General features: G+C 38.9%; 3 protein-coding genes across 4 annotated transcripts; 2 read left to right on the forward strand and 1 right to left on the reverse strand.

The window, feature by feature from the left end:
- The first annotated feature begins 8,395 nt into the window (after positions 1-8,395).
- On the forward strand, positions 8,396-18,292 carry prelid3b (PRELI domain containing 3). Its single transcript, XM_051706129.1, has 6 exons — positions 8,396-8,519; positions 11,770-11,938; positions 14,114-14,203; positions 14,523-14,593; positions 14,745-14,847; positions 16,441-18,292. The coding sequence occupies exons 1-6, from the start codon at positions 8,488-8,490 to the stop codon at positions 16,555-16,557; spliced, it is 582 nt and encodes a 193-aa protein (XP_051562089.1). The 5' UTR covers positions 8,396-8,487; the 3' UTR covers positions 16,558-18,292.
- Positions 18,293-22,143: 3,851 nt separating this feature from the next.
- Positions 22,144-30,761, forward strand: aurka (aurora kinase A). Of its 2 annotated transcripts, XM_051706111.1 has the most exons (9): positions 22,144-22,329; positions 22,587-22,654; positions 23,622-23,916; positions 24,010-24,043; positions 25,860-26,051; positions 27,266-27,404; positions 27,494-27,642; positions 27,772-27,946; positions 29,831-30,758. In XM_051706111.1, exons 2-9 carry the CDS (start codon positions 22,589-22,591, stop codon positions 29,996-29,998), a joined length of 1,218 nt encoding a protein of 405 aa, XP_051562071.1. In that variant the 5' UTR covers positions 22,144-22,329; positions 22,587-22,588; the 3' UTR covers positions 29,999-30,758. The 2 variants fall into 2 exon arrangements, with proteins under 2 accessions (XP_051562071.1, XP_051562072.1); XM_051706112.1 differs by lacking the exon at positions 25,860-26,051 and having other exon boundaries at positions 29,831-30,761.
- Positions 30,762-37,090: 6,329 nt separating this feature from the next.
- slc32a1 (solute carrier family 32 member 1) lies at positions 37,091-42,122 on the reverse strand. Its single transcript, XM_051706102.1, has 2 exons — positions 41,225-42,122; positions 37,091-39,471 (listed from the first exon to the last, which is right to left on the reverse strand). Exons 1-2 carry the CDS (start codon positions 41,627-41,629, stop codon positions 38,284-38,286), a joined length of 1,593 nt encoding a protein of 530 aa, XP_051562062.1. The 5' UTR covers positions 41,630-42,122; the 3' UTR covers positions 37,091-38,283.
- Between the last annotated feature and the right edge of the window lie 17,878 nt (positions 42,123-60,000).

Below are 60,000 nucleotides of genomic sequence, written 5' to 3' on the forward strand. Positions count from 1 at the left end.
CCATCCAGGTACTGACCAGACTCAACCCTGCTTATCTTCAGTGGGCAACCGGTCTTGAGCTACAGGGTGATACGGCTGCTGAGGGAGAAAGAGAGAAAGAGAGAGAGCGAGAGAGGTAAGACTGAAGTGGTGCATTAGATGCAACTGTAGTTCTGTAACTATGTGTGTCTCTTTCTGCAGTTGAAGAATATGTGTTCTGCTTTCTGATGAAGTCCTTCATCCTGATAATGATTTCATATTTAAACAAAAACAACACCAGGACAAATGACCATTATCACTCAATAGCCGTGTGCTTCACCTCTGTGTGAATCTATGAACTTTATTGCAGCTAAAAAGTGCTATTATGAAATATGTTATTGCATTGAAATTCAAATCAGAATTGTGTAACGCAGTGATTCTCAGCTGTCTCAGATCTGTCCTTCTGATGGGTCACAGACAGCAGGGAAAATCAATCAGGGTTCCCACTCAAGGCACAATTCTCCAGGACATACGGGTGTAATATTCAAGCAAAAACACACGAGAGGTCATGATGCATGGATTGTTAATTTATTTAAAAATTAATTCACACCCCAAGGTGTAAAGGAAGTCTCACCACACTACCACCTCAGTTTGTGAACTTATTTTCAAAAAAATCAGCAGTCTGACCGTCAACCGTTGTCTAAAGTTTACAACTCAAATGTATTAGTAGTTAACACAACAGCAATGTTAGAACGAAAAAAATCATATTTTTCACTATATCAATACTTAAACGATTTCCTCGGAGCAAAGCTGAGATGACCAGAGAATGTACGTGACAGGGTTTCGTTTATGACAGTCAACATTAATTATGCTTTCATATAAGTTTTTTTATTTCTATATACACATTTCTATTGGTTTTCACTTTCTGAAAAACATTAACACCTTCCAACAAACACTACCAAATACATAAACAGGAAAATAAACTTGGAAACACCAGTGCATATACATTAAACACTGTATACGTACACTTACATTTATACATGTAATTAATACATATGACCATATTAATACAATATTTGTTATGCTGTTAAATCTCACACCTGCTGTTGTATAGTACCAAAACAGATAATATAGAATATAAATAAGGTGTGAATTAAAGAAATGAACAGAGAAGAGGAAAAAAAAAATAATAATACTTGTGTAACATAGACGAGGATGATGTTTGAACCCAAGCAGGTATTTATTGACACACAAAGACAGCAGGTAAGTGTTGATGTGACAGTACTGGGTTGCAGTGGTGATAGGTTACACAATGAAGACTAATGCTGATAGAGATGGTGACTCTCCTTGAGGTGGAGGGTTTGCAACAACGAAGCTTGCGTTGAGGAGATGGACACTGGAGAGCAACCATGATGGCACTGGACACTGGAGAGCAACCATGATGGCACTGGACACTGGAGAGCAACCATGATGGCACTGGACACTGGAGAGCAACCATGATGGCACTGGACACTGGAGAGCAACCATGATGGCACTGGACACTGGAGAGCAACCATGATGGCACTGGACACTGGAGAGCAACCATGATGGCACTGGACACTGGCAGTACAGGTAAGTGAGTCTGCACACAAAGTTGAGACCAGACACAGAGTGGAAGGGGAGTGAGGTTTATACAGAGGGGTTGATTGATGCAATGATTGGAGGCAGGTGTGGGTGATCAGTACTCAGGAGAGAGAGAGAGGGTTGAGTGAAATTGGTAGGTGGGTCAGAAGGATCCATGACAACTTGTATAGAATAGAATATAGCAGTGTCAGAAATGAACTTTTACATAAACTGGCAATATTTGCCCCTGAATTTGATTTTCAGGGGCATTGTTTACTTTTATGAGCAGATGGTTTTTTTTTTTCCAATGGTCCCAACCATCACCTGCTTATTTCAAATACAAACATTTAATTAATTCATTAATACAAATTCTAAATGTAAATCAACATCAACTCATATTTAAGGCTATATAACTTGGATGATAATAGAATATTAATAAGAACTATAGCAGATGTTACAAATAAACAATTGAAGAATTCATGATGAGGGCAATTTTGGCCTCCATATTTTGTATTTTGGAGACATTTTGCCCCAAACTCCCCTTCATTTCTGACCCTGCAATTTAATAATGTAAAGCATATTTGTATAGACACACTGTGTATATTAGTATGCACTTATGTTTCAATGCAAGGCTGCTGAATCATCGTCATAGGACAAAAAATAATTAATAACCTCCATAAATACAGAAATTATCACCCACACGTCAATTAAACAGGTGAAACAACAGCTGGAGATCAGATGTTCTCCATGGCAACCGGCCTGTGCTGTTTGTGTGTGTGTGTGTGCGCGTGTGTGTGTGTGTGTCAACTGATGGTTTGGAGGGTTTTGTGTCTCATTTTAGGATTTAAACAAACCTGCAGATGTTTACTGGCACCGTTTATACATGATTATGTTTGCTCCGTATGATTCCAGTTAGAAATGTAAACTTGTGACCTTGTGATCTTTATCAGCTGATCTCACTGAATCTGCCGACTTTGATACGTATAACACTAGTAGAAGAGAGTAAATCAACAGCACTTGATGCATGCATTTATTTTAAATCATTTATTTTAAAATGTGTCCTTTGTAATACAGATCTTTTATCAGGGCTAATCCATTTTTTATTTAATTAAATTTTCATCACTGGAGGCTTTGGTGGTTCTGCCTTTTCTATCTTGTGTGGGCTGTTGACATGTCTCTGTCCTTTCAACCTCTTCATTATGGAGATGTTTGTGTCACATTAAAACCCGCCTGCTGTCTGACCCGTTAAACCGTCTGAATGCTGACTGATCAATACTCAACCTTTAACTGATCACGTCACAGAGCTTTCATCCTGATATCTCAAACAAACACACACACTCACACACACACAAACACACACAGACACACACACCCATATACACACACACAAACACACACACACACACACACACACACAAACACACACACATACACACACACACACACACAAACACATGCACAAACACACACACACACAAACACACACACATACACACACACACACACACAAACACATGCACAAACACACACATGCACAAACACACATACACACAAACACACACACATATATACAAACACACATACACAAACACACACACACACACACACAAACAAACACACACAAACACACACACACACACACACACACATCTACAAACAAACACACACACTCACACACACACACACAAACACACACAGACACACACACCCATATACACACACAAACACACACACATATATACAAACAAACACACACACACACACACAAACACACACACACACACAAACACATGCACAAACGCACACACACATACACACACAGACACACACATATACACATACACACAAACACACACACACACAGACACACACATATACACACAAACAAACACACACAAACACACATATACAAACAAACACACACAAACACACACACATATACACACACAGACACACACACACACACACACAAACACACATATACACATTCATTCACACATACATACACACAATCACACATATATACACACACACATACATACACATTTACACACACACATACACGCACACAAACACACTAACACACTTGGAAGACACACACACACCTACACATACACACACACACAAACACACTAACACACACTTGGAAGACCCAACATAATAACTAAACAAAGAGATCAGCGCCACCTGCTGGTGAAATCAGTAACTGTGTCTAACAAATCAAAAGATACACAATGACTGACAGATGCATCATCATCAACAAGTCCTAAACAACCATTTTTTTTTTTTTTTTTTTGCTGAAATTCAGAATAAAATGTACATTTGTAGTTTTTAAAACAGTTATGGAAGGGGAAACGGATGAATTTTTAACAGTGTCATTTACATTTATGCCTATGGCACTGACGCTGTCATCCAAAGCAATTTACAGTGCATTCAACATATATATTTAATCTAACCTAACCCTTTAATTTATTTATTTGAACCTGGTCTAGATAAAGTTCTCTAGTCATCTGCAGTTTAGTCTTCTTCTCGCTAAACTACTGAAAATATCCCCTCTCAATGGCATTTCACTGTCAGTTCAGTTTTATCCATATAATAACATATAAAGTGACTATTAAAAGTGAGCAAACACCTGCGCAAATCTGCATTTTACAGATAGGTGAAAATGGGAAGTTATAAGAAATATTCAAATACTCTAAACATCGAATGCAACCTGTAAATTAATTAAATAATAATTAAATAATGAAAAAGTGGATGCCGTTTCAAGCATTCCTGATATGTGGTCTTCCAAAAGCAAATGTCACCTCCTCGCCAGTAAACTTGAGCATTCTTTCATGATCAGTGAGGACGCCTGAACATTCATGGGACTGAGTTCACAGTGTTCCTCTGTTTGGTGCACATAAGCAAATGTTCAGTTAAAGCTGTCTGTTTGAAATAGGATTTCTATAGAAATACAGCGGCACTCCAAAATGATTTGTTCCCTTGTGTCACACTTAAACTGCCTGTATGACGTTGCATTACAGAAGCAAATATGAAACAAGTGTGATGTGCATGTCATTTTCTGAGTCATTTTTGCTCAATGACTGAATCAACTGCTGTTGTGGTGATTTTTAATGGATGTATGAAGTCAGCTGCAATCAAAGTAACCACAGGTGAAGTTAATTAATTAACAACACGAGACACTAACAGCTGACAATATTTTTAAGGCAATCAGTTGGCATGCTTTTTCTAAGTAAACATACTTATTTGGCTCAATTAAGTGACCTTAATTATTTAAGTACAGTTAACTAGTTACAAGTAAACTTAACTCATCTGTGATTTATGTATCATTGCTTTTATTTAATTATTTATATTGAGTTAAGCACATCTTATACAGTTATTCTTCTCAGTACTTCTTAGTGCACATAAATCTGCACGTATGTAAAGTACAATTGAGTAAAGAAGACTTAAATTTAACGTGAGGTAACACTAATCACCCTAATGATGACTTCAGACCAATCTCAACTACCAACCAGCTACAACAAAACAACAACAGTAGTCAGAAGAGTTCAAACTGCACACATTTTTAGATAATAATAATTCTTTTTCTACATAAGTTCACTTGTTTTGACCAAACATACATAATTTATACAAGCACAAGGGTTTATGGGTAACCCACACAGCTGCATAATTTTGAGTTAGCAGTACTCGAAGCCAAAATGTAAAGAACATATATATTTGAGTTATGATTCCAAAATGTGACATTTCAAGTACTGTTTAATTAGGACCACTTGATTGTTTTTATGAATGACAACTTTAGGGTTTAGAGAGTAATGGCAACTTACAGTTTTTCTCAATCGATTTTATGCATTTCTCTAAACTCATGTCAGCTAACACAGCCATCTGAACACTGTGGAATTGTCCTAAACAGATTGTGCATTTTTCTTCATTTTCCTCATTTTCTCGAAACACTACATACAAATTTCTCTGATCTAAAATTCATGCTTTTAAAACAGTTAACACAAACAACTAAATTAAAGTCATATTCTCACATGCACATGTCAGGTTGTCAAATCCCTTCATGTTAGTAATGCACACAGCAAAGAAAATGCAGTTTACTAAATTTTTCACACAACTGTCATGACTTTGCTATCTATAAAAGGGTAAAATATGACAATTCAGAGCAAACAATGAGGAAGAACAACACGAAGAAGAGGTGCAAAATGAGAAGAGGTAAGAAAGGGGAAGGTTTTCTCAACTCTTTCAGGGGTGAGCACTGCATTGAAAGAGTTGAAGAAAGACCAAATGGAGATGGTGTAATGATGGTGAGCAGAGAGAAAGAGGACAGCAGGGTGGAAGAGTAAAGAAGACACATAAGAGGCTCAAATGATCTGATAGTTCCTCTAATGTATCATATTATGAATCACGGTCTCTCTGAAACACACAACATGTTCGGCCTAATGTGTGCAGATCTACAGTGACAAAAAAGAAGAGTGAGAAATGCCATTCCTCTCCATGCCAGTCAATCAGTGCCCACAATTACTGTACCATCTGTGCTTATAGTGCTGCCATAGGTCCATACAGTTTAGCAAGACTGCTATTTGTTTGTTTGTTTTTTTGTTGTAGAGTTGTGTCTATAGCTGAAAATGTTATGAATTCAACAGAGAACACATCTATAGTTTTGATGTTAGTATTTACTTTTAATGAACGCATTATCAGGACAGAATATGTTGCTTCAGAACCAATGACAAAGAGATAATTTTGGGGTGGGTGAATATATTGACAAAAGAGGAGGTAATAAGCAGTAAAATCAGTCTTGACCTATAGACTGCATGCGGTCATGTGTGCAGTATGTACGAGCAGGTCATGTGCTGTCGCTTTATTTTTGTTCACCCGTGTTCAGTACCAGTCAGAAAGACACCTGACTGAATTTATGCTGTTTCTTATGATCTTAAAATGTTTCTGATCTTAAAGGCTTCTGCTTAAATGCACAAATTAAATGCAAATAAAATGAAATAGTTTTGTAGATAAATATAATTGTGCCTGTATTAATTTCTTTATTAAAGTAGACTAAATGTTTTATGTTTTAACGTGTTTTAGTTTTTATTTATTTATTTTTTTGGGGTATGATTTGAGCAGATAATGAAGGCGCAGCAGTGATCAAGTGTCCAGTCAGCATACATGTGAACTCCTTCAATTCAGACGCTTTTATCCAAACTGACTGACAGTGCATACAACAAGGAATACATTTTTATCAATCTGTTTTCATCTCAAGATGAAAGAACTCACTGAGGGTTGGGAGTGTTACTATTAAAATGTATTCCACTACAGATTACAGAATATATGCTGTAAAATGTCATTTATAACATATTCTGTTAGATTACTCAATGTCAGTAACATAATCTAAATACTTTGGATTACTTCTTCAGCACTGGCAGATATTTTAACTTGTTTTGACTATAAACAAGTGAATAAAAAAATCAGGCAGAACAGTCAAACAAAATACACTTATATTAAAAATAAATTATCTGAAAAAAACCTAGACATCTTATGCAGTATGCTTATAAAACAAAGTAAATGTATTTTTTTTTTTTTTTTTACAGGAAAATAATACACAAAAAGATTTTGAAAAATATATCATCTAATGTGGATGTTCTTGATAGAAAAAGATAATCATGCCTGATAACAGGTGCAACTATAATGGCTAGAAATAGCATTTTAGCTTAGCATAAAGCTAAATGTTCACATGACAATTTACACCAGGTTTAAGGTGCTGTAAGCGATCTTTCATGGAGAGGTACGCAAAAAAATGTGTTCATGAGCCGCAGTCTCTGACTCCTGTCAGTCATTTTGTGCGTTCTCATAGTATAATAGTTGCAGTGAATTATTGCGGCTTAATGCCATTTTTATGCCATGTTGTTCATAACAGTTGTCAGTTGAGGGCACTATTTTGCCGCTATTGTTTTTGACAACCATTTCTGCTCCTGTAGTTCTCAATAAAGCTAATTTGGTATCTTTAGAGGGCGGGGTTTTGGAAAGAGGGGGCGTGGCTAATCCAACGGCTCAGCTTGTGGGAATTCTAGAACAGCTAAAATCACATACAGCACATTTAACTATTTCTGCTGCTCCAAACTTACTTCAAAACCCCACAGATTATACACAATGACATTATCTTCTGATCGTATAACATCATATCCAATTTTTCATTCATAACAGTGTGAAAGTGCCCTTTTCCTGCTGGTATGAATGTAAGTAACACATCATAAAAAGTATTTCACGGCTGTTTAAACACTCTTCGCGCATCATTTATATGAATACATTTTTCCAACTGAAATGATTAAATATTATGGAACAAAATGACAATAAAATGCTAAATAATCTCTTCAGTAATCAAAATACTTTTTGAATGTAACTGTATTCTGATTACCAATTATTTAAATTGTAACAGTAGTGGAATACAGTTACTAATATAATGTATTTTAAATATGTAATCCAGTTACATGTATTCCGTTACTACACAACCTTGTTAACATGGTTCACCATGGTGCTAGTATGACCTCAAAACCATGGCGGTACACGTCAATAAAACCTTAGTATTTTATTACATGTCTGTAAGACATTGTTCAAATCAAAATGACCTTTTTTTAAAGTCCTTGAAAAAAATTAGGCCATGTAACCTTTCTCAAAACTATCTGTACAGTATAATCAGGAAACACATATGTGATGTAACTCACACACGTGTAATGATCCTTCTGCTCCACACATGCGCACATTCCCAGGGCGAGAGAGTTTCCATTCAGACCACTAGCCTCTGATTGGTTGAATCAGGCGCTACGCTCGCACATGCGTCACTGGTGGGCGGAGCTACAGCGTTCCGGCGGAAGCGGCGCGGTGTCACAGTGAGCTGCAGCTCTTTTCTCACTAAACACCTCAAATACAGCAAGAATCATGAAGATCTGGACGTCGGAGCACATTTTCAAGTTAGTAAATGGCTTATGTTTAATTGTAATGCGATAAAGTGATCATTTGACAGCTGGCATCGTCTTTAATGAGATATTTAATATGACACTATCGGGCCTTCATTTCATAGTGCATAAGAGTTTGTAATGTAAAAGTGAAGCTCTCGGTTGAGTTACAATAGTTAGCTGCTTATGCAACATCTTTGAGTGGTTATGAGTAAAATAAAATGTCTTTACACCTTAAGAATAAATGAAGGCTTGCGATATAAACTAGATAAAGACTCCGTTACATTGTCCTTGAGCTCGTCGTTTTGAGTGTCATTGATATTAAGCTAACTTTGGAACTACATCAATTGTCATAAAGAAGACTGAATGAGTCGCATGATGACCTCTGACCCTGCGTGCGTTATATTGCGCAACTCACCTTGACAGCGAGGACAGGCGACCTTTCCCCTACATTCATGCGTCATGACGTCATGTGACTGCTGACGGAATGTGCAGAACGAAGGAGCCAGACGGTTCCCCTTTTTCTGTAATAATGAACATAATGTTGTTAGTTTGGCTGATTTTATAATGTCCTGCAGTCATGTTACAGTAATTCAAAGCAGTGTTCTGAGACACATTATGTAATTACAGACACTGTCACATTTGTCTGTTACGTTGCTTAGCAACGCTTATAGAAACTCCTCAGATGTGTTACTTGTTTACAAATGAAACTAAAGTCACCTCATGTTTCTAGACATACATTAAGGGTAAAAACTTGAGTTTATGTTTCTCATGATCTTAACAACCTTAAAAATCACTGACCTAGGTTGGCCAAGGTGATGAAAAGGATACATTTTTAAAACGTGTCAAGCATAAAAATTTAATCATTGTCCCCAATTTGGTTTCATAAGTTAAAAAAAACAAACAAACATTTATAGCATTTTCTACTAATATATATATATATATATATACACACTGGCGGCCAAAAGTGTGGAATAATGTACAGATTTTGCTCTTATGGAAAGAAATTGGTACTTTTATTCACCAAAGTGGCATTCAACTGATCACAATGTATAGTCAGGACATTAATAATGTGAAAAATTACTATTACAATTTGAAAATAATGTTCAGAACTTCTTAAACTACTTCAAAGAGTTCTCATCTAAAAATCCTCCATGTGCAGCAATGACAGTTTTGCAGATCCTTGTTATTCTAGCTGTCAGTTTGTCCAGATACTCAGGTGACATTTCACCCCACACTTCCTGTAGCACTTGCCATAGATGTGTCTGTCTTGTCGGGCACTTCTCACACACCTTATAGTCTAGCTGATCCCACAAAAGCTCAATGGGGTTAAGATCCATAACACTCTTTTCCAATTATCTGTTGTCCAATGTCTGTGTTTCTTTGCCCACTCGAACCTTTTCTTTTTGTTTTTCTGTTTCAAAAGTGGCTTTTTCTTTGCAATTCTTCCCATAAGTCCTGCACCCCTGAGTCTTCTCTTTACTGTTGTACATGAAACTGGTGTTGAGCGGGTAGAATTCAATGAAGCTGTCAGCTGAGGACATGTGAGGCGTCTATTTCTCAAACTAGAGACTCTGATGTACTTATCCTCTAGTTTAGTTGTACATCTGGTCTTCCACATCTCTTTCTGTCCTTGTTAGAGCCAGTTGTTCTTTGTCTTTGAAGACTGTAGTGAACACCTTTGAAATCTTTAAGCATTGTATAGCCTTCATTCCTCAAAACAATGATTGACTGATGAGTTTCTAGAGAAAGCTGTTTCTTTTTTGCCATTTTTGACCTAATATTGACCTTAAGACATGCCAGTCTATTGCATACTGTGGCAACTCAAAAACAAACACAAAGACAATGTTAAGCTTCATTTAATGAACCAAATAGCTTTCAGCTGTGTTTGATATAATGGCAAGTGATTTTCTAGTACCAAATGATCAATTTAGCATGATTACTCAAGGATAAGGTGTTGGAGTGATGACTGCTGTCTAGATTTGATTAAAAATTACTTTTTTCAAAAAGTGATAGTGCTGTTTTTTTACATCAGTAATGTCCTGACTATACTGTGTGATCAGTTGAATGCCACTTTGGTGAATTAAAGTACCAATTTCCTTCTGAAACAGAAAAATCTGTACATTATTCCAAACATTTGGCCACCAGTGTGTGTGTGTGTATGTGTGTGTGTATATATATATATATATATTACACAAATGTAATGTAATTGTGATTAAAGAAGTTTTCTCAGGGTTGCCCCAAATGACCTGAACAAAATGTGGCTTTTCATGAAAACATCAAAATGTGTTTGGTTTTTTTAATTTATTTTTATTTATTTATTTATTTTTTATACTTTATACAGTTATTAGGTTACCCCACTTGACTTATTTATTACTGACTCCGGATGATTCTATATAGAAAAAATATAAAAATGACTTTTAACTCAGAAATTGAAAGCATGTTCATAATAGTAGAGGTGTATTTAGTTAGTTGTTTTGTGTGAATTGTATTTGTAATGTATTTTTGAATAACTTTGATTCGGACCAGAAAAAAAACCAAAAAAAAACGAGCGTAAAGTCATTGACCCTTATACTTAAATACTTGAAATTATGTATGTAGATAAATATAAATTGTGCAAATGTATCAATTTCTTTACAAACCTAAAATGTTAAAGTTGGTTGAGAGATAATTTCATATGATTGATGACTTAACTACAATTCTACTTCTAATGTGGAAAATAAAAATAAAGAGAGTAGATATGTCCAGACTCATAATGTACATTTCTATTTTATTTATTTATTTATTTTAATCCCCTTTTCTCCCCAATTTGGAATGCCCAATTCCCACTACTTAGTAGGTCCTCGTGGTGGCACGGTTACTCACCTCAATCCGGGTGGTGGAGGACAAGTCTCAGTTGCCTCCGCTTCTGAGACCGTCAATCCGTGCATCTTATCACGTGACTCGTTGTGCATGACACCGCGGAGACTCACAGCATGTGGAGGCTCATGCTACTCTCCACGATCCACACACATCTTATCACACGCCCCATTGAGAGCGAGAACCACTAATCACGACCACGAGGAGGTTACCCCATGTGACTCTACCCTCCCTAGCAACCGGGCCATTTGGTTGCTTAGGAGACCTGGCTGGAGTCGCTCAGCACGCCCTGGATTCAAACTCGTGACTCCGTGGATAGTAGTCAGCGTCAATACTTGCTGAGATACCCAGCCCACCACCCCCCCAACTCAGTTATTAAATGTGTTTCTCTGTTTGTCTTTTACAGTCACCCATGGGAAACAGTGACCAAAGCTGCCATGCAGAAGTACCCGAACCCCATGAACCCCAGTGTGTTTGGAGTGGATGTGTTGGATCGTGATGTGGACCAACAGGGGCGTCTGCACAGCAAACGACTGCTCAGCACTGAGTGGGGGCTGCCGTCCATTGTCAGATCTGTACGAACTTCTCTTATTCTACAAAATAATCTGATTCATGTTCCTTTATATTGTTTTTTTATTATAATTTTTTTTTTATTTAATAGAGAGGAGCAGAATGGGGTAATTTATTTTTTCATTTTCAGCAGTCGAATGTGTATGGAATTAGGGCTGCAACTAACGATTATTTTGATAATCGATTAATCGAATGATTATTAGAACGATTATTCGACTATTCGGCGATTATTGCGACGATTAATCGTTAGCTCTTAACCGATTATTCAGCTTGCGCCCAGAGTTAAAAGGTTGTATTAAACGTGCTTACTAACGATAAAGAGGACAAAATCATCTTTTAAAAATACCTCTAAATGACATTCACTGAATTAAAGGAAAAAATAGTTTTTATTAAGTTTAATTCAGTAAAGAAATTCACTGCAAAAAATCCTCTTATCATGTGTTTTTGTCTTGTTTTCCATTTAAAATGGTCTAAAAATCCTTAAAACAAGATACGTTTACTTGAGAAGCAACATATAAGATATTTAGACTTTAAGAAAATGTATCATAAATTTAAGTGTATTTTGTATATAAGTGTATTTTTCACTTGGTTATACTTCTGCGAGTGCAGTAAAGACAAAATATACTTATATTCAAGATCTATTCTCTAAAAGCAAGTCTAAATATCTTATATGCTGCTTCTCAGGTCAATGCATCTTTTTTTTTTTTGAAGGATTTTAATATATTTGTATTTTTAATATTATATTCAACATTCTCAGATAAAAATGTTTTCTTCTGCAGTACAGCTGCTAAAGTAAATGTACGTTGTTTTAAAGGCGTTTCAGATATTTATATTGGAAAACAAGCCAAAATAAAAACAAATCATAAATGTATTTTATTGCGGTGTTATAATGGGGTGAAGACTCTCTCACCTTTCTGTTCACTTCAATCCATCTTTAACTCACAAAAAACAAACTCTCTCATTGATAAAGCTGTGTATTGCCAATTTTCTTCACGACAAAAAACACACAGTGACACATATATTGTGATTCAATAACTCTCGAGTCATCACGTTATAATCTAGCTGCATTAAGCGTGTGCGCTCGAGGAACGAGCGTCCCGTGACGAAGTGTGCATCAGCTGGTGCAGTTTCAGTCTCTCCCCCTTAGATCAGGACATTATTATTCCCTCATACTTTGCGATCTACACCTCCTGAAGCTGTTTGTAAAGTTTAGAGTGATAAAAAGTAGTAGAAAGTAGCTGATAACGGCACGCGCTTTAAGTCTTATTGTTCTTGTCACGTTTTGATGAAAAGCCATTAAGCATGATTGAAAACTGCAGTTTCTAAAGCTAAAATAATTAGCCCATATAACTTTTTTAAAGGGGTACAGTTGCTCAACTATGAGATGGAGTTGCTCAGTCAGGTGTTTCCTACCTTGTTTATAGTGGATCAGAAAGCATGTAGCTTGAAACATCACGTTCATTTGTCTTTTGGTGAGCTTATTAACCCTTTAAGCTCTGAAGGTGTTTTTAAAGATTTCCTGTTTCAGTGACATACACAAAATTAAAGGCTTATAACGTGACCAAAAAAACTAAAAAAAAAAGGAGGGTCAAGTGTTTGGTATCATTGTAAAGAAAACTTTACATTTTTTTAATGACAGATTATGATACATTCTGAGACTCTCCACCTAAGAAACTGCTGAAAAATCACAAAAAAATGTAGCCAAAAATTGACTTTTTTAAATTATTTTTCTAATTTGACATTATATATCTCTGGGTGTAAATAAGATGGCTCAGAAAAACTTCCCAATCATGTCAACTGTATCTGAGAAACTATGACAAAGCAATCAAAAGTTATAGCATTACAAATATAATTTATCATAGTGTCCAAAAACATCTCCAAACAAATAAAACATAATAATTGTACATAAGAACTAATTACACATGCAAACACAACAATGACTAAAGGTTTGCATAGCATGCAGACATGATTTTAGTAATGAGATTTCACAGAATGAGTTTCATTCTGTGCCATTTGAGTCATCATTGAGTCTGTGTCATGTCTCTTACTGGGACCTTTTTGTGCACTGTATTCTGATTGGTGAATATCGTCAGTGTGAAAAAGATTTGTGATTAACTGCGCAGCCCACAGTAATTATTGAATGTAAATATTGATCAAGCTGTTCTGATGTTTTTCCGCAGATAATTGGTAATGCACGAACATGTATGTACATCCAGGAACACTCCGTAGTAGATCCTAAAGAGAAGACCTTTGAACTTCAGTCCACTAATGTAAGCAGCACAAAACAACTTCAGCTTTATTTACAGGAAAACATACATTAATTATTACTGAAATCAAAACCAGTTGTTTTATTTTGAAGCATGAGAGCAGGTGTCATTTGTTTGACAGTAATTACAGCATCACCCTTCAGTCTTTTCATGTTATATATTCTGTAGCTCTTTCTTTAATCGTTCTTCATGAATCCAGAGTGTTTGTGTGAATGTGTTCTTTTGTGTAGAACTGAGTTGTGTTGTGGGTGTTGCTTTGAATTAAGACACATTCTCATACAATGTGTCACATCCATAATTCTCTATGTTCTTCTCACGTTAGATCACCTTCACTAACATGGTATCTGTGGATGAACGTCTAACATACAGACCACACCCAGACGACCCAGAGAAGTACGATTCTGCCTGAGCACATCACACACAGCCACAACAACATGAATTATGCTAATGTTGTACCATTTCTTCTGAAACATCTGTTGATGTGTTGTATCTCATTGAGATATGTCTTGACATGTTTCTGATGAAGCTCCTGACTGTCTTTCAGAACTATGCTCACTCAGGAAGCCATCATCTCTGTGAAGGGTGTCAGTCTGAGCAGCTATCTTGAGGGATTAATGGCCTCCACCATCTCGACCAATGCAGGAAAGGTGAGCAAACTACAACACACTGAGCTCAAAGATGATAATTCTGTCATAACTCAATCCCAAACTCCAATCTCATATCACTGACTTCTTCTGTGGAACACAAGGAGATGTTTAGCAGAATGTCCCAGAGTGTTCTTGTTCATAATAAAATGAAACAAAGCACAGTAAAAGTATTAGGCTATATTCCAAGTCTTCTGAAGTCCTACGATAGCTTGAGACTGAGAGAATTGAAGAAACATGGACAGGGTTTTTATGCATTAAACAAATTTCAACGGCTGCCAAAGCAAATTCAATGACGTTCATCTTGCGTTCGGCGCTTCTGACACGTGCATCTGTGTTTCATGTCTGCGCTTTCTCTAGAGCACGGAAGTGCGGGTGAGTCCAGCAGGCTTCCCGATATTTACAGGAGAGCGCAGAGCGGGATCACTCGCGCTACTCAGTCATTTTTGACTAAGAGAAAACCCTAATGGACAAAGACATCTCCATAGAATGGGACGACTCCCAGACAAGTCATGAAAATGAAAAGGAGCTTGTTATTAAAACAGGTGCGACATCTGTGTTGTAGGTTCACAAAAGCCGACACAGAGCAGAAAAATGTAATCTGCAAACAATTTGGCTTCAAAGACCCCGTGCACATCCTTGTCCCACATGAAAAGCATATTTAGCGCTCATAAAGTCAAATGAATGCAATAAGGTTGCTTCAATGCCTGACAGAAATGCGTACAGACGTGGCTGACATGATAGTACCTTTTTTTTTTTTTTCTCCCTAATTTGAAATGCCCAATTCCCAATGTGCTTTTAAGTCCACGTGGTCGCGTAGTGATTCACCGCAATCCGGGTGGCGGAGGACGAATTCCAGTCTGAGACCGCCAACCCATGCATCGTATCACGTGGCTTGTTGAGCGCGTTGCCACGGAGACATAATACGTGTGGAGGCTTCACGCCATCCACCACGGCATCCACGCTCAACTCACCACTCGCCCCACCGAGAACGTACTACATTATAGCGACCACGAGGAAGTTACCCCATGTGACTCTACCCTCCCTAGCAACCTGGCCAATTTGGTTGCTTAGGAAGCCTGGCTGGAGTCACTCAGCACGCCCTGGGATTCGAACTAGCGAACTCCAGGTGTGGTAGGCTGACGTGAGAGTATTAAAATAAAGGTACATCTTAAAAAAAAATGTCTATATCGATATTTACGTGTTGTATCGATAACATTGGATCGTTGGTTATTGGATCGATGCATCGATCCAGATCGATGAATCGTTACACCCCTAATAATTACACATGCAAACACAACAATGACTAAAGGTTTGCATAGCATGCAGACATGATTTTAGTAATGAGATTTCACAGAATGAGTTTCATTCTGTGTCATTTGTGTCATCATTGAGTCTGTGTCATGTATTTGGCGCCATCTCCTGGTGGCCATATGTAACATTGTGCTTCATGTGGATTATCTAATGATCTATGCATCTGATTACCTTGTGTGTGAGCTCGTTTGAAAGATAATCACCACCTTTAAGTAATGAAGTAATAGAAGCCAACGACGTGTTTCTTGTACCATGTTGTTAATCAGCGTTCACTGTGTGCAGGGTCGTGAGGCGATGGAGTGGGTGATCAGACGTTTGAACATCGAGATCGAAGAGTTGGCCATCACAACGAGGGGAACCATGAGAACGCCCATGGCCGCTGCGGTCATGGAAAAATGAACGCTCCTGTGACATCACACAGCCTTCCTCTCTGTCGCTGCACTTCACTGCATCTTTTTTCGATCCCGGAAGTTTATCCTCTGTATCCCCCTCACATTCAAGCGTCTACATTAGAGGCAAACGGGGTGCATTACGTGACAGAGAGAGGAAAGAGAACTCCGGGACTAACGGTGCTGTTGACGCACGACAAGAACATGAAGGGGAAGGACGTTCGGTCAACAAATATAAGAAACTCTCAAACTATTTGCAATTTTAATGTATCGTATAACTGGACAGTTGCACAGCTCGACTCAAAGAATATCTCGATGTTGCCTGTGTCATACAGATTGTTCTTGGAAATAGTTCATATTTGAAAAGGTATTGGCCTGTATAAGAGTGTTGATTGGGTACGCACTGGCCGTATACAGTGCAGCATGGCTTGTTGTATCTGTTCGCCAAACACGGCCAACTTAAACTCTGTTACATGCCACTCTAACCATCAGAGGGCAAAGAGTCCGCTTGCAAGGATGCGCTGGGCAGTTGCTTCACCAGCACTTATACACTTGAAAGTTATTAATATTGTTAAAATATTTATTTTTAGTATCATTATATTCATAATACTTGCACATCAAGGAAGGGAACAAACTAATCCAGACAAGTAGTTTTAATCTGAATAATTGTGGAGGACCATCTCAGAAGTATCTCAGTTCTTTATAACATGTGTGTATCTGTGTGTGTTTGTTGTATTGGGCTGATACGGAGCTGCTCATTAAATCTCTGTCATCGGATTCTTCAGAAACGTCACATGATAAAACAGTGCCTCCTTCAGAGTAAATAAGACACTGAGCACTATATACTAAACTACAGCATGCTCTTGTTGCACCATGCATTTTCTAGAGGGTTACAGAAAGAATAACAGTATGTTTTGCACATTGAACAGGATGTTATTGTCTTGACTTTGTAAGTTAAGTAATGCAAGAATGTTCCATATTCTGCTAATTATGGGGACTTGGCTTGATTTTAACAAAAGAAAGGCCAGTTTTAATGTTGAATCCAAACCCAAGGCCAAAATGCGCTGGTGCAACTATCAGTCTGCAGTGTTAGATTTAAGAGGGTGAAAAACATTTAATTTATTTATTTATATTTTGAAGGTTTATGTCATTTAATGCCTTGGTTACATGCATCCACAAATCACAACTTCAACATCTTCATTGTCAGTGATGGTAAAAACCTCAATATGCAAATAAATATCAATTAAGAAGTTCATGTTGGACAGGATGTATTAACTGAATGTAACAGTGACTGTCTTTGTGAACACATGAAGATGGTAAAGTTCTGTTTGTGGATATATTACTTCCGCACAAACACTATCAAGCAGCAAAAACCTCTACGGATAGTTGTGTATCTTATTTGATTTTTTTCCCTTTTGAATTGAATTTGCATTGAAGAGCCACTGAGTTTACTTCTCTGGAACATTGTGACTAACTGTAAAATTAAACTATTGCATTTAACATATTTATGCAGAATGTAAATAGTTTGTCACAGTGTTTTTTTTTTTTTCTCAAATTGGTGGAAACGCTGAGGTATTTTAGATATAATTTTAACATCTGTAGTCCATCTTAGAGTAGGTACTAGTTATAATAAAAGGCCACTGAAATGGCAGAAATGGAGAATGACACCTGTCAATCATCCATTCTCAATCCTAGAGCACAGCCAATGAAAGCCGTTTAAAGATACTGAAATAAACTAACGTTCAAAATAACACTGTGTCTGGTTTGCTTTTTTGAAAAGTAAAGAGAGCTTAAATTATTCTAGTACATTGGTAGCAGTGTTGGGTGTAATCCAAATTCAAAGTAATTAGTTACTGTAATCTAATTACTTTTAAATCAAAAAAGTTGTGTAATGCATACAATTTAAAATTCTTGTAATTGGATTACAGTTACTGACGTTTAATTTAATTACTTTTAAATACATTGTAGGGTTATGCTTATTTCTAATGGATTATTATGTGAAATACATTAATTTTGGCCTCGTTATGAGTCATTGTGAAGTAGAAATGTGAGTATATGATTTGTGTAACAATGAACAAGAAAGAAATTTAGACATTTTAAATTTAAGCAGAAAAGTGTTTTAGAAAGTAACTTAAAAGTAAAGTAATTAGTAATGTGATTACTTTTAAGTTAAGTAATTTGATTACAATTTTAGATAAATAATTAGTCATTTGTTGTGGATTACTATTTTTAAGTAACATACCCAACACTGATTGGTACTACCATGCTGTTTGGACATGTACCATGGTAGTACTATTTTACGTTTCTGTAGTACTGTATGAGTTAGTGTTAGTGTTCGAGTCCACCTTAGTCGAGTCTGAGTCTTTTTTTTCCTCCCCAATTTGGAATGCCCAATTCCCAATGCGCTCTAAGTCCTTGTGGTGGCGTAGTGACTCGCCTCAATCCGGGTGGCGGAGGACGAGTCTCAGTTGCCTCCACGTCTGAGACCGTCAATCCGCGCATCTGATCACGTGACTTGTTGCGTGTGTTACCGTAGAGATGTAGCGCATGTGGAGGCTTCACGCAATTCTCCACGGCATCCACGCACAACTCGCCACGCACCCCACCGAGAGCAAGAACCACATTATAGCGACCACGATGAGGTTACCCCATGTGACTCTACCCTCCCTAGCAACCGGGCCAATTTGGTTGCTTAGGAGACCTGGCTGGAGTCAATTGGCTGCATATCTGAAAAAAAAAACAAGTCTGCGTTGGTGTGGATGTTTGATGCATGTTTTTACTAGCTGTACCAATGTAGACGCGAGTTCAGAACCCCACTTGATCCGCTTACATTTTCACATGTTGCTCGAAGACATGGATCGGCTTCTTTCAGCTCGTTGTTGAAAACCCATTTTTGCATTATTTTAGGCATTTGCGCTGACTGACAGGATGACCAAGAGCGCATGACGTCATTGCCATGGTAACCAGACACATTTCAGCTGACTAGACTAGACTAGAATGAATGTATCGTCAAATCAGCGTGCGACACAACAAAATTGTGTAATAAACCGGGATGACTGGTCACCCAATCTGTAATTAATTAATAAACAAAACATTTCATTGCCCAAAATAACTTCATATTTCATTGCGCATTTTACTGTGGAAAAAAATGTCAAATAACATATTTTAAGCAGCTCGTCAATGCTTTTAAAATAGGTGCTGTTTATCTGATTTTCAGAGTTGCTGTTGCTTTATCAATAAAAAAAAAAATTCCCGACTATTTAGAAAGTTCCAGTTAATTAATCAAGGACCAGTTTAAGTTGACAACACTGTGTGGACCACAAGAGACTACAGATGCCTACATGTGTGGATGCATTACACCTAAAAAGACTGAATAGCCAATATTAACAATATTTTTCTGAATGTTTATTTTGATATGTTGTTTTAGTAAACTGTAAGAGACATGATGTGGGTGACTTGACTTAATGAAGTTCTTAACCACGATGAAACCGCGATAATCGATAAAAACAGCCACCTCGGTAATCGATGTTATACAGCAGTCTCCATCATGGGCGGGATTGGGAAGAGTCTCCTTCAGCCAGTCGTTGCCCATTTGGCATAACACGGCAGCCTGTTTCAGCCTGTCACCACCCGTTCTGCCCCATTTGTCGCTGCACATTTCTGCATATCGCAGTCCGCTATAGCCAGTCCACCCCTGGTCTCCATAGTAACATTCAAGCGTATTGGTTGAATCTGCAGGTGTGTTTGCTCAACATGGTGAAACAAACTTTGGCTACGTCTACGACGTCAGACAGAGTGTCCATTTATTTCTGTTTCGTTATTTTCATTTATGTATTTTGTTTATTCGTTGCATCACAAATCAAATGCCATGGGCTCGGCTGGACTCCCGAGACCCAAAGGCTTGAGTCCAAGTAAAAATGCATCCAAGTCCGTGACAAGTGACAAGGGCTATGATATTACCATCTGATACAATCACTATACCATAGTACCACCGCAGTAATTTTTGTAATGGATACGTGTCTTTTAAATTTAGTGCACCAATGGACATTTGTGTAGTTAAAATATACAATATTATAAAATATTAACAGCATGAACAAATCATAAATATGTGGATATATTTGAAACCCTTTAGAGAAATGATTTGAAGCCAACTAAACCCAAATGATTGAAATGAGTTGGGTGTAATCAGAGATTATTTAGCAGAGACAGGCCACTTCTATTAAAATCAATGGGAGAAATTGGAGCGCCCAACGGCAGTCAACGGATGTAGAAAGAAAGTCCCGCCTTACAGGTAAAGAGCCAATCACCTTTCAGATACAGACATCGCCTGTCAATGACCTCGAGATCGCGCATGCGCATTAGCTATACAAACCGGGAAAATTACGTGTTTTAGCGTAATCTGTGGTAAAGAAGCACACTTTGTGATACCAGTGTTGTCAGATTTTACTGCTGATTTTAAATATGTCCTTTGATAGTAATCTTGACCAACCGTTGTGGAGATTTCAATCTTTCTCCATTCAAGTATATAGGAGCTGTACTGGCATGACTGGAAATAGCCTCCCGAGAGCGTTCCAAAGATGGCCGACAGTGGACTGACTTGCTAGAAAGCCTTTGGTATATTTTCATTTCAGTGTTGATTAATGTAAGAAAATAGGATGGGGGAGGGGTTTGAAAATGTAGACTTTTCCTGTTTTAACATAAAACTGTGTATTTTCAATCTAATGTTTATTGAAGATGGTTATTGTCATTATTCATATGCAAATTATTGTCCAGCCGGCGCTGTCATGTGATACCCGTTACTTTTCTCAGCGCTGCTGAGGATGGCTCAATCACGGATGTTTGTGATGATTGTAAAATCCTTTTATTGACTTTGCAGGGGCGAATTTAATTTGTTTCGTCTCAGGTAAAACACTTATAATATATATATTTAAACTAAGCTACTTTATGGTGCGCACATGTCTAATAAGACGAAAAGTTTCGTGAGATACTCTGTGAGCGGCCAAGCACCACCTGCAGGAAGAACCACTCACATAAGTAACAGGTATTACCAGTAGAACCAGTTAAACATATCCATTTTTAATGTAAACATAAATGTAATTAAATGTAATGTAATTATATATTTTAGTTTATTATTTTCAATTGCGTGTATGTAAAAGTATGTATCCTTCCGCCATCTGCTGGTCGCTCTTCAATATGACATTGTGGGTGTGGCTAAAATGGCATTTTTGCGCCCTTGAATGTCACTTCAGGAAGGGGACGCCACTCGAAGAGTCGTTCCAAACAAAAGTACAGTAATACATTTTTTCACAAAGGGCCCTTTCACAAGACTTTTAGTGAAGGGTACATTCGAACTGTAATACCATTCTCCCGTCAAAGTACCCATATCAAGAGCTCTGTCCCTCGTAGTGAGTAGGGCATAGGGATGATCACTTGCGATTGGTATCCGCCCATTTTCCCAGCTTTACTTACGGGTCCATGACGTCACTTGAAGGCTTCTGAAACAGCCAATAGGATTCCTGCCAACAGTGCCATCTGACCAATCAGCGATCAGAGAATATTTAAAGGTATTTAAACGGGGATATTTGAAATCAAACAGGCCAGTATCACGAGCGCAGGCGGTGAACGCGTTGTCTTCTTGAGCAATTACATTTATTTATTGATGAATCCTTTCGATATTAAACATCACACACGAGCGATTTAGCGAATGGTGATTTTCAAGGGTTATTAACACGGCGTGGGGGAAATAATCGTGTTTATAACCGTGTTTTGAGGAGGATTGGAGGTAATGATTGATTCATTGTAGCACGAGAGTGTTACATTTAACTCGTAATTTGTACAGATGTAGTTTATTTGAGTCTGTCAACATGTGTTCAGATGGACTCATTCATTTGTAATCCACCCGAATGGTGTTTAATACGCGTTATTGGGGCATTTAACTGAATGCAAATGTACACAATATTGTATTTTTAATATTTTAATCTCTCCCTGATGTGGTTGTGATGTCTTTTGTGTGTGTTAATGTGTCGTTTTAATTCCAAGATATGGATTCTGCTGCAAGAACTAAATCAAGCAAAGACCTGGAAATTCAGCGACCTGAAAATGAGAAGGTATTTAAGAGAAACTGCATATAATATAGTCTTTAGTGTGAGACAATGTGATGTATATTAAGTACACATTTATTAATAGACCGGTGGTTATCACTAAGCAAAATCATCACAGCTTTATTTAAATGTAGTTCACCTAAAATGCATGATGTCAGGCGTCATTTTTAAAAATCTAATAAACCTATGGAGTTTCTTTGATTTTGTGTGTACTAATTGTTTCCACATTTAACTATATTTATAATAATACCCTTGTAATTTCTGTGTGTGTCCACATTATTTCCCATCTATTATCAGTATGCAATTACATAGTTAATTAAAAATATCATGCTCAGATTTACGTTTAGTATACGGTAAATGGCAAAATGTCACTTAAGCAGACACTTGTATTCAAACTGATTTACATTATAATTTATCACATTAACTGTTATAAAGAATATGCATCTAACTGTATCCATCTATGACCCACATGTGTTCTAGGAGGTGAAGTTAAGCATTTCTATTTTTTAATTTTATCCCCTTTTTGGAATGTCCAATTCCCACTTCTTAGTAGATCCTCGTGGTGGTGTGGTTACTCGCCTCAATCCGGGTGGCGGAGGACAAGTCTCAGTTGCCTCCGCTTCTGAGACCGACAATCCGTACATCTTATCACGTGACTCGTTGTGTATGACACCGCGGAGACTCACAGCATGTGGAGGCTCATGCTACTCTCCACAATCCACACACAACTTACCACACGCCCCATTGAGAGCGAGAACCACTAATCATGACCACGAGGAGGTTACCCCATGTGACTCTACCCTCCCTAGCAACCGGGCCAATTTGGTTGCTTAGGAGACCTGGCTGGAGTCACTCCGCACACCCTGGATTCGAACTCCAGAGGTGGTAGTCAATGTCAATACTCGCTGAGCTACCCAGGCACCGAAAGTTATGCATTTCTGTGGTTAAACGGAGTTTTGTGTATGTTTTGCAGATATCTGCTGGTGGACCCAAAAGAGTTCCAGTTGCACAGGGCGTTCAGAAGCCTGTAACGACACCTCACACGCATGTTCTGGGCACGGCACAAGGACCACAGCGGGTTCAGCGGACAGCAAGTCAGCAGAAACCCGTTACACACACAGTTCCTGTGAAAAAGTCCTGTCCTGGGAACCAGAACATCAACCCTGAGCAAGTCAAAACACAAAATAAACCACCACAGAACCAACCAAAACCAAACATCCAGAACACTGTTTCTGCAGCTGAATCCAGCAAACGGGACAAACCTCACCGTAAGATCCTCATAGATGTGTCTGTCCTCATAACTTTTAAATTGACTCTGACAAAACAGAGAATAATTAAATTCTCGCTTTCTATCTTTTCAGAAACACCTTCTAATGGAATGTCAAATAGTGCCAAGTAAGTTATTTCCACATCCTTTAGCTGTCATGGTTGTTTACATACTTTAATCATCAGAGTTTTGAACCATTAGGTAACTTTGAAAAATAAATCTCGATTTGTACATTTACATATCTAGCCATTTTTTGCTCATGATGTTACATTTGCACATTATACAGCATTTTACACTATAATATTCTTAAGTTGTCTTTAGGTAGTTGTCCTGTGGTGTGACCGGTGATAATACATAGAAAAATGGTTAAAGTTAATTATGCATTGAATTTATGAGCTAATATTGAGAGTTAATGGAATATATTTGTACTTAAAAATTGGTCACACTGCAGGACCTTTTTAAAATAAGCCAAAACGTTTTTTATAAATAGTTTAAAAAAAACTAGGGACGCATCAATGTGTTGGCCCTCAATATTTATCGGCCAATTATTGACCAAATTAAAACCCATCGGCATATCGGTTTTAAGCATGAAAACGGCAATATGAAAAAATGCTGGTTCAGTTTATATTTAAAGAGCACCTATTATGGTTTTTAAACGTGCCTCATTTTGTTTTAAAGGTCTCATACAATAGATTTACATGCATCCAAGGTCGAAAAACACTTTCATTTGCTCATAATTTAAATTGCATTATTACCTTTTTTTTTTTTTTTTTTCCCCCAGTGTCAAAAATGACTTCAATGATCCGTACTATAGGATTCATTCTAAACTCCTCCTTTCAGAGAGCATACTCTGCTCTGATTGGTCAGATGTCTCAGTCTGTTGTGATTGGTCTACCGCTTAGTGTAGTGTTTGAGGGCGGGTCAAAGCTGTTTCGATCAGCCAAAGAAGACCAGAGGTGGGTTTTTTGTTACCAAATTACGTAGGTTAGTACAGGAAGTAAGTCTGGAATTACTAACGACTCGTTTCAGGTGTTCAGAATCGGTTCTTTCTTTTGGGAGTCAATAACTTCATTTGTCGTGCACTTTGATTTTTGAAACTTTGCACACTTTTTTTACATTCACAAACAGCTAAATAACACTACATGAAAGGTAATATTTGAAAAACCATAATAGGTGCTCTATCAACACACTTCGTAAAAGCTCTTTGAATTCAAATGCACATCCAGAAATAATGATTCCTAAGAACTTGTAATATTTTGTATTTCTCGTTCTCACATTGAGGAAAAAACGTTGTTCCAGACGTAACCGTCGTGAAAGTGTCACTTGCCTATACATGCTGAGGTAAAATCATTATCAACGCCTTGAAACCATCAAACTTTGACTTCTGAGACATTGGTATGTTTTCCTTGAAGGCTGCACGATTGATTGAGTTAGGACTGAAATTGCAATATGGTCTTGTGCGATTACAAAAGCTTGAAAGGCTGCGTTTAAAACGAGACTGCAGTCAGCATTGTGTAAGCAAGCGGCGCCCTCTAGCGCGCCGGACGGCATTATCCATTATGCCAAAATAGAACTTAAAAGGGCGTTTTGTTCCTTTTGGTAACTTTATTTTTCCATAATGTGGTTGACATTTCTGTGGAATTTCCCAACATGCATAAATATAATGTTCTATCATATATATATATATATTAGTACAAACATGTAAAATGGGAGTTCTGTTTTTAAGTGAAACAGAAGTGCAAAAATGTTAACAAAATAACATGATTTTTGATATAAAAAAAGGTTATCTTCCTGGCCTGTCAACAGATCCAATCCATGTTTAATGGAACATTTTTATTGTTCGAACAAAAAGCTTTTGTGTATTTCTGTACATTTTCAAAAACACAATTCCTGATCTGTAATGAACCTTCATTACTAAGCTCCTCCGTGTGTTGTGTTCTTCAGTAAAGCGTGGAGTTTAGAGAACTTTGACATCGGCCGAGCTCTGGGCAAAGGGAAGTTTGGTAGCGTGTATCTGGCCAGAGAACGTCAGACGAAATTCATTCTGGCGCTCAAGGTTCTGTTTAAAAAGCAGCTGGAGAAAGCCGGTGTGGAGCATCAGCTGAGGAGAGAGGTGGAGATCCAGTCCCATCTCAGGTACAGTAATCTCCTAATGAATGAAATCTGGGATGTGTGGCTGGGCGATATATTGAATATTCATGATATAATTGCAATGTTATGTCTGATGTAATATTAAGCAATATCTTTAATTTTGCAATGATTGTGCTTTTTATTTGCCCACTATGTTTCCTAAAGAGCTTTGACGCCCCTGCGCTTTATCGTCGCGCAGTAGCACGCGGCCCTAGCGCTTTATCGTCGCGCAGTAGCACGCGGCCCTAGCGCTTTATCGTCGCGCAGTAGCACGCGGCCCTAGCGCTTTATCGTCGCGCAGTAGCACGCGGCCCTAGCGCTTTATCGTCGCGCAGTAGCACGCGGCCCTGGCGCTTTATCGTCGCGCAGTAGCACGCGGCCCTGGCGCTTTATCGTCGCGCAGTAGCACGCGGCCCTGGCGCTTTATCGTCGCGCAGTAGCACGCGGCCCTGGCGCTTTATCGTCGCGCAGTAGCACGCGGCCCTGGCGCTTTATCGTCGCGCAGTAGCACGCGGCCCTAGCGCTTTATCGTCGCGCAGTAGCACGCGGCCCTAGCGCTTTATCGTCGCGCAGTAGCACGCGGCCCTAGCGCTTTATCGTCGCGCAGTAGCACGCGGCCCTAGCGCTTTATCGTCGCGCAGTAGCACGCGGCCCTGGCGCTTTATCGTCGCGCAGTAGCACGCGGCCCTGGCGCTTTATCGTCGCGCAGTAGCACGCGGCCCTGGCGCTTTATCGTCGCGCAGTAGCACGCGGCCCTGGCGCTTTATCGTCGCGCAGTAGCACGCGGCCCTAGCGCTTTATCGTCGCGCAGTAGCACGCGGCCCTAGCGCTTTATCGTCGCGCAGTAGCACGCGGCCCTAGCGCTTTATCGTCGCGCAGTAGCACGCGGCCCTAGCGCTTTGTTAGTGCGCAGTAGCACGCTGATAGTACAAAACTGTTGAAAATTTGCCTTTTGATTTTACTTTAACATTTTTAATCTACGTTTCTGGAAGAAATTATGGTTCCTCGATTAAACAAATTTAAGTAATTTCAGAGCAAATACATAATTATACAGATGTATATGGTCAATAGGCTAGAAAAGATATAATTTTGTAGCTATATCGCTCAGCCCAACGGGGATTAGAACTTCAACAGAAACTCTGAAGCCACAGTGTTTATAGTCTTACATTACATTGTGTAATATGAGGTGAATTAATTTCATGGACATCCTCTCCTTTCAGACATCCAAACATCCTGCGTCTCTATGGTTACTTCCACGACACGGCCCGTGTTTATCTCATCCTGGAGTTTGCTCCTAAAGGAGAACTGTATGGAGAACTCCAGCGCTGCGGAACGTTTGATGACCAAAGAAGTGCCACAGTAAGACACACAGTCAAACCAGATGTCTTGTATTATAACGCATTATAAGAATTGCCATGAATAGTTTTTTGTGCTTCATTTGTGTGCAGTATATAATGGAGCTTGCAGATGCTTTGAGCTACTGTCACTCAAAGAACGTGATCCACAGAGACATTAAACCCGAGAATCTGCTGCTGGGTGCCAATGGAGAGCTGAAGATCGCAGACTTTGGGTGGTCTGTGCACACTCCATCATCCAGGTGAGGTCTAGTCATTGTGAAAATAATAATGTAGGATATCTATTGTTTTTATGCAGCTCATTCCTCTGTTGTACAGTCGCTGAGTTTTCTGTCATTTTAATTTATCGTGCATATGTCAATGACTATCAGGAGATCAACACTGTGTGGAACACTGGACTATCTTCCTCCAGAGATGATTGAAGGCAAAACTCATGATGAGAAGGTGGATCTGTGGAGTCTTGGAGTGCTCTGCTATGAGTTTCTGGTCGGCCGTCCACCGTTTGAAACCAAGAGTCATGAGGAAACTTACCGCAAGATTTCCAGAGTAAGTCTTGTGCTGCATCTCTCTAATAGTGCACACATAGATCACTCCGAATCAAAGAAGTGGATCATTACAGGAGCTGTCAGGTCCAACGGTGTGTGCAGGCCAAAACTTTCTAGGATCTTTGAGCTTGTCAACCCAACATCAGACTAGTGCAGAAATGTCATTATCCTGAGTTATTAAAAATTACTTTATAGTGGCCTCTGACTCTTTAGTAACTTATTGTCTGTCCAAATAAATTCACAGACTTTTTAAAGGGATAGTTCACCTAAAAATGAATTCTAATCATTTATTCACCCTCATGCCATCCCAGATGTGTATGACTTTCTTCTGCTGAACACAAATGAGGATTTTTAGAAGAATATTTCAGCTCTGTAGGTCCATACAATACAAGTGAATGGTGACCAGAACTTTGAAGCTCCAAAAAGTACATAAAGGCAGCATAAAAATAATCCATGACTCCAGTGGTTTAATCCATGTATTCAGAAGTTTTATGATAGGTGTGGGTGAGAAACATCAATATTTAAGTCCTTTTTACTATCAATCTCCACTTTCACTTTAACTTCCAACAATTGTTTTTGGCTATTTGCATTCTTTGTGCATAAAGTGAAAGTGGAGATTGATAGTAAAAGGACTTAAATATTGATGTTTCTCACCCACACCTATCATAAAACTTCTGAATACATGGATTAAACCACTGGAGTCTTATGGATTATTTTTATGCTGACTTATGTGCTTTTTGGAGCTTCACAGTTCTGGTCACCATTCACTTGCATTGTATGGACCTACAGAGCTGAAATATTCTTCTAAAAATCTTCATTTGTGTTCTGCAGAAGAAAGTCATACACATCTGAGATGGCATGAGGGTGAATAAATGATGAGAATTTCTGTTTTTAGGTGAACTATCTCTTTAAGGCTTATTCACTTTTATTATTATATTTATATAAATGCATCCTGTTTTGTGACACTTGACTAAATAATAAATTTGGTCCTCAATCAGTTTTTCTTTATAGGTTTTTGCTCACCATACCTTTTTGTTTTAACTTGTTTTTTTGCCATAAAAATGGCCATGGAGGCTGGCATGGCATTAAATCACTAACAAACTAAAAAATACTGTTGTACGTTGGCTTTGTCGTGACCCATATGAGTTAAACTGGAGAAGAAATAAGAAAGCTCTGAAGTTGCACCTAATGTATTTACAAGTTTTTATGTGGCACTTGTATAATGACGCTTATGAGACGTGCATGAAATATCACTAACATTCTTCTTGGTGATTCTGGAAATCTGGCAGTTTTTCAGTTATCTACAGGGTCCCCTTGGTCATGGAAAACCTGGAAATATCAGGGAATTTTCACACTGGAACTTTTGGTGCACACCCGGGTTTGAATGACAAAGTTTGGTTTGTTTGGATAATGTGAACGCTGTTTTCCGAACTCTGGTGCGCACCTGGGAACCGCACCTGAGTCCGCTTGAAAATGTGGTCTGGGGTGCGGTTCATGTGAACTCCAGTACGCTTCACTGCTAATATGAACTCAATGAACCTCTTGTGATGACTGATAATTTGCTGCTTTGCAGGCTCCCGATCGCAATTATTATGGTATAATGCATTTCTCTTACCTGCTTGTGTCCAAATAAATCGCCTTCAGAGAGCAGCTTGCATTCTTCACATCTCTTGCAACGCATCTGCGGGCTTGTGGCAGAAAAACGCTAATATTCATCTCATCATTGCACATTTAATGCACTTTTGCGATTTTGTGATTTTTGGGGCCATTTTCAGAAAGAAAGGCTAAATGTTTGGGCATGGAAATTCATTGGTTGAAAAGAGTGGGACCCCTGTATCTTATAATCCATAACTTCATGTGTAACACATCTCTTCCTTCTCTCTAGGTTGAATTTACTTATCCAGCACATGTGAGTGAAGGCAGCAGAGATCTGATCAATAGACTACTGAAGCACAACCCCATGCACAGACTTCCCATCCAGGGGGTCATGGTGCACCCTTGGGTCGTGGAGAACTCTATTAAGAAGCCAACCACTCACACGGCAGCCAAATAACGATGTGTTTGGATTTTCACTTTAGTGATGTGAACTATTGGAAAGACTGATACGGCAGTAATCGCTTTTGCTGCCGCTCTTTGGAATAACTTTATAATTTGTATGTTATCTGTTGTGCTGTTTATCATTTTCATGCTGTTTGTAAATATGTAATTGTTAATAAGGCACATATTGTAAACTTTTATCCGTTACTTGAAACAATAAATATTTTTTATTCAGTTATAAATAACTTGCAAGGGATTTCAATCTTGAACTTTTTTTCCTTTTTTGTTTTTATTTTTTATTTGTTTTCTCCCCAATTTGGAATGCCCAATTCCCAATGCGCTCTAAGTCCTCGTGGTGGTGTAGTGACTCGCCTCAATCCGGGTGGTGGAGGACGAATCTCAGTTGTCTCCGCGTCTGAGACCGTCAATCCGCGCATCTTATCACGTGACTTGTTGAGAACGTTACCGCGGAGACATAGCGCATGTGGAGGCTTCACGCTATTCTCCACGGCATCCACCCACAACTTACCACACGCCCCACCGAGAGCGAGAACAACATTATAGCGACCGCGAGGAGGTTACCCCATGTGACTCTACCCTCCCTAGCAACCGGGCCAATTTGGTTGCTTAGGAGACCTGGCTGGAGTCACTCTCACGATTCCAGGTGTGACAGTCAGCGTCTTCACTTGCTGAGCTACACAGGCCCCAATCTTGAACTTTTAACGTATTTCACTACTGCTATTGTGCTTTGAATAAATTCTGGTTTTCTGGAAACTCTTGTCATGGTGTTGCTGTCACACATACAGCCTTTTCCAGAAGATTAACTGGAACTCTACATGAAGAAAAAAATGGTAAATCAGCTCTGTCAATTTCCCAAGTTGTAACATTACCTGAAAAGTTCAGTTTTTATGTTATTTGTGAATGAAGCCGTAAGATTAATGGTTTGAGCACATGTGTGGTCAGGATGCGCAGATGTAAGGGGTCTGCTTTGGGCCAATCTGACAGCGATGCATATCGTGCCCATCCATAATTCGTTTTACAGTTAGAAAAAGTTGCCATAAACAATTAACTTGGTCTAAAATTTATGGAGCCCTTGAGAGGACAGGGTTGAGGGTTGTGGGTTTTTTTTTATTTATTTTTTATTTTTTTGCTTTCTCACAAATTTACCATTGTTTTAGTATGGTAACCATATTTTAACCTTGATATCCATAGTGAAACCATAGTGATAATACAGGAAATGAAAACTATGGTAATAAAAATCATTTTATGGGTATCATGGTTTTACTATACAAATACCATAGTTTAACTGGTTTACTAGTATAATAATATTGTGGTAATGCTTTAAAAAAAAAAAGCTACATTTGTTAACATTAATAAACAACATTAGTTAACATGAACTAATAATGAATAATACTTGTACAGCATTTATTAGTCTTGGTTAATGTTAATTTCTACATGTACAACTTTTAATTAAACAAAAGTCATATGTTAACATTAGTTAATACACTATGAACTAACAATGTTATTTTGTTTACTAACATTAACAATAAATACTGTAAAATATATTGTTCATTGTTAGTGATACCTAATGTATTTACAATGTTAACAAATGTAACCTTATAGTAAAGTGCTACCAGTATTGTAGACTGTAGTAATCAGTGTTGGGTGTAATGCATTACTAAGTAATTAATTACTAATACTAAAAGTATGGGATTACTTTTAATTTCAGTAATTTAATTACAGTTACTAAATACTGTACAGACTATAGAACAATTCTATATAAAACAATAGTAAAACTGTCTATTTTAATGTCTGTTAAAATGTATGTTTCTTAATTTAAAGCTGCCCCCTTAAATTCTTTAGCCAGTTCATGAATAATTAATGATTTATTTGAAAGAATTAAAAGAACATTTTCATACCTATCCTTCATGTATTTTTCATCTGGTCGAGGTTGATCAGGGTTTTAGGCAGTAATTAGTAATGCAGTTACTTTTCAGACAGAGTAATTAGTACAGTAATCTAATTACACAGTAGAAGATGTAATTAGTAGTTAGTAATGACTTTTTTAGAGTGACTCAACAGTGGTAGTAACCATAGTTTTTGGCAGAAAACATGTTTTTTCTATAGTAATATTGTAGTAAGCATGATTATTTTAGGCTGACCATTTTTTTTGTTTTGTTTTATGGAAACCATGGTTTTAGTAACCATGTTTTTTGGCAGAAACCATATAGTAACCATGGTTAATCTTGTGGTTACTATAGTTTTACTACAAATAGCATGGTATTTGTAGTGAAATTAAAATAACCACAAAATTATGATCTTTATTACCATAGTTTCCTGTATTAGTATTATGGTTTCACTACAAATATCAAGGTTAAATATGGTTATTTTAGTAAAACCATTGTCAATTTATTGTGAGGGAACGCAAAAGTATTTCAGAAAAAAATTCCGTCCCTGTCCTCTACGGGACCGTTCCAAGTAAAAGCCTAGTTAAAGCATTTTTATAGGCAATCTGATATAAAATGATGCATGACCAGGACAGTATGTGTAATCTAATGTTGTGTACTGTAGTTACATTGAGAAGCTGAAATAGTAAGATATACAGTGCATCCGGAAAGTATTCACAGCGCTTCACTTTTTCCACATTTTGTTATGTTACAGCCTTATTCCAAAATGGATTAATTATTTTCCTCAATTCTACAAACAATACCCCATAATGACAATGTGAAAGTTTGTTTGAAATCTTTGCAAATTTATTAAAACTAAAAAAAAAAAAAAAAACACATGTACATAAGTATTCACAGCCTTTGCTCAATACTTCGTTGAAGCACCTTTGGCACCAATTACAGCCTCAAGTCTTTTTGAGTATGATGCTACAAGCTTGGCACACCTATTTTTGGGGCAGTTTCTCCCATTCTTCTTTGCAGGACCTCTCAAGCTCCATCAGGTTGGATGGGGAGCGTCGGTGCACAGCCATTTTCAGATCTCTCCAGAGATGTTCAATCGGGTTCAAGTCTGGGCTCTGGCTGGGCCACTCAAGGACATTCACAGAGTTGTCCCGGAGCCACTCATTTGTTATCTTGGCTGTGTGCTTAGGGTCGTTGTCCTGTTGGAAGATGAACCTTCGCCCCAGTCTGAGGTCCAGAGCGCTCTGGAGCAGGTTTTCATCAAGGATGTCTCTGTACATTGCTGCATTCATCTTTCCCTCGATCCTGAATAGTCTCCCAGTTCCTGCCGCTGAAAAACATCCCCACAGCATGATGCTGCCACCACCATGCTTCACTGTAGGGATGGTATTGGCCAGGTGATGAGCGGTGCCTGGTTTCCTCCAGACATGACGCTTGCCATTCAGGCCAAAGAGTTCAATCTTTGTTTCTCATGGTCTGAGAGTCCTTCAGGTGCCTTTTGGCAAACTCCAGGCGGGCTGTCATGTGCCTTTTACTGAGGAGTGGCTTCCGTCTGGCCACTCTACCATACAGGCCTGATTGGTGGAGTGCTGCAGAGATGGTTGTTCTTCTGGAAGGTTCTCCTCTCTCCACAGAGAAACACTGGAGCTCTGTCAGAGTGACCATCTGGTTCTTGGTCACCTCCCTGACTAAGACCCTTCTCCCCCGATCGCTCAGTTTGGCCGGGCGGCCAGCTCTAGGAAGAGTCCTGGTGGTTCCAAACTTCTTCCATTTACGGATGGAGGCCACTGTGCTCATTGGGACCTTCAGTGCTGCAGAAATGTTTCTGTACCCTTCCCCAGATCTGTGCCTCGATACAATCCTGTCTCGGAGGTCTACAAACAATTCCTTGGACTTCATGGATTGGTTTGTGCTCTGACATGCACTGTTAACTGTGGGACCTTATATAGACAGGTGTGTGCCTTTCCAAATCATGTCCAATCAACTGAATTTATTACAGGTGGACTCCAATCAAGTTGTAGAAACATCTCAAGGATGATCAGTGGAAACAGGATGCACCTGAGCTCAATTTTGAGTGTCATGGCAAAGGCTGTGAATACTTATGTACATGTGATTTTTTTTTTTTTTCATTTATTTTTTTTTTAATAAATTTGCAAAGATTTCAAAAAACGTCTTTCACATTGTCATTATGGGGTATTGTTTGTAGTATTTTGAGGAAAATAATGAATTTAATCCATTTTGAAATAAGGCTGTAACATAACAAAATGTGGAAAAAGTGAAGTGCTGTGAATACTTTCTGGATGCACTGTATAGCGCAGGAGTCCTATGGACTACTTTTAGGTGCTTTTTTGACACGTATTTGACAGCCTTTGGTCCCCACATGCTTTCATAGTATAAGCGTGAATGATCTAACATATTCTGTGTTCCACAGAGGAAAGTCAATCATACGGGTTTGAAACGTCATAAAGGTAAGTAAATGACAGAATTGTTATTTTTGTGTTGAATTTTACGTTTATTCTGTGGCACATTTGGTGTCCTGTTACCATGTGTTACAGTGGCAGTACTGCAGCTCCTTTGCAAAAAGATGGAAACGGAAGTGGTGGCAGAAACCATGCGCAAACAGTAAACTTTTATGGGATTACATTGTTGAAAAATGATTTCGAGTGTTCTCGCAGATGGCTGTGGCTTCAAGCTATCAACAGAGCTGACTGGACTGAGGAAATCATTTCAACTCATGGCTTTGGAGTGAACATTATTACAGGTATCTTATGAACTCATACCATTATAATAATTGTATAGTTAAGAATATTTGTGTATTTATGAAGGGTTTGTGTCGTGTCTAATCTGCCACCACTTACTGCGCACACGCTGAAATATTTGTAACCAGTGGGATGGAAACAAATATTTGCTCGTCCTGATTAAGATTCAGAGGTAAAGTTCATTAGATGCCGCTGTAGTCAAAGTCTCTTGCTATATCTCCTCTCGCCACTAGATGACGCTGTAGTCAAAGTCTCTTGCTATATCTCCTCTCGCCACTAGATGACGCTGTAGTCAAAGTCTCTTGCTATATCTCCTCTTGCCACTAGATGCCGCTGTAGTCACAGTCTCTTGCTATATCTCCTCTCGCCACTAGATGGCACTGTAGTCACAGTCTCTTGCTATATGTCCTCTTGCCACTAGATGCCACTGTAGTCACAGTCTCTTGCTATATCTCCTCTCGCCACTAGATGCCGCTATACTCTCAGATTCTTGCAATATCTCCTCTCGCCACTAGATGGTGCTGTAGTCAAAGTCTCTTGCTATATCTCCTCTAGCCACTAGATGCCGCTGTAGTCAAATTCTCTTGCTATATCTCCTCTCGCCATTAGATGCTGCTGTAGTCACAGTCTCTTGCTATATCTCCTCTCGCCACTAGATGCCGCAGTACTCACAGATTCTTGCTATATCTTGTCTCGCCAATAGATGCCGCTGTACTCACAGATTCTTGCTATATCTGGTCTCGCCACTAGATGCCGCTTTAGTCACAGTCTCTTGCTATATGTCCTCTCGCCACTAGATGACGCTGTAGTCACAGTCTCTTGCTATATATCCTCTCGCCACTAGTTGCCGCTGTAGTCAGTCTCTTGTTATATCTCCTCTCTCCACTAGATGCCGCTGTTGTCACAATATCTTGCTATATCTCCTTGCCACTAGATGCAGCTGTAGTCAAAGTCTCTTGCTATATCTCCTCTCGCCATTAGATGACGCTGTAGTCACAGTCTCTTGCTATATATCCTCTCGCCACTAGATGCCGCTTTAGTCACAGTCTCTTGCTATATGTCCTCTCGCCACTAGATGACGCTGTAGTCACAGTCTCTTGCTATATATCCTCTCGCCACTAGATGCCGCTGTAGTCAAAGTCTCTTGCTATATCTCGTCTCGACACTAGATGCCGCTGTAGTCAAAGTCTCTTGCTATATCTCCTCTCGACACTAGATGCCGCTGTAGTCAAAGTCTCTTGCTATATCTCCTCTCGACACTAGATGCCGCTGTAGTCAAAGTCTCTTGCTATATCTCGTCTCGACACTAGATGCCGCTGTAGTCAAAGTCTCTTGCTATATCTCCTCTCGACACTAGATGCCGCTGTAGTCAAAGTCTCTTGCTATATCTCCTCTCGACACTAGATGACGCTGTAGTCAAAGTCTCTTGCTATATCTCCTCTCGACACTAGATGACGCTGTATTCACAGTCTCAGACGTTCATCGGTATTGAGAAAATGGTTCCTTCAGTGGAACTCAAATTCCCACAATCCAACATTGGCCAAGCTCTCTGCACATGTGGTCTTGAATTTGTTCTTTGACCTTTACTTAAAGCATTCTGCTGATTACTTTGACGCTGTCACTGCTCATTAATATGCAAATTCTTGACTCCTCCGGCAAGAGTTCAGTTCATTTTGCAGTGACACAAATGAAACGTTAATAATATCATATATGTAAATAATATGTTAAATCAGTTGAATCTAAACGCCCTTTTTAACGTATCTTCCTATAAGATATCTCTGAAACATTTGTCGCGTTTTGATGCTTTTCTTCAACCCTTGCTTCATTCATGCAGGGACACTGACTATATATAAACATACTCATCTCTGCATTTTCCCCATTATATCTGCACTAACTCAGAAACAATCCGTCTGTTGAGGTTATACCTGCGGAATCTGAGCCGACAGCAAAAATCTGTCGAGCATCATCTGTCATGATGGCTGTTGCTTTATGTGAAATATGTTTCAAATGTTGCATTCAGCATATGCATGATAAAATAGGCTATATAAACTGTGCACTATAACTGTTTTGAAAGATATCACTCATTTTTATAGGATAATGTCTGATATGTAAATTCCTAATAGTCAAGGATGTCGTTTTTGAACATATGTGCTTTTAATACATTTCACATGCTACTAATAAATATGGTACGAATGTGTGACATATATATTAAAGATGCCTTTTATTTCTCGCTTTGACAAATACATGAATAGTCAGAAAATAAAATGACATGTACTCTGGGCTATAGAAAATATCTTGCCAGTTCAACAACAACAGAAAATCATGTGTTAAACCATATATGCAGTTTAAATACGGTCTCTGTACATGCTAATTTGGAATAAATCTCTGATAGGATGAACGTGTTTCATTGTCTTTTATATCACATAAAACCAGATACAAGTGTACAATATAATTTCACGCGTTTCTTTATTCTTCAATATATTCATTTTCACAATATATGACGACTTTGTGATATACATTCCATCTTTTAAACCACAATAACACAACACACACGGTTTTATAACATTTCCACAGCACCCATTGGATTGCACAAAATGAAAAATGTCTTATGCAAGTCTCTTTATTTCGAATATTGAGTCAGACAGCTTGATTTCGATCCAAACACGTTGTAAATAAATTTCACTGAGGGGAAAATGAAGATTATTATTATTGATATTTTATTTTTTTTATTTTTTTTAAATAGCGACTTTTGATATCCGATAAACAACGCAAAGCTCGAAATTCAACTTGAGTGATTTTTTTTGTCCATTTTCAGACATTATTTCCTTCTGCTGGAAACTCTAATATTTTCCTCTTCCTTTCTTCGTCATTTTCGTCTCTTTCTTTTCTTGTTTTTCGTTGTAGCATGATCATATTCGATGCCTTGTGTAAAAATATGAGTCTCTTTTTGTGTTTTCCGGTCAATTCAATTGAAATGCAGCGCAATCCTTATGTGTGAATTAAACCATCTCGTTTTCGTATTCATCAGAATATCTATAATACGCTCCAAATGCATAGTTAAAGTATTTCTATTCACCGTCCAGTACAGGCTGCCTTGAATGTCTATTTCTATATTGCCCTCTCCGTGTCATTTTGGTTAAAGTAATGCAAAATATAAGTATGTGTGCTCCAATAGAATTTTCGAATCAATTTATTCTACTCATATTTTATTGCCATGATGTTGATCCCCTGTAAATAATCAGCTGTTTTACTGTGTATTGCAAATCAATCACAACAGGAGACTTCCACTTACTTTGCACTCAGATTCATGCAGATTTTATTTTATTTTGTAAATGTGAAATGAATGATTTCTTCCTGCAGTTCTTTTCTAATTCGATAAATTCTCATGTAAACCAACAGTTAACTCACTTAAAAACAGATGTTGTTTTGTTGTATTTCTAATAACACGTGTTGTTGTCCAAGGCATTCCTCCTATTAGTTTTTGCATTAATTCGTTTATTGTTCGTTATGTTGAAGTCTTTTGTTAAAGCCGAGGTCTGGTGTTTTTTTGGGGGGGTGGTTAAACTTATCGGTTTGGTTATCAGTAATATGTGGGATGTGTTGTAACACTTATCAGCAAACGATCATTTCCCCAACTAATCCGGGAGATTGTATTTGTATGCCTCGATGAGCCCCTCAACGGAATGAATAAAGCCAGAAATACTGCATATACCCCCGATCACAAATATCGCGACATCGAAGAACACCTGGTGCCATAAGAGCTTTCTCCAGAGCAACTTGAGATGAAAGAGACTGGGCAGAAGAAAGCACAGGCCGGCGCCCGTCAAGCTGCCCGTTAAACCCATGAGAAGCGCGAAGTGCGGCACGTAAATGGCCATGAGCATCGTTAACACAACCAGGGCGCACCGGAGAGAGAGACCCCACGATTTGAGGCGCCCGTCGCCCCCGTAGCAGTCCGGGAAGAACGCGCGCCCTCCGTCCTGGAAGAAACACTTTTCCAGCACCTCGACCGCGGCGAAGAACGGCAGCGGGTACGAGAGCAGCGCTTTGGCCACCAAGAAGAGGTTGACGACGGCCCGGATGCCTGACGGCAGGTTGTCCGTGATGACTTCCTTGGTCGCGTCCGCCCACGTCAGGTAGGCCACCAGGGCGAAGAGGCCTTTGAGGATGCAGGCAGCGATGTGAGTCCAGTTCATCATGCAGTGGAACTCGCTGGGTTTCTGCATGTTGCCCTCCAGCGAGGGCAGGAAGATCTGCGAGGTGTAGCTGAACACGATGATGCCGATGGAGATGGGGAACTTCTTGACGTCGATGTAAAACTTCACCTTGTCCCACGCCCAGTCTCGTGCCCGGGACAGACAGTAGGCGATCACGAGGATGTTGATGACAAAGTGCGCGAGGGTGCAGAGCAAGCTGAACTTGGACACGGCTTTGAGGTTCTTGAGGAAGGCGCAAGGCAGGAGAGCGACGGTGGCGATGATGGCCCAAGACCTCTGCGACACCGGAAAATTCGGAAAGCTGTTGTACATCAGGTTCCCGCTCACTACGACGTACAAAATGCAGGTCATCACGAGCTCAATGATTTGGGCTACATTGACGATGTGGCCTCCCAGCGCGGGAAAGCGCGGCGCGCAGCAGGCGTTGGCAATATCCACATACGAGTCTCTCACTCGTACCAGCTGCCCGTCTTCGTTTTCTTCGTAGAGGCAGGCGATGAGGATTTTTCCCGTGTAGCAGCACACGACCGCAGCAAATATAATGAGGAACAGTCCGAGATATCCGCCGTGGAGAATGGCGTACGGTAACCCGAGAACGAACATCCCCTGAGAAGAGAACAAGCAAAGGAACGACATTACACAACAGAACACATGTCCACTGAACATACAATATCATAATACCCCCTTCTATTCTATTCTATTCTATTCTATTCTATTCTATTCTGTGTTCTGTAATATGACTCCTGAATACACTAATAATACCCTATTCTATTCTATTCTATTCTATTCTATTCTAATCTATTCTATTCTATTCTGTTACCTAAATACACAATGTAAAAAAATCACATTATTTTCTATTCTATGTCTCCTGAATAGACAATGAAATAATATCCATTTCTGTTCTATTGTATTCTATTCAATATTATTATATACTTTTGCATGTCTACTGTACACACACAATGTAATAATTCCCCATTCTATTCTATTCTATTCTATTCTGTTCTGTTGATGTCTCCTGAATACACAGTGCAATAGCCTACCCCATTCTGTTCACACAATTATACCCCTTCTATTCTATTCTATTCTATTCTATTCTGTCCTGTTCTATGTTTCTTGAATACACACTGTAATAATACCCGTTCTTTTCTATTCTATTCTATTATGTCTCTTGACTACAAAATGTAATAATATCCCTTCTACTGTATTTTACTCTGTTCTATTAATTTGCATATCTACTGAATCCACAATATATTCTGTTCTATTTTATTCGTTTGCATGTCTATACTCAATACAATGTAATAATGCCCCTTTCTCTTCAATTCTATTTGTATTCTTTTGCATGTCTAATTAATGCACCATGTAATAATACCCCTTATATTCTATTCCATTCCATTCTGTATATTCTTATGGATGTCTACTGAATACAAAATGTAATAATACCCCACTCTATTTTATTTTATTCTATTGTAATTCTATTCTATTCTATTCACAGTACAGTGAGGTTTTTTATCCATAAACATCATACCCATATTGGCCTATTTTGGTGTCTCACGCTTCACTAAAATGTGTACATTTATTTGTTGTTCTTTATTTTCGACATCTTCAGTGTTTAAAGCAGAACTTAAAGTGCAGTTTTCTGTTTATGGAATGCGCCATTCAGCGTCTATATTCACTGCAGGTGCTTGTGATGGAGCATTAGGAATGCAGTTTATTTCAGTCAGGACATTCCATTTGCTGTGAGCAAAGTCACGCTCACCTCATTGTGTCGTCATCAGGATGAATCAAATAGGCAGGGAGTCACGTCACGGATGTCATTTTGATGTTAAGAGGTTTAGCTGCATGATTAAATGTGTGCGGATTTTATTGCTAAAGCACACATTTTGGCCATCCAAAGTGTTCGTTTTTAGAACACGCTTCGTGTAAAATAAAATCTTTTGACTGAGTTTGAAAGAGGATGACATGTGACGGGACATTATGCTCTCCATTTTACGCATGTCGAAATAAGATGGAGAAACTCAAACAAACCTCATAAATCTTCAACTGTGAACACAAAAGGTGAGACCAGTATAGAAATAGAATAATAAGTGCTTTCTCCAAACGGTAAACTCGATGTTGAACCCGCTTTATGAAGCGACAAAGGTCCCTCCTTTAAGTCCCTCTAGATCATTCAGATCTCCGATGAACACGACATCAGCTCAAGAATAATCACGCCATTGAAATGTATTACCTGAACATTTCGACCTACACACCATGAACTATTCAGCATTAATTCATATCAAAAATCTGCAGAATGTCTCAAGGCGGTTCATGTGCGCAGTTACCCCACGACGCGTAATGACTAATGGTGCGTTCTTCTTACCTGGATCGCATTGGTCACGTTCCATCCTGCCTCCCAAGCTGTAATTTTTGGCTTGTCCGGATTGCCAATTTCGGAGCAAAAGCTGCCGTCTTTCGGCGCTGAGGGCGGTGGACCCGTTCCATCCCTCTGGTAATGGCTGTCCCCTTCGAAAGTTCCCTCTCCCCCCATGTCCCCACCGCCCTCTCCCCCAATTTCATCGTTTTTAAGGATGTCCATCTGAAGCCCCTGCCGGTGGTCATAGTCCAGATCATCACAGGCGGCGAAGCCCAAACCCTCCTCGTCCGTGGCGGCCTGGAAGCCCAGTTTGGCGAACATCCCACTCACCTTCGCCTGCGACTTATTGGTGACGGTGGTGGCCGCATTGGACAGCTTGTTTGAGATCTTGCTTCTAATTAACGTGGCCATGATTGCTTTCCTCAATTAGGCCAATGTTCAAATATCTGCAGATGTATTTTAGATTGAACGAAATAAGTGTGCGACCAGAGTTCTTTGTCTGCGCATCAACGGAGCGAGAAGAGGACGGACTCTCGTGGTGACGCGTATTCGTTATCTCCAGTTCTGACTGAAATCACGCCTGGTGTTTTGGCGAATTGCGTGGATCATGTCACTTTCATGCGTAGATGATACCTGGCGCCTGCATCCTGTTCGCCCGCTCCTCTCTTTTTTTTTTCTCGCTCCAAACACCGAGGCGCGCTTCCCAGGTGTGGGGACAGGTTTAAAGTCCAGTGCGAAAGTCCAAAGGAGATGTGCGTAATTTTGAGCTGTCTTTCCGTTATCAGTATCCGTGGCACAGCTTCGACTGTGTTTCAGTGGTCGTCGCTGATGCCAATGCGGTACACGGGTGCTCGGGGGTGTTGAGAGAGAGGCAAGTGTCACCGTCAGCCTGCCAATGCCAAGACTTGCGCGCGCAAAGCGCGTCTCCGGCCCCCAATGCGCGCCGCTACTCCGTACCGCCAAAAAAAAAAAAAAAAAAAAAAAACGGGGTAAAGATTTGCTGCATTTCTGGGGGAGGTGCTTGCAGGACCGTATCCTCTCCACTCTCATTATGCCCAAATATACTTGGTTACAACACCCAATGGCATCCGGGGTCTCATAGTGTTGCATAACTTTACGTATATAAACCATCTTCACGCGTCTCATCGGACTGCGTCTTACATGGACACTAAAAGTTGTCTTGAAATTTTGTTGTTGTCTTTTCCTTTCGCATCTCGCACCCTCCAGTTTGTTATTGCTTCAGATTAAGGTTTATAAAACAGGAATCAATCTTGACTTTTTTTTCCAACAAGAGGAAACCCGACGACGCGTAGAATTGTTTTTTGGAATACGCATTTGAACGGATTTAAAGCCTTCTTTTATTCGTCAAGGAAATGAACAAGAAATGAAACACGTCGCAGATATAAGCTAGTTTTAATTGATTAGGTGCAACATTTTCTCAAGTGGTGTTTTTTGTAAGTTTGTAAAGTCAGAAAAGCAAACTGGCAAGGACATTTCTAATGGATCTATTGTCAGTGCAGAAAGGTTGTGCATTGGCTGTGTTTGGGTTAATCATCTGAATTTCGTTCTCGGACACATTTAAGTAAATGAGGATGTTTTTGATTATAAAGGAGTATAAAGTTACAAACGAATAGAAACAAAGACTTTATTTACATCTGAGAGTTTCCATTCATTTTCAGTTGTCATGTAGTTATAAAATCCCGGTGTTTATGAATGCGCTTTTCTAAATAATCTTCTCTGTGGATTCCTACAAACACCGTCTAGTGTCCACCGAGGCCTGTAAGTGCGTTTGCATTTTACACATAGAATCTTCAGTGTATTAGAATAGAAATGCATTTAGCCTCTTACACTACTGACATTTCGTGTAGTCTTATGTTCCGTTAAATCGCTTAGCAGCGTTTCTCGAAATATAGGTTTTATAATATGGTTTTATTCATATCAGTGCTGATTACAGAAATATTTTAGACGTATTGTAGAACTCCAGTAAGCTTAAACGTAAACGAATCGTCAACAATTAAATGTATTCTCTTTATACTGTTCCATACATAAACCCTTGAAACAAATAAATGCTGCAAAATTATTTTTAAGCGAGTTATTATTATTAGGCCGCTATTCAGGAGATAGTGTAATAGTAAGATTTGATTAAAATGAAAGATATGTAAATCTCTTAAATATTAAGGACGATAGAAGTAGTTAAGAGAGAATTTTCAGCACCTTATTTTGGGGAATAGTTCCACCTCGCAGTATATATTTATTTATAGTTAATTTAGGCCACGCTTTTAAGCAGATAAATCAAATTAAATAAGTTCCATTAATGTGATGATTGCGTAATTGTGCGTCGTGTTCCATGCGTCTCCAAAACTTCTCCAAAAGCATTCACTCATTTCATATTCACTCACAAATAGGCCTCCATTCATTGATTCATGCATGAGGTCTGATACAGGTGTATATATATATATAACTGCTGTCCAGCTGTACTCGTCATATATAATCGTGTTTATCTGTGATCGTCTTCTCCCGGGAGATTGTCTTTTATTCTCCCTCAGGCGGTGCGCGGTCTCGGGGCCTCTGTTTCCCGGTGGGAGCGGAACGGGTTAATCGTAGTGCCGTTATCTGCCGAGTCCAGACCTCCTCTGATATCAGTGATTTACAGCGCACACACCGGCTTTATTCTGCGGCTTTTCAGGCCATTTCACATCACGTTCTGCACGGAAACTGGAGGCAACATAAGAAAAAGTGATGACGCTGATCATAATAAGTTGTTGAATAAATAGCTGTGATCATAATCACTAACGATGACAATAGTCTAGTTTAAAATAATTTGTTGTTGGACTTAATCTTGGCCAGCTAGCCAATAACAATATCAACGTTTTTTATATTAATAACGATAGGCTATATTAATTGTGTGATTATAAAACAGTGTATTAACCTATATTTGAATATTTACACTAGCCTATACTTAACCCACACTCGTACATCTCTGAGCATTATGATTAACTATGCTCAATCGACATCACCTGTAAGGAAGCCCTCTGTTTTAAACCTATTCAATAAAGGGTTTAAGGTGATTTTCTCCTCATCTTCCCCTCACTCGCATTTTAACCAAATCCATCTGTTAGTTAAAGCTGAATCAAGGGATTTGAACTGACAAAGGAGGAAAACATCTGATTATCATTTTCAAGCACACTAATAATTATATTTAGTCAAAGTTATGTTATGAGTGAGGACATGTGAGTGTATATGTGGTCAGTTCACTGATGTGGATCTGATGTCTCCTCCATTTCTCTCCTTCAGTTTATTACCCTTCAGAAAAATCACAGAGGGCAATAAGAGGCCAGAGAGCTTCTCCCAGGAGCCCCCTCAACACATAATACTAAATCTCTCTCCAGGGACACTGACCCAGGATCAGCCTTTCTCCAGCTCATCTCTGATTCAATGTTATCTTTCTCTACAAGCTGATCTCAAGCCATTGTTCAAGAAATAGCAGTGCTATGATTCTTTCTGCCTTTTGTTTGTGTTGGATGTGTCCTTTTTGTCTTCTCATGGTGGACCCCCGAGCTACCCGAAACAAAATAAGGATTTCTTCAGACACAATTATCAATTGAACATCTAGCCCAAGCTCTCTCTTTCTCTCATCTGTTCTGTCCTTTTTCCCATTACACACTCCACTGAGCAGGTCTGAGCTGAGCTTCTTCCTCTTTCTATATAGAGACAGATAATTAATTAGCTTTATACTGAAAACTATGATGCTGCACAGAAGGGACACCGTGTAATGAAGCTTATCGTACAGTGCAGACAAACTCACATCTGCGAGCATGAAATAAAAAATTGTCATCGGATGAAATCTGGATCTGATGACTTTCCCAATGCTTGATACAGATGGAAAAGAAAATCTTGAACGGCAAATTAGTAATATATATATATATATTAGTATATATATATATTACTGTAAACATATTCAGCCTTGTTTTCATCAAATTAGATGTGATCTAGGAGCTTTATACTGTGCATGCCATTGAATAGATTATTTACATGCACAGTATAAAGCTCCTAGATCACATCTAATTTTCCACAACTCACTTCCAATTCCTTGGAAACATGTTTTTGCAATGTTTCATCAGCAGAATGATCCAAAACACTTTAAACAACTGTTCAACCCACTGAAGAGACTGTAGGCAAATCCCTCACTGCCTCCTCCTCATTTCCACCAAACACTAAAAATGGCGCCCCTGTGAATGAGTATTGCGCCATCTAGCGGTCTGATATTTCTGAAGAACAACCGCACATCCGTGATCAGTCATCAGAGTATCCACAGTTTTCCTGAGCAACCAATGAGTGTCGACATGATGATTCTAATTGCCTGTTTTTTGTTTCTGGTCTCGAGACACAATGTAAAACTAACCGTAATGAGCAATTCAGATGGAAAACAACAACTATTTCAGTATTATTTGGAGTAAAAATGAATTTCACGCTCAACTTGTGCAGTTGTTGGCTGTCATAACAACTCAAAGTGGTTGTTTATATCAACGTAACTAACCTCGGACCATCGCATCATGGTTGTGGGGAGGTGGTGGTGGTGGTGGTTGTATGGTGCCTTGGGCGAAACCCGCTTCAACACACTCCCAAAGTTGTTGACTGGGGGGGGGGGGGGTTGTCTGTGTGGGTGCCTCATGCCGCCCCCCTCCCTGCAAGATGCCGCCCTGGGCAACTGCACATGTCGCCCATGCCTAAATCCGCTACAGGCCACATGTTTTATTTATTTATTTATATATTTGTTTTTTTTTTTATCGCCTTTTCACCCAATTTGGAATTCCCAATTCCCACTACTTACTAGGTCCTCGTGGTGGCGCTGTTACTCACCTCAATCCGGGTGGCGGAGGACGAATCTCAGTTGCCTCCGCTTCTGAGACCGTCAATCCGTGCATCTTATCACGTGACTCGTTGTGCATGACACCACAGAGACTCACAGCATGTGGAGACTCATGCTACTCTCCACGATCCACACACAACTTACCACACGCCCCACTGAGAGCGAGAACCACTAATCACGACCACGAGGAGGTTACCCCATGTGACTCTACCCTCCCTAGCAACCGGGCCAATTTGGTTGCTTAGGAGACCTCGCTGGAGTCACTCTGCACACCCTGGATTCGAACTTGTGACTCCAGGGGTGGTAGTCAGCATCTCGCTGAGCTACCCAGGCCCCCCAGAGGCACATGTTTTTGACAATGTCTTTACCCGCTAAGAATATATGGCAATGCGGGTGAAAACACTGGAGAACGGAAATTAAAAACAGTCGAATTGTGGAACACTTCCATTTCCGTGACATCAATTTGTAGGCGAATCCGGAAGAGAATTCACCACGGGTTCCCTCAGGATTTTCTTATGGGTTTTTATAATGGGGTTTTTCAACTTATGAGTAAAACGAGGTCTGTGTTAAACATTACTTGACGATTTGTGGACATTTTGTTCTACAACATAAATTACACACGTTCATACCTTAAACGTGAATTTTGAAGCAGTGTTTAATTGCATACTTTTTAAAAAAAAAAAACACATGGCAGCTTCAAAATTCACGTTTAAGGTATGAAAATGTCCACAAATTGCCAAGTAATGTTTAACACAGACCTTATTTTACTCATAAGTTGGAAAACCCCATTATAAAAACCCATAGGAAAATCCAGAGGGAACCCGTGGTGAATTCTCTTCCGTGTTTGTGGAACAACATGTACAGCTCTATTGCGAGACTTCTCATATCACTCTGCTATCTCTACAAGTAAGCTAATAAAATAGTTTAAACTCAAATCGATGTTTTATGTCCATTTATTTATTATTTAGCTTGTAGTCTTGTAATAAATGGCATAATGAGCAGTCAGACAGTCTTCATGGTGGACGGGTGGATCACGTCTCTACCACTTTTTGTCTTTGCCAATTTTGTCATCACCACTTTTTTGTGTGCGTTACAGTAAGTGGCGTTCTATCAGGAAGACTCGCAGACTTGAGTGAAATTTAAGATGACATTTATTTGATGAATATAAAACAGAAATGTAATGTCTCTCTTTGGCGTAAGCCCCGTCTGGCAGTCTGAAGGAGTTGCACTTGGAACCGTCCGATCCTGCCGGAGATAGGAGGCAGGGGCGAGGAGCCTACCCCCGTGCAGGACGGGACTCAACTGGTGGTGGTGGTTGCCGTGTTGGCACACTGAAACACAATGTGATAGATTGTGAGCAGACTTATAAGGCAATGGCTTACATGTGATTGGCTAGGAGTTACCTAGCTAATGGTGCGATGATGTACAGCTGCGAGTCTTCCCGCTAGAACTACGCTGCGCTTACATTTACAGCGCTGGAGTAAATTATGATGAGTGCTTGTGACAGCGTGCGGCGATGTTTGTGCATCCGGACGCGTGCTCTACTTACTCCGCTGTTGCACAGCTCACACTCCTTTTCAGTTAAATCACAAAGCAAAATGCAAAAAGATGTGTGCATACATCTGTACTGACATACAGATGCAATCTTCATTTATTAAATTAAAAAGTTATTTTTAAACCCCCTCCCCCAACGGTCCCCACCACTTTTCAAAACAAAGTGACGCCCCTGCAGACAGTAATTTTCGTAATGTAAAAACCAACAGAACTCCGATCCAAACCGGAAGTGGAATTCTGCATTTTCTTGAGACTCCGCGAGTACTTTCATGTCAATTTGTTTATTTAGTTGGTAGGTAGCCATGTAATAAGCGGGATAATGTGCAGTCAGCCAGTCAGCATCGCAAAATATACACAAAAGGGTAATCAGAACCCCGACGCGAAGTGGGCTGATTTTACATAATACTTTACATATAGGCTACATCTTACATATTAAAAATATAATGTTGGTTTGTTTTCAATATATGGATAGATCACCGGTTACCATTCACTTTCATTGTATAGAAAAAGATGCAATACAAGTGAACGGTGACTGAGGCTAACATTATGCCTAATAACTCCTTTTGTGTTCCACAAGAGTAACAAAGTCTATATGATGAGTATATGATAAAATAATTTTCATTTTAGGGTGAACTATCCCTTTGCATTGCACTTTAAATGCTAAAATGCTATTTTTATCCATCTTTCCATGTTGATTTTCCTTATGTTAGTCACGGTATGTTCTCCTCCAATATGAAACCTACAGCCGTCACCACTGGCAGCCTCTTCTGTGGCTCAGCGAGGTGGAAAATAACACATAACACACTTCAATTAAAGAGCCAAACTGAAAAGAAACGGGGGTCTCTGGGGGCCGCGGTTCAGTGGAATTAGCCAATCGTGCACATTGGCCCCTCTACGAATCCATTACGATTAGCATCACAATCCCAAGTAGATTATTGCGCTGATTAGCCTCTATCGGAACAAATATCTGCTGCTTTTATAAGTGAAGTCATGAGTAGATGCGGCATTCCCAGAAACACTTTCAGCAATGGGTTTTAACCCTAGAAGAAAAAAAAACGTTTTTAATGAACCGCTTTTCCAAATGAGGACGTTCTCTGATTTATTTTTAATATCAGATTTAGTTAACTTTTTATCCCCAGACTATAACTAAGTGTTTCTACTTCCTGTTATGTTATCAATTGCATATTTTTAAATAAAGCTAATTATAACTAACCCATGTCTAAAGACAGACCCATTCCTGAAAGAAAACCTTGTGCAGTTTTAGAATTTAAAAACAGCTCAACCTTATTTGCATATCATTTTCAGCTTTCATGACACCCCAAAAGGAGGCTTTGATTTAGCTTAAAATGGACATTTTAGTCTCCTAAGGAAAAGCACACATGCACGCAAAACTGACAAATGGCACCATTTACTTTTGGCCAACAGCATATAGAAAACTTTGAAATAACTCCGGAGATGATCAGGATAATTCCGTAAGACAGAGGTGTGTTGAGACGTCTAGGAACTAAAATAGAAAAATCAAATCCATTCGCTCTTAAATATATTCTTCCCTTTTAGCCATAAAAACTTTGACACACAAACACACACACTGGCACTCAAATAAACACACATGAAGAGAGACTCATGAGAGTGAAATCCAGGTGGTCTTGTGGTAACCACTTAAAAGCCTTTTCATTTATCCTAATGTGCCTGTTTAATGGCCTATTATGAGTTCCCGGGAGAGCGGTGGGTTATATTAACCCTGCTAGTGCTCACACTCGCACACACCCAACCCTCTCTCTCTCTCTCTCTCTCTCTCTCTCTCTCTCTCTCTCTGTGTGTGTGTGTGTGTGTCAAAGAGCCCCTCTCTTTCCCGAAGTGACCTGTATATATTCATACTTGTGCCTTTTCTTGTTGATTGCTGCCATTTTGCTTTCCAGACAGCATTATTTCCAGCAGTCCCGACTCACTCCATCACCTTGTGTTTTTTGCTCTTGATCATTCGGTCTCTGTTCCCCCCCGCCAGGACACATTAACATTGTAATTGCCTTTTAGTCCTCTCCTTTGAACACACTGTAAACTGGCGTTGCTCCTGTGAGACTGAGAGCCTGAGGCCTACACAATCAACACAGCAATCTGTTTCCATTATATGCTGCTTACAGCCACAGCGATCAGACATTATAGACTCATACATACACTCTGTGTGTGAGTGTGTGGAGGGGGATTCTCATGGCGTTGGTATATACAATATATTAATGACCATACAGTATATTATATAAACCGTGTATACTGTGTATTTGTCATTAATACTGTATATTAATGATTAATAGAAAAGATTATAAGCTCAGACAATGTTTGGTGTGTTAAAAATAAAGGAATATTCCTCCTTTTCTTTAATAAAAGCACAAATGTGTGTTCCAGTGAGACACTTACAATGGAAGTCAATGGGGTCAATCTGTAAACATTAAAATACTCACTGTTTCAAAAGTATAGACACAAGATATAAACAATATGTGTGTTAACATGATTTTACTGTGAGAAAATTGCTTACTAACATTTTCTGTTAATTTTACAATTTTGTTGCCATGATGACGTAACATTGTAAACCCTAATTCGACGATTTAAACAACTTTACAGCTCAAATAACACACGAGTGCTTTTATTAAATTATAAGCTTCACATTTCTGCCTTTAAACCCTCCAAAAATTGAACCCATTCGCCTCCATTGCAAGTGTCTCACTGTAACCTTGATTTTTGCTTCTTTTTTTAAGAAAAGGAGGGAAGACTCGAAAGATTGCTTTTTTGTTTTTGTTTTTGTTTTTTGTGGTAATTAACATTATGACACAAATGCTGCTGAGTTTAACCCTATAACACCATATGTATCAAATATGAATCACAACGTTTGACGGCTCCTGTTTCACTTTCAAACTGATGAGCCAAACAATCTATGGCATGTAAGTGTCACATGTTTATGGCACCATCTAGTGGTGATTTGTGAAAAAAGTGGTTTCAATGTTTATATCGATCTATTTAAAATTGCGGCGGACTTGCGCTAGAAGTGGCTCTTATGTTGAGAAAAATTAGATCTTATTTTAATGAAGTAAAAGTGACTAATGATTTTATTGTTACTGATATTTTAAAATGAGTATTTGCTGAATATAAGCAACTTGTGCTTGATTAAAAGTTTGTATATTATTTTATTGAAAATCCCCCTTTGAAATCCCTGTATCAAATATGATACAACAGGCTTTTGAGGAATATCTCTCAATCATCATTACATTACATTCATGCACACCACCAAAAACATCACAGAGCTTTGAAAATTCTGACATATACATGTTATAAGATATATTTAAAGTGTGAACTAATATTTCTGTGTATTTTCATATATGCATCCTGCTCTGTCATTATAAAGATCTCATTATTTTACATCACAAGTGTAACGTTCATGGAGGGGAGGGAAAGGAGGACACAGGAAACTTGGGCTTCAACTCAAAGGTATGACGTTTAATAAACAACTCAAAGGGCTTTTCAGCAGAACACTCTTTAGCTCAACTCAAGATAGTCTATTTCAGATGGGTAGCTCTCTCTCCCTCGTCTCTGGTGTGGTCCCTTTTTATCGCTCTCCCCAGTGCTTACTGCAATCAGAAATAGGTGTTAGACATTATAGCGCTCAGGTGTGTGCACCCTTCCCGCTTTCTCTCTCTCTCCAGACGAACGCTCGACCACGCCCCCACCACCACAACAAGTTATTATGATGTCATCTTAACATAAGTTCCTGAGACCCAGTGAAAAAAGTTTTACAATTTCCCTTTCTATTTTGTTTGTCAATATAGTGTTTGGTGCATATACATATGATAGACATTTTTATTGAAAAAAGAATATTTTATTCATGTTGTATTTTATGTGATACATTTCAGTCCATATTTATAGAGCAAGTAGAGGAAGTTGTCATGGTCAAACTCTCAAACATTTGGTATCTCTGAAAAGCCCAGAGAGTCCTCTGATAATACCCCAATATTTACCTCTGTAGAAAAACTTACATAACAAATGTCCTACACAGAAATCAGGAGGATAATAACCTTTAAAGCCTAATGTATGTATACATAAATATGATACAAAAATGTTAATAATATGATTTACAAATATCTTTTTATAGTTTGTCTAATGGTTCTAAAAACAGTTTAATGTAAAAAAATAAAAATAAAATAAAAAATAGAATTTTCTAACAATTCTTTTATATGTCAGGCTTAGGATAATTTGTTAATTTTAAAGGGTCTCTGTGTGAATAATGAAATGCTCTAAAGATTAAACTGTATAAAGTGATAAATCTCGTCTGTCATGCTCTTGTGTGTTCACGCTGACGATGTACATGCACGCGCATCAGTGTAATCATCGGTTAAGTCTCAGAACTCATGAATAAATGAAGAAAACCGGCTCAGCATTCACAAGAGACAGTTTTGTATCCTGTTAAACAGAATAACACAGTTCTAAAAATCAATGCTACACTAGTTCTACACCTGCCTGCACACGTCTGGCCGTAGACTTTATCTGTGTGATATTCTTTTGCAAATGAACCCTTTGATGCATCTTTAACTATTTGTATCATTCTGTAACATTGTTACATCCAAACCACAAGGGGTAATTCAATTTGACCTTTATCCATAATTCTACACTGAAATTTTGTTATTGTTGATGTTTTAACTTAATTCAATTGTGGACATTGGTCTCACTCTATGAAAATTAGTCTCTTTGAAATTAAATTAAAATGTAAACTTTACTCAAATACTTTGTGTACCAAAAACCTAAATAAATTGAGTTAACCTAACTTAAAATTGATCTGTTCTATAACTCAAAAAATCAACATAACAGAAACTCCTCTAAATCCCAGTATAACAGAACATTAAACACTAACAAGTCTCCTACTTGTTTCATTTTGTGTAGAAATACATTAAAATGTAAAATATAACTTTATAATGTACTCTCCCAATCCAGTCCCATGCAAAGTATGCTGGAAACTGTAAATCCCCTGCCCGGTTTCAGCAATACATTGATACAACAAATATTATTCAGTTAGTTCCAACACAATTGGATTAAGTAAACATAGATGGATTGTACACAATGTAATCAAGTTGAGATCAAATGCTTAAGAATTGTGTTGCATTGGGGCCTGGGTATCTCAGCGAGTATTGACGCTAACTATCACACCTGGAGTCACGAGTTTGAATCCAGGGCGTGCTGAGTGACTCCAGCCAGGTCTCCTAAGCAACCAAATTGGCCCGGTTGCTAGGGAGGGTAGAGTCACATGAGGTAACCTCCTCGTGGTCCCTATAATGTGGTTCTCGCTCTCGGTGGGGCGCGTGGTGAGTTGTGTGTGGATGCTGCGGAGAATAGCGTGAAGCCTCCACATGCGCTACATCTCCATGGTAACGCGCTCAACAAGCCACGTGATAAGATGCGCGGATTGACGGTCTCAGACGCGGAGACAGCTGAGATTCATCCTCCACCACAAGGATTTAGGCGAGTCACTACGCCACCACGAGGACTTAGAGCGCATTGGGAATTGGGCATTCCATTGTGTTGCATTAGCTCATTTTAAATAAGTAAATTGAGCAAGCAGTAAAAATCACGTTGAGTGAACACCATCCGTTAGAAGTGTGAATCCATTGGAACATTTTATAGCGATGAGATCATATCACTTTCTGATGACTGTGTTGAATTTCACTTGGATTTGTTTAGTGTGTATGACTGTCCTCTTTATATGTCATTGTGTTTTTTATTTATTTATGGTAACATAAGTTTAAAATGGCTGATGAAAGTGGTGATGCCTCAGGAATTGTAGGTTATTCTATTGCAATGGACAGAGGTGACAGAACTCAAAATACATTATTTTGAAAGAAGAAGAAAAAACCAAAGATGTTGAGTGATTAATGTCTTAAAGTAAAAAGGAACAGTAAGATTTTTTCCATTGTTATTTAATAATTAATAAACCAAAGTGATTGAGCTGAACATAAAAACGGTTGTTTTGTCAATTTGTTCTTATGTTTCTTCTATTTTACTTGTGGAATAAATGCATTGAAGCATAAGCTAAGGTCCTATTCAAACAGCAATAATTACCGTCATTATAAAGATGTAGACCACCTGTTTTTAATAACAGTTCACATCAACTGCACATTCAGATGGAAATGAGAGTTTTCATTAGCTAAACCCTCATCCGTAACGGTTGTCCAGTGAGACACAAACCAAACGCATCGGTATGATGGCACAAAATGTTAAGATAAATAAAATCTCAACAAAAGACAAAAATATGAACAGCAGTGGCAGCATGAAATGAGCGGCGCGGGTCTTTTTTGCATTCGTTGCCTGAGAAGCTCATTAATATTCAGAGGTCTCGCGCTCAAAAGCGTGCAGCGTGCCATTGTGACGTCATCTGAGGCACTTTCTTTGATTTTAATTGGACCAAACAGGAGTAAAAAGTGCTCTTGTGATATGCAATTTATAGAGCCGGGCAAAAAACATCCCAGACTCTTGAATAGAGTGTCTGCTCGACATCATTAGTGCAACACAATCAAGCCTGCTCATGATTCCACATCACAGCACTATTGATCTGAGAGGAGAGATGGCGCGGGTCTTTCTCTGTAGAAATAAATGTCCTAAATTCCTAATAAAACACATTTATTATATTTTATCAATATTCTTCGGCTTGTAAAAGTTTAACAATGTCTGACACAATTATTTTTGTAATTATTTTTTTTAATTAAATCTTACAATAATAAAGAAAAGCAAAAAAAAAAATGTTTTACACACACACACACACACACACACACACACACACATTATATATATATATACAACCACCCCTCCCAATCCCCAACCACGCCCCCAAACAAACATCCCCGTGGTCACATATGAGTAGATATACAGAAAAAAATAGCAAACAAACACACAAACAAAAAATTATATATATATATAATAAACATACTCAACCAAAACTATACTACTCTCTCCACGCCCCACACCGAGAGCCCTCCAAAAACTCCAAATAACTGCCCCATTTCCTGACAAACAAATCTAAGTTACCCCATCTTCCCAATGACACCTCTTCCAAAGCCGCCACCCTTCCCATCTCCGTGCACCACTCCGGAAATGGGGGCGCACCAGCTGACCTCCAACCTCTCAAAATAATCTGCCTGGCGATCATCACACAGGTCAGAACACAGTTCTTTATATGACTATTCCCCACATCAATGACCATCCCATCGCCAAAAACACAAAGTCTGGGGCAAAATGAAACCCGAGTGCCCACCAAGTCACACACAAAACTCTGAACATTCAAGAAGAATTCCTGGATCTCAATACACCGCCAAAAAACATGGGTTGTGTCCCCATCCTCTGGTTGGCATCTCCAGCAGGTGGGTGTGTCTTTAAGATCAAGCCTATACAGTCTAGAGGAGGTCCAATAGAATCGATGTAAAATCTTAAATTGCATAAGGCGCACCCTTGCATCTCTAGATACAAACTTGATGTTTTTTAGAATCCTAGTCCACACTCCCTCCTCCAATACCAAATTTAGATCTTTCTCCCATAATCTCTTAATAGAAGTTAAAGCTCCGTCCCCCAGACTCTGAATTAACAGGGAATAATACACTGATGCCTCATGACCTTTTCCAAAAGCAGTAATCACCTCTCCCAGAGTATCAGCCGCTCTAGGGGGGTGTATGCTACTCCCAAAAATAGTACAGAGCAGGTGACGCAGCTGTAAAAGTGTACCTATAAAACTGAGATCTGGGGATCCCAAAATGTTGAACCAAATTTTCAAAAGATCTCAACACCACACTCTCATATAGTTCACTGAGCGTATTGACACAAATTTTTTTTTAACCCTTTGATGCATGGATTATTAAATTACAAAAGAATAATAGTCATTGTCTCTTTTTATAAAAAAATAAAATAATAAAAAATCTAAAATGATGCATTTTGAGAAAGTTTCATATCTGTCCACTGCATTAGAAAATAGTTGTAGCCTAACTGCTCCAGGGGTTCTTGGTGCATCGACACTTTCATCAGATGTTGAATTTGTTGTCATAAATAAAATACAATGACATATAGAGTTATGCGTAAGGGTCAAAGGTTAACCCTCCATTGTGGTTTGGATGTAACATCACACCCTGAATGGTTAAAATGTATTTTAACTGTTTGTCCAGTGCAGTGGATACTATACATTATCATGCATGAACATATGAAAATGTTTGGCTGATACTGACTTTAACAAAAAATATAGGCTGATAGAAAAACCGATATTTTGCCACATACTCACCTTATTTTGTTTGGTTTTGCTTAGCAATTATGCTTAAAAATCTACAAAGAGGCACACAAGCTAACAAGAAATAACGTGGATTGGAACTATTAAACTCACAACAGGTCAACATTTTAAGAGAGCCACAATGAAAGATAAATACAAGATAAATAATAAGAAAATATGACAATTGATGTGGTGGAAAAAGGGAATTTTTTTGTACTTGTGTTTTTGCAGTTCTAAACAATATAACTCACATTTGACATATTACAATAGAACATTAGACATTAATTTTATGCATATTTGACATGCTTTACTTTTTCAGATTTCACTTGATTTGGTAGGTTTTTTTAAATAGGCGTACACACAGAAAAAAGTATTAATAACTTTATACAATGCAGTACATTTACACAGTTAATTATAAATAAACCAATATTTTCATATCAGCTTTTTCATCTAGTAGCCTCTAATAAACATGCAAAAAAAAAAAAAAAAAAAATAGTTAGGGTTAGTTTTCATAAAAATGTATGTCCTCATATGTGGACAGCGGGACTAAGTTGTGAAATTTTAAATAATATCAAGCTATAGAAAGTCAGATTTATTCATCAAATAGTTGATTATGTTTCCAGGAGTGTTGATTATTCATGTTTTTGAGATGTTACAGACATTACATCAGAAATGATCATAATTAATTCTGATTCAAAGTAATGTCCAGCATCATCCAATCACTGTCAATCATGTTAAAATAAAATGATACATTATAAATTCTGAATCTATGTACTGATTATCATTGTCACATGTCTGTCAAACATGTTGAGTGATCCAAACATCATCTGCAGCCTGAAACTGAACTTTTGATCAGATTTTAGGAGTGAATCAAAATCGAAACGAAATTCCACAATGACTGTTATAAACATGGAGCATGAGCAGTGCTGGAATGCAGTGTTTTTTTTCTTCTAAATTTGTTTTTATTTGTTTTTATTTTATCCCCTTTTTTCCCCTAATTTGGAATGCCCAATTCCCACTACTTAGTAGGTCCTCGTGGTGGCGCGGTTACTCGCCTCAATCCGGGTGGTGGAGGACAAGTCTCAGTTGCCTCCGCTTCTGAGACCGTCAATCCGTGCATCTTATCATGTGACTCGTTGTGCATGACACGGTGGAGACTCACAGCATGTGGAGGCTCATGCTACTCTCCACGATCCACACACAACTCACCACACACCCCATTGTGAAAGAGATCCACTAATCACGACCACAAGGAGGTTACCCCATGTGACTCTACCCTCCCTAGCAACCGGGCCAATTTGGTTGCTTAGGAGACCTGGCTGGAGTCACTCAGCATGTCCTGGATTCAAACTCACGACTCCAGAGGTGGTAGGAAATGCAGTTTGTTTAAGTCTAATCGTGCTTTTCTCAGGGGTCTTTCACTGACCTCAGTGTTTGCCCACTTACAGAGGGGGCGAAGGCGAAACAGGGCAAACCCCCAGGGCATCTGTAAACTTACCCGTAATAACCCATCAATAAATACCACACACATGTGTTTGACTCGACGTGTGTGTGTGTGTGTGTGTGTGTGTGTGTGTGTGCCTGTACTCGATCAGAGCCCCGAGGCAGCAGTCACTGTGAGATCTCACATGATTGCTTTTGTTTCATATTAACTGAGTGACATGTTTCACCCATGAGGAGAAACCCAACTGTGTGAACAAGACAATTCAGGGCAATAACAGTCTGGATCTTGTGGTGTACCACTGGAACATCTTGGCCATTACACTGAGTGTTGTTTAGACTTCCATTTACAACTTGAAAGTGTGATTCATCCTTAGGTCCATTTATAATTTAGCTGTGTTTTATTTGATTTTTTACAATGACATTTACATTCAAATGGACCATTTTTGCTGCTGTGTCTTTAAGACTTCTATGTAAACTCCTTCTTCACATGTTAAATGAGTAACAGTGCTTTACTGTCGGTTCTAATACTGTTTTGAACTGCCTCGTCCTTCAATAACAGCCTCTCTGTAAAACTGCATTACATTGTGACATATTCATAAAACAATCTGTGCTGAAATGTGCTGCTCAAACTGTTCAGATCAGACTGAAATAATCAGGGATCTTGTCAAAATAATCCAATGTTTGTATTGTTCAAAAGAATCTGCAGAGTTGTTGGTGCTACACAATCACATACAGCACAAGCTTTCACACATTTTATGTAACACTTTTGTAAGTCTTTTGTTTCATGTTTCTTGAGTCTTGTCTAGTCTTGTCTTGTTTACTGTTGAGCTGTGTGCCAAATAGGGATGCCACCCGTCCCATAAAATATGGGATCATCCCGTATTTATAGATGAAATTATGCGTCCCATTCTGAATCAATACGGGACATGATTTGCCCTGTATTTAAGTTGGTCAGATGCCGTCACGTGAAATCTTCAAGAGGGACCACTCCAGTAGGGTAAAGTTAACTGAACTTTGATATTCATTGGAAATTATGTCTATGGTGGGTAAGGGGCTGTCTGAAAATTCCAAACATTGTGCTAAAACTCTGGAGTGGGTGTGGTAAGAGACCTGTATTTTACAACTTCAAAAGTGGCAATCCTAGTCCCAAATGATGCACTATACACTGTGCACTTACACACGACTATCTAGTGTGTGAATTTTAAAAGTGTAGCATTGTTTCAAATGGTACACTAATATTCTTTTATTACACTACTACGAAGCTTTCGGCATTTTTCATCTGACAGAAGTGACATTTCAAACGCACACGATTGCTGCGTCAGAATATCCATACTTCCCTACTATATAGTATGCTAAAAACAGTATGCCAATGGAGTAGTATGTCCGAATCCACAATACTCATGAAGCAGTAAGCTAGAAATACTCGGATGACCTATTATTTCCGGCGAGATTCTGAAGCGCGGATCGACTGGACACTTAACGATCCCATAATCCCTCGGGAGTTGAGGCGACATGTTCAAAACACAGGATTTAAAGGAACGGCGATGAACCGTGAGTCGGACGGCTCTTCTGAACTGTAAGTGCTTTATATACCATGATAATTGTTCCTTGTGCTTAAATGATGCTTGTTTAACAAAACCAAAGCAGATAGTTTTCACGGTTGTTGTTATTACGTCATATATTCGGGTCACGAGACAATGCCAACGTCCCCGGATGAAGTATGTCCGAAATCTACTCAAACTACTCGCATGCATACCTAAAAGAGTGTACTGTTATAGCAGACGGATAAGTGCGTCCATCATCAAATACAGAACATACTGTGACAGTATGTAGTTTCAGACGCAGCTGATGTGTTGCGACTTGCTGCTAGCTTTAGCACGTTAGCCAACCTCAGTTCAACACTTATATCTCAAATAACGTACATATTCACACAGCGTGGGGTGATGGTGACACATTCAACTCATATATAAAAAGTGCTATCTTCACTGAAGTTTCACTAGTTTCCACATTTCCATTAATTACAATTGTTTTGTCAGACCAGCCACATAACTCCGCCCCTTCCGCTACGTACAGCAAGCCACGAGTGCTGCATGAAGAGTTCAACATTACACACTCTGTTTCGGTTGAAGAAGTGCATCATCCAGGTACTTTTAGTACACTTCTTATCATTGCATTTAGGTTTGAGTCATTGAGTCAAATGTTTTTGAGGGAGGAAGTTTTGAGTTCTTGATTTAGTTGATTCCTTCTGATATGAGCCCTTTTAACTGGGAAAAACGGAGAAAAGCACACTGGCACTGGCGTCTCGCTGCAGGTGGTGCGTCTGCTGTCTCCGTATGTTTGGCAGCAGTTGATCGGGTCTCCACCCCGCAGTCGCTTTGCCCTTTAAAACACCCGCTTCCTCTCACAGGTCTCACTCTGAGGTCAAGTGTGTGTCACGTGCGTCAGATCTTCTTGACCAGAACAGTCCAGCAGCATGGAGGGTGAGACGGGAGGTTTAAGGACAGCATTTTATGTGTTCTGACCCGTGACATATGAACATATGATATCATGAGCTCTTTATTGTGCTGAATGGTATGATGTCATTTGTTATATCGCTCTTCTGAGAATCTACCTGCTTTCTCTCTCTCTTCAGAA

The sequence above is a fragment of the Myxocyprinus asiaticus genome, chromosome 9, assembly GCF_019703515.2.
Source record: "Myxocyprinus asiaticus isolate MX2 ecotype Aquarium Trade chromosome 9, UBuf_Myxa_2, whole genome shotgun sequence".
Taxonomy (NCBI): Eukaryota; Metazoa; Chordata; class Actinopteri; order Cypriniformes; family Catostomidae; genus Myxocyprinus; species Myxocyprinus asiaticus.

What these genes read in the sequence shown, in the direction of transcription:
- prelid3b (XM_051706129.1), top strand. Translation starts at nt 8,488, where the DNA reads ATGAAGATCTGGACGTCGGAGCACATTTTCAA. An exon ending in TGCCGTCCATTGTCAGATCT is followed by an intron (nt 11,939 to 14,113) that starts GTACGAACTTCT and finishes GTTTTTCCGCAG; the next exon opens with ATAATTGGTAATGCACGAAC. An exon ending in TTGAACTTCAGTCCACTAAT is followed by an intron (nt 14,204 to 14,522) that starts GTAAGCAGCACA and finishes TTCTCACGTTAG; the next exon opens with ATCACCTTCACTAACATGGT.
- aurka (XM_051706111.1), top strand. Translation starts at nt 22,589, where the DNA reads ATGGATTCTGCTGCAAGAACTAAATCAAGCAAAGACCTGGAAATTCAG. An exon ending in AGCGACCTGAAAATGAGAAG is followed by an intron (nt 22,655 to 23,621) that starts GTATTTAAGAGA and finishes TATGTTTTGCAG; the next exon opens with ATATCTGCTGGTGGACCCAA. An exon ending in ATGACCAAAGAAGTGCCACA is followed by an intron (nt 27,405 to 27,493) that starts GTAAGACACACA and finishes ATTTGTGTGCAG; the next exon opens with TATATAATGGAGCTTGCAGA.
- slc32a1 (XM_051706102.1), bottom strand. Translation starts at nt 41,629, where the DNA reads ATGGCCACGTTAATTAGAAGCAAGATCTCAAACAAGCTGTCCAATGCG. An exon ending in ACGTGACCAATGCGATCCAG is followed by an intron (nt 39,472 to 41,224) that starts GTAAGAAGAACG and finishes TTCTCTTCTCAG; the next exon opens with GGGATGTTCGTTCTCGGGTT.